The 64,307-nt window shown below is 40.0% G+C and overlaps 1 protein-coding gene and 1 long non-coding RNA gene across 3 annotated transcripts; both read right to left on the bottom strand.

The window, feature by feature from the left end:
• Window positions 1-5,081: 5,081 nt before the first annotated feature.
• On the bottom strand, window positions 5,082-9,283 carry LOC133825664 (uncharacterized). Of its 2 annotated transcripts, XR_009888622.1 has the most exons (4): window positions 8,639-9,283; window positions 8,478-8,556; window positions 6,866-6,931; window positions 5,082-5,874 (listed from the first exon to the last, which is right to left on the bottom strand). It is a non-coding gene; the product is annotated as an uncharacterized LOC133825664 (long non-coding RNA). The 2 variants fall into 2 exon arrangements; XR_009888623.1 differs by lacking the exon at window positions 6,866-6,931 and having other exon boundaries at window positions 5,083-5,874; window positions 8,639-9,183.
• Window positions 9,284-18,187: 8,904 nt separating this feature from the next.
• Window positions 18,188-19,318, bottom strand: LOC133828487 (uncharacterized). Its single transcript, XM_062258861.1, has one exon. The coding sequence runs from the start codon at window positions 19,316-19,318 to the stop codon at window positions 18,188-18,190; it is 1,131 nt and encodes a 376-aa protein (XP_062114845.1).
• Window positions 19,319-64,307: the final 44,989 nt, after the last annotated feature.

The raw sequence follows: 64,307 nt of genomic DNA, 5'->3' as shown, positions 1-64,307 counted from the left end.
TTTCCTTTCGGCTAGTATCATAACCGGTTTTTCCTCATAGACGAGCTGAGGATCCACGCTCAGCTGCTCATAGCTGATTACATGCGAGGGATCACGCATGTATTTTCTCAATAAGGATACATGAAACACGTCATGCACCTTAGACAGGGCGGGCGGAAGAGCTAAACGATAAGCTACTTCCCCGATCCTTTCTATGATTTCGAAAGGTCCAACGAACCTTGGGCTAAGCTTTCCTTTCTTCCCGAATCGCATAGCCCCTCGTAGCGGAGCTACCTTCAGCAGCACATTATTGCCAACCTCAAACACCAGGGGTCTCCTGCGTCTATCAGCATATTTGCGTTGTCGATCAACCGAAGTTTGCAAGCGTTGCCTTATCCGTCGGATGTCCTCTGTAATCTGATCAACCTCATCCGATCCGAGAAACTTTCTTTCACCGGTCTCGTGCCAATGAATCGGTGATCGAAATTTCCTTCCATACAACGCCTCATACGGAGCCATCTTGATGGAATCATGATAGCTATTATTGTAAGCAAACTCTATTAGTGGAAGCTTCTCATTCCATGACCCTTGAAATTCGAGCACGCAGGCTCTTAGCATATCTTCCAGGGTCTGAATTGTTCGTTCGCTTTGACCGTCTGTTTGCGGGTGGAAAGAAGTGGTAAACTTCAGTTTAGTACCCAACCTCGTTTGGATTCTATTCCAGAATGTCGAGGTAAAACGTTCGTCGCGATCTGAAACGATGGAGTTGGGTACACCATGCAGTCTCATTATTTCTGCAATGTAAATATCTGCTAACTTATGTGCGCCATAAGTTACCTTGATCGGCAAGAAATGAGCGGACTTAGTCAGCCTATCCACGATAACCCAAATGGCATCGTGCCCCTTGTGAGTGGTTGGTAGACCTGTGACAAAGTCCATAGTGACCATCTCCCACTTCCATTCCGGAATTTCTAAGGGTTGTAACAATCCGGCTGGTTGTTGATGCTCGGCCTTTGTCTGCTGACAAGTCAAGCAGTGTGCCACATATACTGCCGTCTCCTTTTTCATTCCAGGCCACCAAAAGTACTTCTTCAAGTCCTGGTACATTTTTGTGGTACCCGGATGCATGGCATAAGGAGCATTATGTCCTTCGAAAAAGATTTGCTTCTTGATCTCGTCATCATCAGGAACACATATTCTTCCCTTGAACCCCAATACTCCATCCTCGGAGATATGGAATCCTGGTCGCCCCTCGTTCCTCACTTCGTGCATCAATCCTTGAACCCAAGGATCGACTAACTGCCCGCCTCTTATAGCTTCCATAATGGTAAGCTCGATTGAAAGATTAGCCAGTTGACCAACTACTATCTCTAAATCCAAGGTAGCAAGGTCGGCTTGTAACTGCGGCGAAATTTTCTTCACTGTCATCACATAAGCACCTGGTTGTCGACTCAATGCATCTGCCACCTTGTTTGCTTTTCCCGGGTGGTACAGAATGTCGCAGTCATAGTCGTTAAATAGTTCCAACCATCGACGCTGTCTCATATTCAATTCCTTCTGAGTGAAGAAATACTTCAGGCTTTTGTGATCAGTGTAGATGTCGCAGTGTATCCCGTATAGGTAGTGCCTCCATATTTTTAGAGCAAAAACCACTGCTGCAAGCTCCAGGTCATGAGTGGGATAGTTCTTCTCGTAATTCTTTAGCTGTCGAGAAGCATAAGAAATTACTTTTCCGTGCTGCATCAGCACTGCTCCCAACCCTCGGCCTGAGGCGTCGCTATAAATAGTATATCCCTCTGTGCCATTGGGGATTGTCAGCACTGGGGCAGTCGTCAATCTTGTTTTCAGCTCCTAAAAACTCTCCTCACACTTGTCAGTCCATTCGTATTTGATGTTTTTGCGGGTAAGGGCAGTCATTGGTGCGGCTATTTTGGAAAATCCTTCCACAAATCGCCGGTAGTATCCCGCTAACCCAAGAAAACTTCTAACCTCATGCGCATTTTTCGGAGGTTTCCATTGCTTAACAGCTTCTATCTTGGTGGGATTTACTGAAATTCCATTTCCCGACACTATGTGCCCCAGAAAACTTACTTTCTCTAGCCAGAATTCGCACTTCGAAAACTTAGCATAAAGCTTTTCGTCTCGCAGACACTGGAGGACCAGTTCCAGATGTGTTGCATGCTCTTCCTGGCTTTTCGAGTATATCAGAATATCGTCAATGAACACGACGACAAACTTATCCAAATACTCGCGAAATACTCGGTTCATGAGATCCATGAATGCAGCAGGCGCATTGGTTAGTCCAAAGGACATCACTAAGAACTCATAGTGACCGTAGCGCGTTCTGAAGGCCGTCTTTGGTATATCCGTCTCCTTAACCTTGAGCTGATGATAGCCTGATCGCAGGTCTATTTTGGAAAATACTGACGCTCCTTGTAGTTGATCGAAAAGATCGTCGATCCTCGGTAATTGATATCGGTTCTTGATCGTCACTTTGTTCAACTCCCGATAGTCAATGCACATTCTTATCGTACCATCTTTCTTCTTAACGAATAAGATCGGGGCTCCCCATGGAGAATGGCTTGGCCTTATGAACTTCTTGTCCAGTAACTCTTGCAATTGTGACTGCAACTCCTTGAGTTCAGCTGGTGCCATTCTGTAAGGAGCCTTTGAGATCGGCGCAGTTCCCGGAATCAAATCTATCTCAAACACAATCTCTCGGTCTGGTGGAATCCCTGGGAGATCTTCAGGAAATACATCAGAAAACTTGCACACAACCGGTACATCCGATGGTTGTTGACTCGTTTCTTTATCCTTATCCACTATGTTTGCCAGAAAACCGATGCACCCGTCACTCAACATTTTTCTCGCCTTTATCGCAGAAATCATGGGACACTTCTTTTCTCTTGACGTACCCTTGAACTCGAATGGTTCTTCTCCTGCTGGGGTGAAGACCACTTTTCTACGCTTGCAATTGATAACTGCTCCATATTTGGTTAACCAATCCATCCCAAATATGACATCATATTCATGTAGGTCCAAGACTAATAGATCCACCATTAGCTCACGATTTTCAACCCAAACTGGTACGACTCTAACCCATGTCCGCACCAGCATATCCTCCCCCGAAGGCAAGGATACCCCACAAATAACAGGCATAGGCTCAGGGCTTCTATTTAATTTTTCCACAAAGGATGCAGATACAAAAGAATGTGATGCACCAGTATCCATTAATGCATATACTGAGGTTTGGGCGATAGAAATCTGACCTGACACCATATCAGATGGGCCAGCTCCTTTGTCGCTTTGTGTAAGCGCATAAACTCGAGGCGGAGCTCCAATTTGTTTATGTTGGTCATTTCCATTGCCCTTGGCTGACATTCGACAATCCTTAGCAAAGTGCCCTGGCTTTCCACAGTTAAAACAGACCCCGCACTCACCCCGATGGCGGCGGTTACACTTGTTACACAGTGGCCATTGTTCAAACTCACGTCTCGGCTGTTTGTTGTGACTAGCCATTGCCTGATTGGGAGGTCCCCTAAAAATTGGTCTTATGCCTCTTGGATTGTTTGTTCGCCCCGAGTTCTGGCTGAACCTCAGGTTGAACCTTCCCCTTGGGCCATTCTGATTGGCCTGAAACTGTCCGGGGTTGTTGGGAGTGTACCTCCTGTCTTTGTTCTTCTGTGGATCTGGCTTGTCTGACACGGCCCAAGACTCTTGGCGAAGAGCCCGTTCCACAGCTTCAGCATACGTCTCTGGGCCAGTTCTACCAGTGTCTACACACCTAGCAATGTCTCTGCGTAGGCCCTTCATAAAACTCCAGGTCTTATTCTCTTCAGTGCTCACCTGGTTCTTCGCAAACCTAGACAGCTGGTCAAATTTTCGAACGTAGTCCTGCACGCTCGATGTTCCCTACTTCAGATTAGTGAACTCATTCACTTTGTGCTCAATCACTACATTACTAAAGTACTTGCCATTGAACAAGGTCAAGAACTCTAGCCATTCCATCTCGGCAACGTTATGCCCTTTCTTGGCTGCGTCCCACCAGATGCGGGCATCTTTTCTCAGCATATAGGTCGCGCAAACTACCTTCTCTCTCTCAGTAGTTCCAATGAAGTCGAAGATTCTTTCCAAGATACTAATCCATTCCTCTGCCATTGAAGGGTCACTGCTCCCCTCGAATATAGGTGGATTTTGGTTGCCGAACCTTTCTGATATAGGTTTTGCTCGGGCAGCTCTTGGCGCTTCTACTGGCTGTACAGGTTGCTCAATGATAACCTGCGGGCCAAGGTTTTGTTCTTCATTGGTTGCAGGTGGTACTTCATAGTTCTGAGAATTGTTGGGTGGTATAGGTAGTCGTCCCAAAAAGGGTGTTAAATCTTTCAGCTTGGAGGGCATCAGCGTCCTCCTGTCTCTTTTGCCCTCTTTCTATTTGAGCTCCCTGCGTCTCCACTAGCCTTTGCAGATTATTCATCTGCTCGGCTATCTCACGAACTCTATCAGCTTGGTTTGGAGCTCTAGCGGCAGGCGCGTTCTGAGCTCTATCAGCAGGTGCGGCCTGGACTCGGCCAGCAACACCCCTTCCTCTTTGAGCTCTTGTCCTTGCCAATTGTTTGATTTCAATCAAAAGCTCTTAAGCGCATAAGGACGAGAAGTTAATATTGACACAGATAGTTAATCAACCTAATTAAGCACACCAAACATATCAAGCACAACAAGCAATCAACACTTTTTAACGAAAGTTAGCAACTTCATTTCATAACCTATACCATATACAACAACGTTTCAAGTTTGGGTTGGCAAGTCTAAGGGACTTACAAAATTAGCCCTAAAAATGGAGTCATAACCCTGCTAACCAGTTACTAATTTCCTTAATCATATACAAGGTACGTACATATTCAAAAGTAGGTGGGTTTCTAACACCTATGCAGCTCCTAACACCTAGCCGGTGTCGCTTTCCGCTGCCATATTAGAACCATCCTCAGGATCCTCCTCGGGATCTTCCTCGGGATCTTCCTTAGAATCTTCTTCGCAATCTTCCTCATCTTGGTCCATCGGCTCCTCATAAGAAATTTACCCGTCGCCGAGTTCTTCATTAGCCACTTCCTCCATTGGCGGGTTCTCAGCTACAACTACACCAAAGTCCTACAACCTAGTAGGTTTGCAAGGTCTTTACAAAAAGTATCAACAAGACCCTCACAGCATAACCTAATCTAAGTTGTCCATCAACATATCCAGCTCTATGTCGGTATCCTCGTCAGACTGCTCGAGATCCTCCTCTGGCTCTACTGAAGACTTCTGTCATGTATTGCGTACATTGCCAAATGGCACGCCAATGTCGTCATTCGTACTCAAAGTGGCAAGGAATTCTCATCGTTAAAGAGTCTATAGAAAATCGATTCTAGGCGAAGGGATCATGGGTAGTTTTCCTATCACAGGGTCACCTATCTCAGGTATATCAACCATAACCTACAATTTATAGAATTGAGGTGAATAAAAAGAAAACAACACACTAAAGGAAGAAACAGTACTTACAGTGAGTGCCGGTCTATCTTTGCGAAATGTACATGTGGGTTGTCTACAGAACCGGCTCAACTCGAGCTCTGATACCAACTGTAACGACCCGGATTTTCAAGACTCAATAATGCGGAAATATAAATGTTTTCATTTAACAAAATGTCTCAAAAACCCAAAGAAAAAAAAACTTTTTAAAAAGTCGTATGGCCATACTTAACATTTAGTTACAAACATGTTTTATAAAGATTAGAGTGAGCCTAGTTTAGGAAAATTACACAACATTTCCAAAAATAAAAAGGCTTCCCAAAAGTTCGGTCCACATGTACATTTGCAAGGAAGACTCCAGCGCTCACTGCTCTGCCTTGCCCTTGTTCTTACCTACAACATGAAACAACTAGGTAAGCGAAAACGCTTAGTAAGATCAACTTCCAAACAAAGCAGATAGAGAAATAGGGATCCGGACCCATCCGGACCCTACACAATCAATTTCAAGAACGCTAAAGCGTCCTGGCAAACTTATGGTCATGCCTGATAACCAATGATAAATTAATTCGTAACTAGATAAAAATCCTGCACTCAGAAAAATCCCAGAACAAGCAGATATATTATATCACAACTATATCTTATCAACAATTATATCCCTGCACTCAGAAAATCCCAGAGCAAGCAGATATATTATATCACAACATAATTCGAGACCAACGCTCGACAATTTCTAACAATTCATGCGTAACGCGCCGTCCAACATAATTGCTAATCTGTAAAAGAGAACCGAGTCTCCACACTAAGATCTAGCCAATAAATATTCTCATCAAGGGTAATTATCGTGTTACCTAGGGAATCGCTACTTATTCAAGAGTGTAATCCAATTTACACGGTTTTACGGAGACTTCTATGTTAATCAGTGGTGCTGGTGAGCAGCTGCCCCTAGGGTGTTCAACCTCACTCAATCTTGGCAACCCCTAGTATCTCTAGGCACTCTCACGGAATGGCCAATATTCACGGCTGCTATCCGGGAATAACTTATCAGAGCACTTGCTCGGATTCTAACCGTCCAATGATTAAGTAAGCATGAGGGCCCCTAGGTCCCATTTATCTTGGCGCCCCTAGGTTTAACCAGCTTATCCTCATCTCATGGCCACTCGTCGCGGTAATGAACCGGACATAAATAAAATCAAGCAGTGTGACGGGGATCAACCGTCTAGGATATGACGGACTTCTACCGTTCATATTTTCTAAATCAGCACTCACTAGACTAACGTCTCTAAGCAACTTTCTATGACAGCCTACATATGTGCATGTATCCCTATACTAACATACAAGACAATAATCATTTCATGTTGCAGCCATACAATATAAGTTGACTTACTTGGAGTCCTTAGCGCTCAGCAGGTTTTCACCCTCCAACGTTCAGTCCAGTTACGCTTAGCCAATACTGTAGTTATCCATACAGTATACTCGGATTAATTATGGCACTAATAATTCATTATTATTATTTTGGGCAGTTTGGTCATTTTAATAAAAGTCATTTGTAAGGATTTATAATCCTTATTTGGTTTTAAACCTATTAAGGAAAGTTATACAAAATATTCGAGACTAAGCCCTAAGTCTCGGGGAGACCTATCCTAAGGTCTCGATACCTAGGCTCGGGTATCACAATGGTATTTCCCACAATCCGCTAAAAATCTTATTCTTTCAAGGTATCGCTATTAACCCGCACTTTCGACTAGTCGGTTAAAATATGTAAGATTTTAGCCGGTATTATATCCAGAAAATACAAATAAATTCCTTAATTATTTTTAAAGAAAATAAACTCTTTAAATTTTCCTTTTATTTTTCTTAAGGTTTTAATATCTAAAAACCGTTTTAAGAAAATTGCCTAATTTGTCTTAATTAGGAAAACCGTTATAAATTTCTCATCTTGACTAATTAATTTTCCAAAAGCAATAAATCAATTTTACTTACTAGGAAAATAATTTATTTAATTATTTTCTCAAAATATAGGGTTTTAAACCCTCTTTTAATTTATTAACTACTAATAAATTAAATCTCTTATTTTTAGAAAGAATAAAAACTCTTTAATAAAAATAATTCATTTAAACTCAAAGGGATAATTTTAGTGAAAATATGATTTCAAGACTTACCAATTTATATCTTGAAATAAGCAAAATTTTACTTTTTACCTTATGTTCCAAAATCTCATTTTTACACTAAGTGTGAAAAACCTAATTTTCACATTTTTAACTACATACTTCGTTAGTTCATAACTTGAAATTTACTTACCCAATTGTTTCCAAAATTTCCCAATTCCATTTTTGTTATGTCATTTAGGTCTTTGTAAAATATTAGGTCAAAATGAGCATTTTTTATTGGTGAAATCATTTTCCAACAATGAGGTAAAAATGACCTTATTTTCAAGTCCTTATTTTTTCCAAACTTTGACAGTTAATAACTTTCAAACCGTTTAATATTTTCTTACCAAATTTTACAGTGGACTAATAGGTTATGCCAGAAATATGTCCACAAAATTTTAGAAAAAACTGGGTTCATTTTTTCTATACAGTGGCTGTCCAAACTTGGTTCCGAAAATAAGAATACGAGAAAACAGTTTTTTACCTAATCTTTGAAATAGCATAACTTACTCATTTCTAAACATTTTTTAGTGTTTCAAAAGCTCAATTTTATGTACTCAATCTCAAAAACATCACAGTACAATTAAATTTTACAAAAACAATATACAGTGGCTGCTTGACCCCTTGGAAGTCACAGCTCAAAACATGTTTTGTTTTAGGGTATCCTACAAAACCCTTGGGGGTTTTGGTTCCCATTTTCAAAAATCAATACACATGCATCATAAAAATTATTAAACAACTACCATAACCTTATTACATCATCAACAAGAAACTCTAAGCATTAGATATACAAAATAATGCTTAAAACTAAAAACCCTACAACAAAATCATCAAAAGTAAACTTTTTACCTCTTTGGTGTTCTTGCTTAAGGTTTGGACCTTCCTATAAGCTTTGACTCCTTCAAAACCTTTCAAAAACCCTAACCAACTTCCTCCAACAACATAGGTAATTAGCTATTTGAAACTCTATGATTAAAACTTGACAAAAGTCTAGATTAATGAAACTTTACCTTAGGGAAAACCCTTCCTAGACCAAGACTTAGCTTCCAAGTTTCTTTGGTGTTCTTGGGGTTCAAAATGGAGAGAACACTTGAGAGAGTCTTCAAAAATCAGATGAGAGTGAATGAGGGAGGGAGAGTGGTCGGATTTGGGGGTTAGAATGGCTCACACAACTCTTCAAAATATCACAAAACACTTGAGTGCTTTTCTACCCACTTGCCCACTTGACTTCTTAATTAAATGGGATTTGAATTTTATAAAATTGGGTTCACACCACTCTAAAATAGCACATGGCCAGCCACCCTTTTCCATATATGTGACCATTAATTTTTTTTTATTTTTTTTTATTTTTTATAAAGGTTAATAAAGGTTTATAAGAAGAAAAGTCCAAATTGACTTTTGACACCTTTTTTCACTCTTATTAAGTTTTAATCACCAAACTTAACATTAATTAATTAAATTAAATGTCTCTCACATTTAATTTAATTAATCACATAATAAAATTTAACCTAAGGTCCATTCATGGAATAAAATTTCCCATTTCGGCAAAATTAGGCATTTAACACAAAATGCCCTAAAATTTCCATTTTCTTTTAGGTTTATTATTTTTGACCAAACCTTAACTTTTATGAATGTATTTTATGCCCAAAATATAATTGCCATGATTTTTCGTTTTATTTTCCGAGATTTTTACCCGATCAGGGTTTTTGTGTCGGTCCGGACCGAAAGTCTTATCTTGACTTTTAAAATCACAAAATTCATATTTTGGCTAGCAATAACTCATGGAATACTTACAAACAAAATATAATATTATTTAAAATAATATTCTTAACCCGGGGGAAAAATACCGACCCGAGTCGTTTAAAGGTACCCGAAAACGTAGGACGTTACATATAGTAGATAAAGCAATATGTTATATGTAACTGAAATCGTTATTAATGTAACATAATTTATAAATAACAACTTCTGATCAATTGCAATTTTTGATTATCTGTGGTCTTCTGATTGCATGAACTACAAATTTTACATCATTTTCGTGCGTTGATCATCAAAAGAGTCGAGTATATAGGTATGCCCGTGCTTAACATTTGTCGAACTGGATTGTAGCACTGAGAGTGTTGTACTTTATGAAGCCCACATTATTGTTTTGTGTTAAACTTTCTTACATTTAGAGAGTCGTGTTTGTGTCTCATTGGAACGGGATCGGCCCCTCGGGTGTATGAAAAAGCATGGCTGATGCTTTACCATTTGCCAGAGGGGGCGAGGCAATTTAGCCCGGACGCAGAAGACAACATGCGGGGTTGGGCATCGAGGTAGAGCCGAGGAAGGTAGAGCCATGAGGCGGACGTCTTTCCAGTGCACCCATACCAAGGAGTATGTGTGAAGGCTTGCTTGGGTAGGCTTGTACTCCGACAGAGGCACCCGTTGTACAAGATGTGGGTGCGACTGCGGGAAAAGTTCCTCCCAGCCTTGGATTGCCAAACCAGTTAGTGTGTACTAGATTCGAACCCGAAGTGTGGCAGTTGATGGTTCTGCTGCAGTAGTCAGGGCAGAGTAAACTACGGGGGGGAGCTCCTCTTACTCAGATAAGAGGACAGGGTAGGTGGTGATTTAGTGTACCCTAGGTGGATAGCCAAATCCGCATAGTCAGGCCAGATTAGACTGCGAAATGGTTGGCCTTAGCTCCCCGTAAGCTTAGTCAAGTCAGATTAGAATGCTTTTGGGCATAATATCAAGTGTAATGGCAAAGGCAACAGGACTGTGTATGCAGATTGCGTGTAATGGCCTTGCTGCCACGATCCATCGAGGTTGTGCCCTGTTCTGATCGGGTTTGTGTGTGAGGCGAGATGTTGCATCTTATCATGCATCATTTTTCATTTGCTGGTAAACGTTGTCTTAGGTGTAAAGAAATACTTAGGTGTGGAAAATGGCTGTATTGGGGCCAAAGGTTTATGTGGTATTGTGGTAGGGTGTTTAAAAGGATGGTAAAATGATAACCACAAGTGTTCAGATAGTCACTTATTTATAGCTAGAGTCGTAGGTGGTTTTAAGTGCACGTGAATAATGTTGCTTCTCATATGGGTAGGTAAGGATATATATTAAAATATATGTTTGATAGGATCTTTTCGAGTGAAGTGATAGTTGTCACACGATTGTCATCGTTATGTTATTGTAGTAAGGAATCCTTATGCAAAATCGTGTCAGCAAAAACTGAGCGTGTAAGAGATACCCAAAATAATGTGAAAAAGGAAAGTTGTTGCATTACTTTTGAATTATACAATATAACTATTAACAATAATATTGCTTCAAAGACATTGAATTCCAAGTACGAGGTACAATTTTCCCACTACGTACATTCTTAAGAGTATAAGACCCTCTGCCTAACACTTCTATGATTTCAAAAGGCCCTTTCTAGCTTCTTTCTATTGCTAGAGACCTTGCGCAGAACCCAATCGCCCTTCTGGAACGTACGTGAGTGAACTCTTTTGTTGTAGTAGCGTTCTGCAGCCTTTTGATAATTTTCTCGTCTTAATTGTGCTATTGTTCGTACCTCTTCCAGAAGGTCAAGGTTATGCATCAGTTGAATGTTGTTTGTGGTTTGATCAGAAGCGATTTCTGTTCGAAGTGTAGGTAGGCCCACCTCTGTCGGGATGATAACTTCTGTTCCATATACCATGGCGTAGGGAGATTCACCCGTAGAGGACCTTTTTGTTGTCCTATAGGCCCATAACACCTTTGGTAGTTCCTCTGCCCAGGCTCCTTTTTTATCTTCCAAGTTTTTCTTAATGTTGGCAACAATGACTTTGTTGGAAGCTTTTGCTTGGCCATTGCCTTGTGGGTAAGTGACAGAGGCAAAACTCAATTTGTTCTTGTATGTGTCACACAGCTCCTGCACTTTGGCATTTTGGAACGGGGTTCCGTTGTCAACGACTATCTCCCATGGTATCCCAAATTGATAGATGATGTGCTTCCATACAAAGGTTGTGGTGTCTGTTTTGCTAACCGTGACGTATGCTTCTACCACAACCCACTTATTGAAGTAATCGTTTGCTACCAGAGCATACTGTTTTCCTCCAGCAGCTTTAGGCAGCTCACCTACCACGTCCATACCCCACTTTGCAAAAGGCCAAGGTGCGATGATTGAGTGTAAAGTTTGAGCGGGTTGATGAATGGTGGGTGCAAATCGTTGGCATTTGTCGCATTTTTGGCATAGTCACGTCCATACCCCACTTTGCAAAAGACCCTGCTGTAAGTGCTTTGTGTGCCAGACTTCGACCCCCAGTGTGATTCCCACACGCTCCCTCGTGTATCTCTTCTAACAATTTTTTAGCTTCTGATGTGTAGTGCACCAAATTTTTTTTTTAGATTATTTAAATTTTTGTGATTTATTTTTTTATGTAAATGTTAAGTGTGATGAATTGTTTTATTTAAGTGTTGTTATTTTATTTAGTTGTTGTTTGTTTTATTTGATTGTTTATTATTTTATTTAATTGTTAGAATTGTTTGGTATAATCTTTTGAATTTAAATTTGTTAATTGTTTGTTTGGTTAATTAATTTAATAAGTGAATAATTGTGTAACATGTTTATTTTACTATTAGTGTTACATTTTAAATAAGTGTGACAATTGAGGTAATTATGTGAGTTATGGTTGAATGCACTAAGGTGCATGGTAGATAGTGATGCACTCTAGTGTTTTAGTGTGTGCTAGTATATGGTAATAAGGTGCACATGTGTGGATTTTCTACACATTTTATAATGGCCATTTATGATATTTTTGGGTAGTTTATTTTAATAAGTAGGAAATTAAATAAAAAAAAAAGGAAAATAAGGGAATGGGAAACCATGTGGTGGACGTGTATGTGTAGTGGGAAAATAATGGTTTATTCCATTTATTTTCTTGATTCAAATAAATTAAAAATTAGAAGACCATGGTTATTTTAAGTAAGGATGTGATCATCTTTTTATTCCATGCCATTTAAAGATAAAAACAATTATACAAAAATTAAGAGGAAATATGGAGAGAATAGGAAACTTACCTTTTCTTTTTATTAAGCCATTATGAGAGAATAAGGATAAAGGGGAAAGGAAAGAGGAGAAGAGCCATTTTCTCTTGTGGCTGCCGAAATTAGAGAGAGAGAGAGAGTGAGTGGCGTGTAGAGAGAGAGAGGGAGAAGAAGAAAGAAAGAAAGAAGAAGAAGGTGAAGAGGAACCCATCTTAGAGTATGTTTTCTTGTATTTTTGGTTTGTCAAATCTCTTTTCTTGATTATATGTTATTGACTTTGTTTATTTGTTGTGTGTGATTGGGTTCTTTCTCCTCCTCATGGTGGTTTTCAAATAAAAACTCTAGGCTTGAACAAGGGTGTAAAGTTTGGGTGTTGATCATATTGTGTTCTTGATTTTACAATCAAGAGAGGTAATGGTCTTTCTTAGCCTATATATTGGTTTTGATGGGTCTGTCTTTGAGGTTTTTGATGGTGATGCTAATGGTTGATTATTGTAGGATTGATGATTATGATTTGTATATTTTTGAGGATATGAATTGTTCAAAAGGGGTTCATGGGTATGATTGAGGGAATTGATTTGATAGGGTTTATAATGAGGATATATGTTATGTTTATATTGCTATGGTTATCTTTTTAATCCTTGATTTATGTAAAATGGTAAATGATGATTTTAGAAATATGATAAGAAATATGTTAGGATTGTTATAAGGCATGATCATGAGATATGGTGTTATGAATTTATGTATGTTATTGCCATGGTTATTGTTGTTGGATTTCATGTGTAGATTCAATAGAATAGAAAAATTGGTTTTATAAGATTTCATGTGAATATGTTAGTGATATTCTTAGAATCATGTATATAATAAGATATGATGAGATTTTGGACATGTATGATTTTATGTGAAATTTTTGGGATAAAAGATGAATCTCTTGAGGAATTAAGCTTGCTGATTTTTGTAAATAATTGGGTAAAAGTTTGATAAAAAAATGATTTGCATGCATAAGTAATGTCCTTGATGTTATGTTACTTTTATGAAATTAAAAGGAGTATTTTAAGTCCCATTAAAATGATATTTTACTCAAATAATTACCTACAGAATTTTTATTGAATTTTTGTGAAAATATGAGTTTTTAAATTGAATATGGTGATTTTTAAAGATAGAAATAGTTGCTGGAATTTTTGTAAGAAAATGTGAAGTGAGTTTCACTAAAATGAATTTGATGAGTTCCTGGAACAAATTATTTTCCTAAGTTATGGTAATATTGAAAAATGGTATTTTTAAATGGTATGAATGCATATTTTGATAAGTTATGATTTTCCTTTATTTTGATTGAGAAAAATATTTAGATTCTATTTGTTTGTGATTTTTGAAGAAAATAAATGGTGGCTGAAAGTTTGTGTTAAAAAGGTTAAAAATGGTTATTTAATTGTCACATATGGATTTATGTTATATAAAACTAAGTCTTAAATAATTTAAATAAAAATATATTTTTCACATTTAAAAATATATTTTCCCACATCATTTATGTAACACAATGATAAAATTTATTTTTCTAAAGAAACATATTAAAAATAGGTATTTTTAATTAATTCCAAGTTTTTGGTTAATTCTTTGTAATTTGAGATTAATTAATGAAATTGACACATATTTTATTTTTAAGCTAAATCAAATTATTTTATAAAATAAAATAATGTTTTGAGAAATTTAATCAACTTAAAAATTTTAAGAAAAATAAAGCATGTTATAAGTCTATTGATTTTAAAACAATAAAAGTAAGAAATATAGAATTATCGTTTTTGAAAACGTCACATTTACGTAATGTTCCCACGTATGCATGTTACATGAAACTCCACTTTTACGTCCAAAATTATGTTTATTATTCAACTATGTGGTTTTTATAAAAAGATCATGCATGTAAAATAAGTAAAACGAGCATTATTCTTTTATGGCTTTATGTGTAGTTAAGAATAATTGCATGTTATGTGTAACTGTTATTATGTGTGCATGGCCCATGCACACATGAGTTGTATGGAAGGGCAAAATAGTAATTTTATGAACCTAAGAAATGTTGTTTTTATTATGATATAGGCTCGTTGAAAGATTGTGAAATTTCTTAGCTTGGACCTGAGGTAAGGAAGTTAGATAGATTCTATGATTTTATGCTATGAATGGTAAGACTGTTGTATGAATGAATTGTTATGAATTATGAATGCCATAACGTGATGATATGTTGAATGTGATATGTGTATGGATGTTAGATACATCAAACCAGTTACGATGTTAGATACATCAAACAGAATACGATGTTAGATACATCAAACAGAATACGATGTTAGATACATCAAGCAGATTACGATGTTAGATACATCGAACGAGTTACTAAGGACATTGAGACGTAACTCCTAGGGCGGACGCGCCGAGGTTATTCAAGGACCAGAGATCTACTGTTTACCTCATAGGGTGACATGGACAACTAGCGATCCATGCTCATCATGTATGCTGTATGTTTGTGAAATGATGATATGTTACAATTATGTTATGATATGATGATATGTTACAATTGTGTTATGCAATGATGATATGTTACGATTATGTTTTGATATGCCATGATGTTGTAAATGAACGTTAGTGTTTGTATTTGTTGTATTCTTACTTGCTTATTTGTTTGTACTTCCTTACTGGGCTTTTAGCTCACCCCCTTACTTTCCTTCCAGGTAGCAAATAGGATTTCTTTATGGCACGCGTGGTGACGTGAGGAGTTCTTTCATCATGGGGTGTATGGCATGGGGTAATCCTATGGATGGAAAAACGATCATCGTAGAACGCCATTTAAATTATGTTTTGTTTAAGAGACTTTCCTAAATTATCAGTGGGACTCAGTTATTTTATTTTGTTTCTTTTAAACTTTGCATAAAAATTTATGTTTTCTTTTAAAACTAATGGCGCCAACTTGCATGGTTTTAAGCAAGTCCCCATTGAAACTTTGATAATGAGTGGTATTCTTTTACAAACTTTGATATGCGAATGTTTTATAAGTATTAGTTTAGGGCGTTCTTTACATGATGGATGCAAACATCGAAGATAGGGGCCATCGAAGGATTTACTGTATAACATTCCACAGATTAGGGAATAGCGTTGTGCTCGGAGGCTCAGAAGCTTTGCGTCTTTCGGATGAGTGGGCAGTTCAGATGTGGATAAGTATCGAACGGTTGGATCCATCCAACACTCAGGCTCTGATGAGGTTGAGAAAACTTCCAGAGCTTTGGGTGATTGGCTTATGGATATGGAGGATTGCCGCGTACATTCCCGTGCAGAGGCTAATTTAGTGAAGGCATCAGCCTTCTGATTTTGTTCCCTCGATACTTGTACGAGTTCAAACTAGTGGAAATGTGACAGTAAGTCAGTTACTTTTTGTAGCAGGCTAGCCAGATGGGGTGCCTTGGTATCGAAATTCCCGGCCACCTGTTTTATCATGAGCTGTGAATCTCCTTTGACGCTCAGACGTTTAATGCCTATATCTCGTGCTAGCTCTAAGCCATAGATTAGAGCCTCATACTCCGCTTCATTATTTGTTGCGAATTGTTCTAAACGAATGGCTTCCTCAATTTTGAGCCCTGAGGGAGCTTCTAATATGACGCCAATGTCGGCTCCTTGGGAATTGGACGCCCCGTTCGTATGCATGGTCCATACCCATTCATCTTCTAATTCCATCAATTCGGGCAAGGTGTCTGGGGTAAAGGATTGTATTTCGACCAGGAAGTCAGCAAGTACTTGTCCTTTTTTTGCTTTTCCTGGAAAGAATCGTATATCATACGTCCCAAACTCAATTGCCCATTTGGATAACCTACCTGAGAGGTCGGGTTTACTCAACACTTGCTTCAGTGGATAGTCCGTATATACAATGATGGCGTCGCTTTCAAAATATTGTCGTAGCTTCTTCTTCGCTGTGATGAGTGCGAGCGCCAATTTTTCCATCATGCTGTAGCGAGTTTCAGCGTCTAGTAGCATCTTGCTACAATAGAACACTGGCCTCTGTCGACTAGTGTCTTCTCAAAAGAGCACAGAACTCACGGCAAAGTGTGAGACAGATAGGTACAAGAACAGATCTTCGTTGGCGACGGGAGAGCTCAGTATAGGAGGAGAGCTCAGATAAGCTTTCAACTCTTCTAGCGCCTTGTTTTGTTCTGTTCCCCAAGTGGTGTTGGTGGATTTCTTTATGCATTGCAGGAAGGGCTGGCAACGATCGGACATGCGCGATATGAACCGGCTCAATGCTACAATTTTGCCTATCAGAGCCTGGATGTCCCGGATGGTTCTAGGTTCTTTGACCTCTGAGAGTGATGCAATCTGGGTTGGGTTGGCCTCGATGACTCTCTGACTAACCATATATCCTAAGAGCTGTCCAGAGGATACCCCAAAGGCACACTTAGAAGGGTTCAGTTTCATTTTGTAAGTGTCTAGGATGTCGAAGCATTCAATCAAATCATCCACGTATGAAGAACTTTGTTGAGATTTGATGACCATGTCATCAATATAGACCTCCATGTTTATCCCAAGCAATGAGGAAAACAGCTTGTGCATCAGCCTCTGATACGTTGCTCCTGCATTCTTTAGCCCGAAGGGCATAACTTTATAGCAATACAATCCACCTTCTGTTATGAAAGCTGTATGGATCCAATCTTCTGATTTCATTGGGATCTGATTGTATCCGGAGTAGGCATCGAGAAAGCTCATTCTTTCAAACCCTGCTGTGGCATCTATCATCTGATCAATCTTTGGTAGGGGGTAGCTATCCATAGGACATGCTTTATTTAGGTTGGTGTAGTCTATGCATACTCTCTTTTTCCCGTACTTCTTAGGGACCACCACAGGGTTGGCTAGCCAACTGGGATATAGGCATTCTTCGATTGCTCCTATGCTCAGAAGCCGTTGTACCTCTTCTTGGATGACCTGGTTGACTTCAGGAGAGAACCTCCTTTGCCTCTGCTTGATGGGTGGGAAGCTATTTGATATATTGGGGCTGTGACTCATGACGGAGGAGTCTATTCCGGGTATGTCGTGTGGTGACCAGGCGAAGGTTCCAACTCTAGTTTTGAGGAAGTGGACTAGGGTCTGTTTTTCTTTTTCAAAAAGTTTGGTATTTACCAGCACTATTTTAGATGGGTTAGCGTCATCTAGACATATTTTCTCTAGGTCATCGAGGGTGATCTGGGGTTTTTCTTGATCTTCCTCTAAATCGATGCCTTTGAGGCATGCTGGTAGGTCGTGCTGTGATTGCTATTTTTCAGGATTTCCATCAGGGGGGGGGGGGGGGGTGCCAGGATTGTTTATTTCTTTTAGGGTAAGGAAGCACTTCTTAGCCTGCTTCTGACATCCCTTTATGTTGATGGTGTATCGTCCGTTGGGTGAGTGGCACCGTATCACCTGATGTAAAGTTGAGACCACCCCCTGCATTCTGTGGATCCAATTTCTTCCCACGATGGCGTTGTAGCTTGTGATGGAGTCTATGATGAGGAAGTCTACAGGCAAGGTACGTTCTGCTGCTACCACGGTTAATCGTACAACGCCCTTTGGGTATACCCTCTGGCTGTTAAATCCCAAAATGGGTGTAGTGGAGGTCCGAATCTGATTTCCTCTGGTCCCATCTTCTGGAAGGCTTCCCATAAAAGAATGTCAACCCCACTGCCCTCATCGACTAAAACTCTACCCAGCTGGCAATGGTCGACCTGTAGCGAGATGACGAGAGGATCGTCATGGGGTAGGTGCACTCCCTGTAAGTCATCTTCAGTGAAGGTGATAGCAGAGGCTGGATAACATCTGTCATTCGAAGTGACAAGATTGACTGTGTGGCCTAATGATCTATATCGCTTCACCCGTTCCTCCATCCTCTTGTGAATTTTGGTTGCATGCTCTTGTTCCTCAGTGAGCTCCACTATCTCGTGTATCATGGGGACTTGCTTGAGAGGTTCTTGTGAGCTTGTAGAGGCCGTACGCACGGGGTCGGCTGCGTGAGGTGTTGGGGCAGAAGCGGGGTTAGGCTGTGAGGTGGCGGGTCTGCCTGCCTCTTTAATGTACTGGGTTAGCTGTCCACTTCTCATGAGGGCCTGGATCTGATTATGGAGGTTGTGGCATTCAGCAACTGTATGGCCGTGATCTTTGTGGAAGAGGCAGTATCTGTTTTTATCTCTTCTATCAGGAGGAGTGGTAATCTTGTACAACTCACGCCAGATGGGTCTGTCTTTATTCTCTTCATAGATGACTTCCTGTGGGACGGTGTATTCGAAGGAGGGGTATCGTGGTGACTCTCGATTTTGTCTTGGCCTCTTCCCTTCCTTTGCGTGGTTCGTTTGTTGCCTCTTCCGCTTGTCATCCCTCGCAGGCGGGGGAGGAGGATTATTCGCCGGTGGAGTGGAGATAAGTGCGAATTTCTTCTGTGCACGCTCTCGAAAATCTAGGACTCTGAAGACGTCCTCGGTGCGAATCTGGATCTCAGCCATGTCATAAGGCGGTGTCATGGTGAGATTTTCGTGCAAAAGAGATCCCACCTGCAAGCTTTTGACGAAGAGATTGGCTGCGGTAACTGGGTCGACATCGTGGATCTGATGCACTAGGTCAATGAAACGTTGTAGGTACGACTTTGGATGTTCATTTTCCCCTTGCTCGATCCGATAGAGGTCTGCCATTGTTCTTGGTGCCTCATGGTTTGCACTGTACTGTTGGAGAAAGGCTCGTCGGAGGTCTCTAAAACTGTTGACGGAACCAGGCTTCAATTACCTGAACCACAGCAGAGCCGGCCCAAAGAAAGTTGTGGAAAAGACCTTGCATTGTATGGCTTCGTTGTTGGCTTCTAAGGCCATCTTCTGCTGGAATTGAAACAGGTGGTTTAACGGGTCTCCCTTTCCATTAAACGCAGGTAGAGAAGGGATTACGAAGTCCCGCGGTTTGGGCTCGTTCTGAATCCACTCTGAGAATGGAGACTTCTCAGTGGTTCTTGATACCAGATCCATGTGCTCGGTTACGTGAACGGACCTCCCTTCTGAGAACTTCTGCATCATTTCCCACATCATCTCTTCTTTCCAATTGTCTAAGAACCGGATGGAGGGGGTACGGTCCTTAGCTGGTGAGTCATGCGCGGCCCGTTGTGTAGTTTGTTGGGGCCTGATTTCAATGGTTGGCTGAGTTGACTTGGTGGGCTCTGTTCCGGTTCGTACATGTGTGTCACAGTGTGTCGTTCGTCTTCCTTCGGCCCCTTGATGAAGATGGGTTGGGGAGGGCGGTGGGGGACCCTGGGATCCTTCTCTGCCGAGGCGTGTGGTTCTTTGAGGTCGACTGGAACTTCGGGTCTACCAAGGTCGAGATTGTCGTTGCCTTGGGTGTTGCTCGTAGCTTTGGCGGATTTGCGCAACTCAGCGATCTCAGCTTCGAGCCTAGCCTGAGCTTCGGTCAGTGTTTTAATGGCTTCGTCGGATCTCTGCTGGCTGGTCTCCAGTAGGCGACACATTCTGTCGATTTGGTCACTTATGTCCGCTGGTGGAACGACCTGGGTGACAGGACCCGACACTCCATTGCCCTTTGGTGGCATGGCTCCAAGGTTCGAGAGGGTCTTAGTTGCGAAGGAAAAGTTCTTTGATTTCTTGATTAGACGATGCGGCTAAGACAGAAACGTCGTTTCCCACAGATGACGCCAATTGTTGATGCAACAAATGTGCCTTTCTATAATTGGAGGTATGAGCCGACAATAGATGGTGCTCCTATCCTGCTCCGGTGATGAAGAACACCTTTGATCTGTCGGGAATACCTGCAAGAAAGACACTCCGATGCCTAAGTCAGAAATTTCTTCGATTCTCTTGTTTGAATAAGAATCTCATATTTATAGAACAAAAATATGAAGTGTTTAGTTAGTTCAACCGAACCCTTGAATGGCGGGGGAAACATAACTGAATTTCCCTCCAAAATGTGTTGATTTTAAATTACATACTCGGAAGTCGCCTCTGACCCGTAGCTTCTGCCTTCGGAGCTTCTGCAGATCAAAACGATTCGTTTTGAATATACGGCAAATGAGGAAAGAACTTTGGCCCGAATATGTTGGGCCCAACACTCCCTAAATTTATTTGCCCTAACTCTAGCTGCCTTTGTACCGGGTCGTTCTATTCAGGACAACAATGTGCTCATCCAAGAAATCATCCACTCTTTCAAGAAAAAGAAAGGAAAAGGTGGATTCTTTGCTCTGAAAGTTGACCTGGTTGAGACCTACGACAGACTAAATTGGGAATTCATTCTAAAATTTCTTGACAACTTGGGTTTCCCGCATAGATTCACTCTTTGGATTCAGCAATGTGTGGAGTCACTCTCTATGAACATATGCCTTAATGGAAGCCTTTGTGGAAGTTTTCAACCAACAAGAGGTCTACGATAGGGGGATCCTCTATCTCCTTACCTTTTCATCATTGCAACTGAGATTCTCTCTAGGCTCCTTCACAATGCCATTGAGGAAGATAAAATCAAAGGCATCTTCCTATCTCGTGGGGGCCCTAGATTGTCTCATCTTTTTTTCGCTGATGACTTGATAATGATTGGGCGGGAAATCTAACTGGTTTTTTTTAGTAAGAATGTCTCTGCCTTGGGCAGAAAAGAAGTTATAGAGGCCCTTGGAGTCTACGAAAGTGGAGAAATTAAAATACCTGGGGCTACCATTGTTTAGATCCAAGAATAAGGGAGAAGATTTCAAGTACATTATGGAGAAACTGGATGCAAAGCCAACAGGTTGGAAAGCCAAACTTCTATCCAAAGCTGGTCGTGCTACTCTTGTGAGATCAGTTGCCCTATCCCTGCCTATCTATACTATGAAAAGTGCGGCTCTCACTGAATCCCTTACTAAGAAGATCGATTCTAAGGTGAGTAATTTCTGGTGGGGTAATAGCAATGGAAAAAATAGATTGCATCTTATGGTTGGAACTCCCTTTGTCTTCCTAAATCCTTGGGTGGTCTTGGATTCAGAAGAACAAGTGATTTGAACAAGGCCTTTTTGGCTAAATGGGGTTGGAAGATGTTGATAAAAGATGATTCTCTATGCTGCCGGGTTCTTAGAGCAAAGTACTTGAAAAACAAGCCTTTCTTTGAAGCAATCTATAAGCCTTCGGATTCGGGATTTTGGAAAGCAATTGTAACATCCATCCTGCTGCTCAAAAAAGGTGCTGTCAAAAAGTTTGGTCGAGGGAATTCCATAAACGTTTGTGAGGATCCTTGGGTCCCTCTCCTCCCTAACTTCCGACCAACCCCAAAAGTTGCACCTACAGGAGGATTTTTCTATGCGTCTGACTATATAATGAGCTTGGGCAGGTGGAATTACGACAAGCGTATAGAAATTTTTGATGCTCATAATGTGGAAGAGATCATTAAGATTCCGCCGGGAAGGCCTGAAACTGAAGAAGTTTGGTGCTGGGTTCTAAACAACAATAGTCAATTCACAACAAAATCAGCCTATTTGGCTTAGATTCAGAATCTTGTTCAGGGAGGTAATCGTCATGATACTATGATCTGGAAACCTCTTTGGAAAGCATAATTCAGGAGAGGCATAAGATGACATGGTGGATTATCCTCACTGAGACCCTCCCCTCCAAAGAAAGATTAGCCCGTTTCATGACAATAGAAGATATGACTTGCCCGATGTGATGTAACGGTACTGAATCTCTTACCCATCTTTTCCTTTTCTGTGATTTTTCCCGTTGTTTGTAATTTGCCTCACCCTGGGGGATCATTCCTAATCGGAACTCCATATCAAACTGCAAAGATTGGTTCCAATTTATATGGAGTGGAAATAACTGGGTGTATAATTTAAATGAATTTTTCTTGTATGCTTCTATTACTATGGGCATGATATGGCAATGCAGGAACGATAAAATTCATAACAAAAGGAATCCAAATGCTGAGCATAGTACGAGAGATGTCTTTGTCATATTTAATGAGCCCAAACATGTTTTATTGCCCAAAGGGAGGACCTCAACAGAGGACCCGATCATGGATTGGGAACCTCCACCCCAGGGATGGGTGAAACTCAATGTAGCTACAGTATGCCGAGGTGGAAGGTCCACAACTACAAGTTTTGTTGTAGCGAAAGACAATGCTGGTAACATTCTCTGGGCAGCTTCGGAGCACTCCCCGCCTTGCCATCCTAAGAATGCTGTAGGGAAATCCATTATTCATGTTGTCCACCTAGGGAAGAAGAGAGGCCTCAATTACATCCAAGTAGAAAGTGATGAAAAAGGAGTTATCAACACTCTTAATGAGGTTGAATATGATGGCCTTATCAAGCCTCTGGTAGATAATATTAAGTTGGTTGGTTCTGATTTTACTTGTTTCTTTTCTTTTATTCCAAGGAGTAATCTACTTGCCCATAAACTTGTTGACTGGGCTCTAAACTCCAATGTATCTGGTGAACTCTTGGCAGGGCAGGTTCCATCTTCCATACCCGTAGACTTGATTTGTAATTGGCCTTGGCTGGTCTCCTTTTATCTTAATGATTAGTAGTAATCGTTTCAATCAATCAAAAAAGAAGAAGTGGAAATTAGGCTCCATACCCAATTCTAGAAAATCTCTTTAAATTTAACCTACATTTAAAAGTTTTATTTTTATACCCAATTTTTGTAATATAGTACCCATTACACCCTTGCTTTTTATTCGAATTCAAACATTAACACTAACCATTTCACTCTAGACACACAATCTCAAGACTCTACATTTTAATCAATATGAGGTTAAAGAAAATGCATTAAAAGTTGTATTGAAGTTAATAAAATGAGGTTAGTTTGGTCAATGTATACTTAAAATTGGGTAGAAATTCAATTAAATTACTTATGTGGCTATTTATGATTGACTTGATATTAAATTGAGTGGTTATCAACTTTACATAAAAGGATTAGGATAGGTTGATGGACAAACAAGCAAAACGACAAAAAGTGTATTCTATCGTATCCATTATTATATATATTACAGTAAATATAAGTTTATTATCTACTTTATCTTAAAAATATTAACAAATATGATTCAGTCAAATGTCAAAATATTATAGTTAAAAAATATTAACAAATATGATTCAGTCAAATGTCAAAATATTATAGTTCAAGATACATGATTCATCAACATAAGATTGTTTTATTACACAATATCTTACAAATATAATATATTTTTAATAAAAGAAAAAAAATATGTTAGGGCTAGTCAAATTAAAAATAAAACATTGTTTAATTTTTCATCTATCTGTTGGGAATTTATGACTTATATACTTTAAATCAACAATAATTAATGGTAATTATCTCATTAGTACAAATCCTAAAGACTAGTTAAGAATCATATGCATAGTAGGTAAATTTTGAAAATTAAAATATTAAATCATAATCTAGAAAATAACGTAAAATGGGCAATGAAATTACACTACCCGGATAAATGGAATTACTACTAAATATATCACAAGATAAATCACAAGAAATGATGGGAAACTCAAAAACGAAATCAAAATAGTCTATGCTAGAGGGGCCAATTTGAAGAACCCAAGGCTTACACACGAGGAGTATCGCTGTCCAAATTCTTTATTCCAAGTCTTCCCAAAGTTGCTTGAAGCCTAGACAAAGTGAAATGAAAATTGAGATTTAACAAGCTTTGAAACTCATTCAAGTCAAGCAATTCTTAAAGAATCAAAGCTTTTAATGGCTACAAGAAACATTTCGCCATATAAGTTTAATATATTTCCATCTCACTGCCTAAGGCGTCCAAAAATACCCTTAAACACGTCCAAATAACTCCAAACTTTTTAGGCATGCTTAAATATCTCATTGTACCACTTTCTACCCAAAAAGACAATTTTTAAATGCCTACAACAAAAAGTTAAATTTCACATCACCATTATGTGAAATAGTTAAGTGTTTTACACCTTAATGTATAAGACCACTTAGCCATCATATTCAAACAATCTCAACACTATCTAGGGTCAGCTTTGAAAAATTGGAGGCCAAAGTTTGTTGATTATGATTCAGCCACTTAAGAGAGCTGGCTTATGTGGCATCTTAGCTGTCATCTTTGGTTAAGTTAGTTGGAGTCTTATGCCTGTATATATTGGCTTTGTAAAGGGGCTCGGTGACTTAGAGAGTTTTAGACACTTAAACACTTCGAGAGAGAGTTTTGTAACAGAGAGAATGAGAAGAGTGATTCTGTGTAATCTACAGTGTATTGAGACTAGTCTCATTGGTGTAAAGATCTTTGTTTTGTAATACTTGATTGATCAATAAAGTAAGCCATCATTGTGGTTGTTCGGACCCTTGGAGTAGGCTCATCCATTGAGCTTAACCAAGTAAATTCGTGTGCACTTTATTTACTGTAATTTCTATCCAGTTCTATTGTTTGTTGTTTCACAACAAGTGGTACCAGAGACCAAGGTTCATCTGGAGGGATCAAGAACTAGTTTGGTGGTAATCTTGGGAATTCAAGAATCGATGCAAGAATGGGATTTGCAAAGTTTGAAGTAGAAAAGTTAACTGGAGAGAATGATTTTGGTCTTCGGAGGATCAAAATGAAAGCCTTGCTTGTTCATCAGGGTATCTTAGAAGCCATTGATGAAGTATTGTTGAATGCTCTAAAAGATGAGAAGGTAAAGAAGGAAACCGAGACAAAAGCACATAGTGCTATCCTGCTGAGTCTTGGTGATGAAGTACTGAGAGAAGTGTCAGATGAGGATACTGCCATTGGTTTGTGGAAGAAATTGGCAACAATTTATCTCAAGAAATTGTTGGCCAACAAACTGTACCTCAAGAAGAAATTATACACTCCGCGAATAGAAGATGCAAAAGAGCCAAGGAAGCATCTTCATGATTTTAATTGAATAATTATGGAACTAAACAACATTGGGGTGAAGGTAGATGAAGAAGATCAAAGTATCATTTTACTCAGTTCTTTGCCTAAATCCTATGAACATTTCATTGATACAATACTCTATGGAATATACATTTTAACTATGTTTGAGGTTAAGGTAGCTTTGAATTCCAAAGAGATTCAAAAGAAGAAAGAAGGCAAAGGATATTTCAGTGGAGAAGGTCTTGTAGTAAGAGGAAGCAATAAGAAGGGAAGCTCCAAGAATGACAGGAGTTCGAATGGTTATTGAAGCAGGAGTACTCATAGGTCAAAATCCAAGTTCAAACTAGGAAAGATTTGTAATTACTACAAGAACGAAGGACACTACAAGAATGATTGCTATTTTCTAAAGAACAAAAATAATCGAGATAAAAGAAGTGATAAAGGATAAGCCAGTCTTGTCTCAGATAATGAAAGTTTTGACAATGGAAACTCAAATCAGGTTTGTCTCCTTAAAAGATATCTCTAAGATTTAAAACAACCCCCTAGACAATGGAACATTAGATTTGATGAGTTTATCACTAGTATTAATTTTGTGAAAAGCTCTTATGATCCATGTGTTTATTATAATAATAAGCAACTATTTTTTCTACTCTATGTGGATCATATGCTAATTGTTGGCAAGAGTAGATCTGAAATAGATAAGCTTAAGGCTAAGTTGAATGGTGAGTTCGAAATGAAAGACTTAGGGCCAGCTAGTAAGATACTAGGCATTGAGATCATAAGGTAGAGACCAAAGGTGATAATGTTAACTCAGAGAGGGCACCTCAAAAAGGTGTTAGACAGATTTTCTTTGGACAAGTCTAAACTAGTAACTACACCTATTGCAAACCATTTAAAACTTTCTCAATCGAAAGCTCCAAAGACTGATGAAGAAAATAAGTATATGACCAAAGTACCTTACACTAATGTGGTTGGATGCATAATGTATGCAATGGTTTGCACACCACCAGATTTTGGTCATGCCATGTGCATTGTGAGCAGGTTTATGGCTAATCCCGGTAAAGATCACTGGATTGCTTTGAAATGGATTTTGAGGTATATAAAGGGCTATTTGAATCAGGGGCCAATGTATGGAAGTGATAGTGATGATCAAGAAACTGTAGTGGGCTTTGTTGACTCTGATTATGGTGCAAACATTGACACTAGACGGTCTTTGACAAGTTTTGTTTTCAATGTTCTTGGGGGCCATGTTAGTTGGAAGTCTAATCTTCAAAAAGTAGTAGCTCTGTCCACTACAGAGGCTGAATACATGGCAGCTATTGAAGCTTTTAAAGAAGCACTTTGGTTGAGGGGCCTAATTAAGAATTTGGTCTAGATTCAAACAAGAAAACAATCTACTATGACAATCGAAGTACTCTACACTTGTGTAATGACCCAACTACTCTAGATTTTTGGACCATTAACGAAAACTATACATAGACCCTAATCTTTAATAGAACTTACAAGTGAAAAAGATCATACTTTATTAAAAACTTGTAAAAACCAATGTTTAAACTTACATAAAATCAAAGCAGGATATGGGATCCCATTGTTTTAAAAAGAAAACATATCTTAATTGAAATGAAAAGAGATTACATAAATAGGTGCGGAAAATACACATAAACCATAAATAAAGACTACATCCTCGAAATCGAACTCTCGATTCCTTGAATCCATTCATCACCGATACACATTCCCCAAGCATCCACGAATCTTACCCACCACTATAGCTATTTCCCTACACATATAAACAAAAAGGAATGAGCCTAATGCCCAGCAAGGAAAATCTACCACATAGTTCATATACATAAATTTCATAAGAAACATAAAAACATAACATAACACTTATATCATACACATACTATAATGGCCATTATTACTTGGGGTCCCATAGACTAAACAAGTCATATGCCCATTAGATTAGTGGGGTCCTACTAGCTAAGCAGGTCATATGCCCATAATCTATATGGGGCTTGATAGTCATATGGGTCATATGCCCAAGCCTACATACATACATAACATAACACATTTCATAACATAAAAACATAAGATAACATATAACATAAGAGTTCTATCCTATTTTCCTTACCAAAAATACTGAGATATTAGGACAGAGTTGGGACTTTGGAACACTCCTAAAAACCATTTATGAAAGGGTGAGTATATTGAAGAAGAGAAATGAAAGAGAAATGGAAGGAATGGAAGGACTAAATCATTGAGAAAATACTTACCAAAAACTTATGTGTAAGTTCTTAGATTTCCTAACCAAAATAAAGATTAAGGTTAGAATAAGTAGAAGACTATGAGAACTTTTAAAGAAAAAGTACAGAAACGAACTGGAGTTTGGGTTACCTTGAAGACTTGTAAGACCAATCTAAACCTCGAACCGAAATACTATGAAACCTTACTTCCCCAAGTGTTTGATAAGCTTATGATGATCAAGCTTATGATTCCCAACCCAAGTGTTTACACTCTCACACTCACCTAGCAACTTGCAGCCTCTGAACTTAGAGCAAAAGATGAATAATGGCTGGGTACTAGGTCCTATTTATAGATTTTATGAATGAAAAGATCTCATTTAACTTGAATAAAAATAATGGCTTTTTAAGTGAAAATAATTTGAATTATCGTTCAGCAGAGGCTGAAGACTCGTTTAGAAAGGTGCTGGACTTATCAAGAGGTTGAAGGTTTGAATGGGAAACGATTTTGAAAACATTCAAAATATGCTGAAGGAGGCGATATATCGCCCCCTGTAGGCGATATATCGCCTGGACCATTATGCCCGAGGCAAATGTGCATCGTTTCGTGTTTTCCGTATCTACGTGCTGCGATATATCACCCCCTATAGCTGCGATATATCGGCATTCGTTGATTATTTAAACACGAAATTACACATTTTTAGCTTAATTTGAATTGAGTAAACAGCCTTGACTAAGCCCTTAAACGTTTTCAAAGCTGCTGACTGACCTTAGAGCATTCAAATTTTACCCTTATTAAATTAAATCCTCAAAATACTTAATCATTAATAACCCATACATAACATGTGCTAAAATCCCATTGGTTCTTATCTAAACCTTATAGTATAATAAATATTATCCTCAATATCAGTCATATTAATCAAACCTTAGGTTAAAATTAATATTCTTAAACTATAGGTTAAACTTAGAAAATCTACAAGTACTACTATGAGTGTCCAAATAAATCCCGGTCTGAACCAAAAATCTACAGTCATAAAGATAATACTATAATTACTATAATACTACTATCTAACTAGCTAAGTAAAGTTCATGGACTCTACAACTTGATCAAGAATCCCATGCTGCATGAAAGGTCAAAACATATTTACATAAAATTTCATTTTATTTGAGATATTGTTTCACATATACAAGTGCTAACAAAGAAGTTCAATACAAAACATAATGCAACAATTTTTTTTTTTACTTAGAGTGTAATAGTTAACAAGTTTAGGCATTGCCTAAGCTTGATTAACTTTGGTGATTGTTGTTAGATATTGTAGGCTCATGTTTGAACAACTAAACTTCTTATCTCTTTAGTGACTAAATCAAGGTACATTTCACAACAAAGTTAATGTAAAATATGAAGCCTCCAATGTAAATAATTTTTTTAGTTAAGTATATGAAATTGGTATTTTTCCAAAATTTATATAGATGGTACTATTTTTTTTTTTAAAAATTGATACCCCTTAATAGGCATTAGGCCTAGGCTTGCTCAGCCTGTAGCTAGGGTGCCTTTGGGCCTATGTAAAGGTCGAATACTTATTTTATAAATATAAATATACATATATATAGGGGAATTCTCCTGTAGGGGCTTCACTTTAAGCCCTACCAGTGGGGCTCTCAGTGTTCTCGACCCGTGAATAGTTTTCGGTGCAAATTTTTTTACGACCATGTATATTGTAGCTATTTAGAGCATCCTGCAAATTTTCAGAAAATTCTGAATAGTTTACAGTACCGAGAACTAAGTTCAAACATGTTGTTGCACGCGTGACTAATTTTTTTTATGCGCGTGGAAATCAATATGTTTGAACCTAGTTTTTGGTACTGTAAACTATTCAAAATTTTCTGAAAGTTTGCAAGATGCTCTAAATAGCTACAATATACACGGTCATTAAAAAAAATCGTACTGAAAACGGTTCACAGGTCGAGAAACACTGAGAGCCTCACCGGTAGGGCTTAAAGTGAAGCCCCTATAAAAGAATTGTCCTACATATATATATATATATATATATAAAATGAAAAGGAGAGGTAAGCATAGTCACATTCATATATAAAATAGTAGATATCTTAATTCTTTCTGAAATTGTTAGGAAAGTATGGGTTGAACATTCCCAACAGTGGTGAGATTTGGTTTTTGCATTTAAAAATTAAGTTGATTTGTACTAATTTGGTGGGTGGAACAGTTATTTTGTTCGCCGTACCATTTGAATTATAATCAAGAACTAAATTTATGTTAATATGATTTAGTGTACATTTGGAGCATTAGAAAATTAGTTAGCATCCTATTTAATTGCAAGAGGTATGTTGTATTAATTTTATTTTTAATAATAGAGAAATTTTAAAGGAGTTTGAATGTCTTAAATCTTCATGAAGTAGGTTTTAAAAATTTTGTGTGTTGCAGTGATAATGAAAGGATAAAAACTTGTGTGCCTTAGTGAATGTAGCACACCAATTTTTATTTTATTTTATTGTTTGAAAAAATATTGTATTTTATTTATTTAATTGTTAAGTTGAATAATTGTTTGTTTTAATTATTTTATTTTATTTATTTGTGCTTGAGTGCAAGTGTGTTTGATTATGTGTGTCTGGGTGCATGGCAAGTAAGTGAACATGCATAATTGAGTGTGTGCAAGTGCATGGCAAGTTATGATAAGCATGAAAATGGTTAGACATGATAAGCATGCAAGTTATGATAAGGGAATGTGAGTGTTTCCCTAATTATAGAAATTCTATCATAAGTGAGAATGTTCTAGAAAGATAGTGTTCACTTTGAGGAAAAAGGAAACAAGAAATAGAGATAGTGGGCGTGTGGGAAGAAGAAAAGAATACCAAAGGAAATTGTTTCCCTATTTGAATTGTTAACATATTTTTCTATATTCTTTTATTTTCTTTTAATTTAGAAACAAGAATAATGGGAATTAAATTGGAAAAGTTTTCCTTTTCCATTTGAGCATAGGGTTTCGGCAAACATAGACTTAAATGGGAAAATTTGAGCCTTGGAGGCTCATTTGTGTGGCTGTCGAAATACAGAGAGATAGAGAGAGAGAGAGAGAGAGAGAGAGAGAAGTGAAAAGGAAGAGAGAAAGGGAGAGATTTCGAAACCTAGGAGAAGAAAAGATAAAGTGATCTTGTGTTTTTGAATTCTCTAGCCTATTCTTCTCTTCTTGAATCGAAGATATAGTGTTTTTGGGTTTTGATTGAACCTAGGTTCTTGAGGTATCAAAGGCTTAACATATAGTTAAGTGTGGTTTAACACTATCAAGGAGGTAATGAAAATTCTAATGACCCATCTCTTTCCTTGATTTTGTGAATTTGAGGTTTCATGGAAAAGCATGTTAGATTTGTGGTAGAAATTTTTTCATAAAGGATATGTTTTGTTTTGATACACTTGTTTTTTGTAATTAAATCCATGGTTGTTTTGGAAAAAGAAGATGAAAGTTGATAAATATATGTTTTGGTATCATTGGATATTGCTGGTTATAGTGAGCATGAAATAGTTTTGTGTCAATCCATTTATTGCTCTTATGCCATGATTACATGTATGATTTGATGATCTTGAATAGAAAGCATGTTAGGAATCAATTCCTGTTAAAACGTTATGATTTGATGGTATATTAAAATTGTGTTGTTGATTATGTTAATCTTGATGCCTTGATTGTATGATGGATGATGGAAGTTTGGGAACTAGAAGCATGTTAGGTTTGAATCTTGAAATTTTAATGAAAATTGATGTGTTGCTATACTATAGGTTTCGACCAAGAAGGAAAAGAAATGTGTTCTAATTGTTGTTTTATTTATTTTTTATTCTTTTTTGATGCGTTGAATAAATGCATTTAATATGTTTACAATTCGGCCAAGGGAAATTAAAAAGACTTTTATTGATTGTTTTGTTTTATTAATTTTCTATTGATATTGGGTAAAAAGCATGTTGAGTTTGTGGTATATTTTTATTATTTCATTGTACATGTTTCGTCCTAGGCTATTACTTGTAGTGTCATGCTGTTGTAAATGTGTAAATATGATTTAAGAATATTAGGGTCTTCCATAATATGCTAGGAAGCATGTTAGACCTATTCTTGTATTATTGGAATTTTAATATGTATTGTTTGATATTTTTATTATTTTTTGTGCTTGCTGAATTTTATTGTTAGTATGTTTAACTAGCAAGCGTGAGTAAAAATATGAGTGAGTTTCATGCAATAAATTCATGATAGATGACAAAGATGAAAAAGACTAGTTTAATATATTTTATTCTCTCATTCCTTTATGAAAAATTTATTATATTATGTGAATTTGTATATAAAAGTAAACAAATGAGTTACATGCTGATTTTTGTTTTAAAATTTATGAGAATAGCAAGCATATGAATTTAAGAGTGATTTTGTGCCATGAAGATAGTATATGTATAACTATAAAATTTTTAACAAGTTTTGAATTATAGCGAATACCATGATTTGATGTGATTATGTGTTCTAGAAAGAGAATTAAAAATAATTTACATTTTATTTTTAATTTAGTAAAAAAAATGTTGTTTATTGTTTTATGGTTGAAATTGGAAGCATGATTAAAAAGTTGAGTAATTATTTTGAAATATGGTTCTAAAATTGAATTATGATTTTTACGAAAGTTTATGCCTATCGTTAATTTAGGCAATGACTAGCTTGTGAGTTTGAATTGGATTTTGGAATTAAGTCTTAATGCATGTTGTTGGGATGGTTTTAAGATGACAAAATAGTAGAAAGCATGCTAGAAAATTAATGGGTAAATAATTTAAAGTTTAATAAATCTTGCTTGTCAAGAAATAAAGTGTTGATGGACCCAAAACGGGTATGTTTTAAATATTTATACTCGCAAGCGCACGAATCGTATTTATAGAATAGTTTTCGTGTAAGCACGAGATCGAACCCAAAGGAGTTGTCTAAAATTGAAAAGAAAACTATTTTAAACCAAAATTAATAAATTATAACCTAGCTCAAAAGATTGATGGGATTTTTGTATAATAAAAATAAAATAAAAGACAATAGTATTGAAATTAAAGACAATATATATAAATAAATAAAAAACAATATATATAAATATAAATTAATAATAAAAATGAAAATGGTAAAATAAGATTATTAAGGATTAAAATCCACAAAATATAAGTTCAATAATATTTATAAGTACATTGATTCCCAAGTTTTAGTGGTAGTTAAAATAAATCAAACTATCATTTTCTAAATAGATTTATAATTTTAAGCACAAATTATTTCTAAAAATATAGGATTTTTCTTCACTTTTCAAAATTATAATTTCAAAGCATTTAGTGTAAATCAATCTAATGAAATAACAAATAAATCAATGAACATTATTTATAAGGCAAAACATAATATTTTTGTTCTAAGCATGGATGTGTACAATTTAATGACACATCTTACACAAAGAATATTATGATTTTGTACTAATGAAGAACAAAGTGTAAATATGTGCTAACAATCCAAAATACATGATATTTAAGATGAAAGAAGATATTTGAAGAAGAAAATTCCATAAACTTTGTTGCACAAAATGGGAAATCAACATACAAAATAAACACTATCTAGTTACAAAATGTTTCATCATCACCTTAATAATCTTAAAAAGATTAGAAACACATAACTAGAATAACAAATACACACTAAAAATTACAAACATAAATAGGAAAATTTGGAGGAGAAACCTCCAAAATTTCCTCTAAAAATACATAGAAAATAATAAAAAGAAGAAGAAGAAGAAGAAGAAGAAGAAGAAGAAGAAGAAAATTGAGAGGTTTTGAATGTGTAGAAATTATGGTATAGTAACCTCCCCTAAGAATGGACACCCTAAATGGTCTTCAAAACTCCATATTTATAGCCAAAATGAGGTATTAAAATAATCAATTTAAATTAATTAAATTGATTAAATTAATTTAATTAATTATAATATGGCAAATATGGATAAATTATAGGGTGTAATAATGATGTTTTGGAGTAAAATGTGTAGAAAGTAGAGTAAAAAATGGTATTTTGAGACAAAGGGACAATTTGGTTTGTTGGGCTCAAAAATGGAAAAAGGAGGCTGCTTTGTGCTGTTTTGGCAGGGAAGCAGGCTGGGCGTGTTTGGAGGTGCACGGCTTCAGGAGGGGCAGCTGCTTAGGTTGGTGGGCCGAAGATGCTGGCAGGCCCAAATGAATGTTGAGGCAGGGAGTGATGGAATTGGAAAGCTGAAGGAGACCTTGGTGTGCAGCTGAAGTAGCTGAAGGGAAACGTGTGGTGATTACAGCTGGCAGCTTTGTTGAAGGAGTTGAATGGAGGTAGCATTGATTGCTGAAGTGGGAGGTGTGTTGAACGTGAGGCACAACAAGGGAAAATTGGCTGAGTGTTGATGGAGTGGATTGGGCCTTGGGCCTTGCTGCTTTTGGTATTTCAAAAATACCAACTTTCTTTACTTTTAAAGCTTTATATCTTTTCCTTTCAAAGCCCAAAAATACAATAAATTTCCTACAAAATAAACATAAAATAAATTATAATAAAATATTTTCAACTATAAAATAAATCAAATTAATTCTTTGAAAATATTAATTATAACTTAATTTATATTAACATTTAGTTTCAATAAAACACACATTTTCTTACTTCTGCTAAACACAATAATTTAAATAATTAAACTACAACAAAATAACTATAAAAACACACAAAAATATATAAAATCAAAATAAGACTAAAGAATTCAAAATTACTTAAAAACTTAATAAATCAATTAAAAACTCAAGAATTAAGCAACAATTAGCACATAAAAAGTGGTAAAATAACTCTATTTTGTAGAATTATCAAGTGTATGATAATTTCAATTTTGACATAGTTTTCAAGAATGGTCTCACGTATGCATGTTACATACAAAGTCATTTTTACGCAAAATTATATGTTAATTGAGTAAGTCTAAGGTCCTTGTTTGAAGACCTTTAAAGATTATTATGTGAAATGCCATTATTTCCCATGATTCTATGTGAGACTTGCAAGCATGATTTTGAGAATGAATTATGCTAGAAATTAGAATGTCATGCAACTTGTTTTAAGAGGGGTGTCACGTGTGCATGGCCCATGCACACGTGGGATATGTTTGACGCGTTCATGTGTGTTTTACATGATATTAAGACAAGTGTTTGATTGTTATTCTAGGCTTGTTGTGAAGTTGTCCCACTCTTATTATTGCTTAGATTTGAGGTAAGGAAGTTAGCTAGATTTCTATGAGTAGTGTTTTGAATGCTTGAAAGTAAAATAGGTTCCTTTTGTGGTAAGATATTATGAGTATTATGTTGATTTGTTGTATGATTGCATCAAAGAGAAATAACATTGTTAGCATTATGTATGCGACACAACATAGAAATCAACATTGTTAGCGTTATGTACACGACACAACATAGAAACAACGTTGTTAGCATTATATACACGACATGACATAAGAGTTACTAAGATATGACATAACTCACTAGGAGGACACACCATAGGCCCTCCTAGAGGCAGTTGAGGCCCAATCTCGCCATGATCGGGAGAAGGTTGCAAATCTTGACTCCCGGATCCAAGCCCTGGACGACTTGCTTCAGCTGGAGGTGAAGCGAAATGAGGAGGTTTGCCAAGAAAAGGAGCAGGCAGACGCTTTGCTGGAGGCCACCTTTGATGAGGCCATCTACATGGCCTGGCTCCAGGACAAAAACAAGAACCTCCTTGTTTACCCTGATCCTTCCACGAAGAAAGCTGAATTCGAGGCCAAGGAGAAGGCTGATGCAGAGCTCATGGCCGGGGCTGAACAAGGTGAAGCCGTTCTGGAGGCCCCGGAGCAGGTTGAAGCCTAGGCCTGGGCCTTCAAACTGTAATCGTAGCTTTTTTTTTTGTGTTTATATTTGTATTATTTTTATGGACGCGGCTGCATCTGAGACAATTTTCCTTATTTGCTTTATTATATATTGAATTTATTTCTTGCACCTAGTTTTCCCTTTTTCATTCGTTTGTTTTTTCCTCCAAGATTAACTAAGTGTTTTACCATTTTGCATGAACATGAGTCGAATGTTTGGTCCTGGTTCCAACGGCCAGGACAACTAGAGAAAAGTTGAAGGCATTTAGCCCGTCCGGGGACCTATGTTCGAGTCTCAACGACCTGGACTGTTTTGGACTTGTCAATATAATTTAGCCTTTTTTACCCCAATTTTATAGTTCGGGCTCCAGCGGCTTGGACAGTTAGAGATTTATTTTAGGTGTGATTTAACTAATAAACTCGCTTTAATTCCAACGGCCTGGAGCGTTTGGGAGTTAATAATTATCATCACATTTATTTATCCTAATTCTGGTGTTTAGGTTCCAACGGCCTGGGCCATTAGAGATAAGTTGATTAGCTTATTTTGAACCTCTGGGTTAGGTTCCAACGACCTGAGCCTTTTATAAGACTAATTTTAAACAACTTAGACCTAAGACACACGTTCCAATGGTTCTAGGCCATTACAGAGGAAACATGGATATGTATTTGGTTATTTGAGACCACATTAGGTCAACCGATTTTTGGGTATTTCGTATTCCCGGACCATGTATGTCCTATTGGGTTTTTGTACCCCCTAGACCATGTACGTCCAAGTTAGGACTAGGCCTGAGCCTTGCGTCCTATTTGGTTGGGAGTTGGGTTTTGTACCCCCAGTCTATACGGTCCGGATTAGGGCTAAACTTTGTGTTTTTCATTATGTTTTTCTTTTATTTCTTAGACTTGTTCGTATAGATGGTCATACCCCCCCCCCCCCCCCCCCCAAGTGAGCGAAGACTATGTTCTTGGGTCACTTGTTCGTGAAAAAGGACGCGAACTTTATTTCTTTACAATATTTCTTTATGATGTTTTGTACACATCATTTTTATTAAGTAAGAAATCGCCCTGGGTCATACATTGTTTATAAGAAAAACTAAGAACAAAACCATGTCGTCCCGACTACTGATAGTACCGGCGGAGGTGTTCTGCGTTCCAGGCCCTTGGGACCTTTGTTTCGTCTAGTTGCCTTAAGCGATACATTCTCGGACATACTTCATTTTGGATTTCATAGGCTCCTTCCCAATTCAATCCTAGAACCCCCACTCCCGGATCTTGGGTTGCAGGGAAGACTCTTCTCGGGACTAGATCACTGGTTTCAAACTTTCGGCTTTTAACTTTTGAGTTAAAGTGCATGGCGATCTTTCCCTGGTACATCTTCAGCTGAACCTGGGATTCTTCCTAGATATCTTCAATGAGGTCCAAAGATTCTTGGAGTAAGGCGTAGTTCTGGACGGGATCATATTTTTCTCGTCTGTGAGACGGGACAACTGTTTCCACTGGGATGACCGCTTCACTTTCGTACACCATTGAGTAGGGAGTATGTCTGGTAGACGTTCTTTCTGTGGTCTGGTATGCCCATAAGACGCGGGGTAGTTCTTTCGACCACTTGCTCATGCAGGCTTGAAGCTTTTATTTAATGTCACCTTCAAAATCTTGTTCACGGCCTCTGTTTGCCAGTTTGCTTGAGGCCTGGTGACCGCGGAGAAGCTTTTAACGATGCCATGTCTTCCACAAAAGTCAGTGAAGATGACGCTGTCAAATTGCTTCCCGTTGTTGGACACTATTTTGTGAGGGAGGCCATATCGACACTGAATGTTGTTGATGACAAATTCTAGGGCCTTTTTGGAGGTGATGGTGCTCATTGGTTCCGCCTCGACCCACTTGGTGTAATAGTCGACGGCCACGATGGCGTACTTTACACCACCTTTCCTGGCCGGGAGCGATCCTACCAAGTCAATTCCCCACACTGCAAAAGGCCAGAGACTGATCATCAAGGTTTGAGGGGCTCGCGGGATCTTCACGTACATTTTGCACTATTTGCACTTGCGGACGTAATCAACACAGTCCTTCTTCATTGTTGGCCAGAAATATCCCTGCCTTAGGATTTTCTTGGACAGACTAAGTCCGGCTGTGCGATCTCCGCAGAAACCTTCGTGCACTTCGTGCTTAATTACACTCATTTCTATCCAGGACACAGATCAGAGATATGGCATGGACAACCCTTTGCGATAGAGTTTGCCATCCATCATGACATAATTGGGAGCCTGGTAGTGAAGCTTCCTAGCAGCTGCCCTATCTGCAGGTAACGCCCCTGTGGTTAGGTAGTGGACGAGAGAACCCATTCAGGACGTGGAGTAGTCTATGGCGTTGACTGCGGGGGCTGAATACTCTGTGCAGGAAGGTGGTTGATCGGGACAAGCCTAGAGAGCTCCGCTTCAACATCTGTGACCAACTTTGCCAATGTGTCTGCAAACACATTCCATTCCCTGGGGATTTGGTGGATGGAATATTTCTTGAAGGATTGGAGTAGCTCCCACGCTCGCGTCACATAAGTGACCATCCTTTCCCCCTTCATTTGGTATTCCCCTAAGATTTGTCTGACCACTAATTGGGAGTCGCTGCAGACTTCTAGACTTACTTCTCCTACCTCTAGGACCAGACATAATCCGACCAACATGGCCTCGTGCTCGTCCTTGTTATCCGATGCTTCGAACTTGAAGTGTAGGGCACTCTGCAACTAATGTCTTTGATGTGATATTAAGATGATCACGGCCCCGGCCCCGGCCCCATTTTCATTTGAGGCTCCATCCACAAAGACCTTCCATAGAGGCTCGACGGGGTCGACGAGATCTTCATCTTTAGTGATACCGGTACACTCCACGATGAAGTCGGCCAGGGCCTACCCCTTGATTGAAATCCTGGGGATGTATGCAATGTCAAATTGAATAAGTTCCATGGCCCACTTCAGGAGTCTTCCCGATGACTTGAGTTTCTGTAACACTTGCCGTAGGAGATGGTTCGTCAGTACCTTTATGGCGTGGGCTTGAAAGTAAGCCCTCATCTTCCAAGACGCAATCAGTAAGAAAAATGTTAGTTTCTCAATTAGCGGGTATCTAGACTCCATGCCTAATAACCTTTTTCTCACGTAATAAACCGGGAGCTGGACTTTTCCCTCTTCCCGCACCATTGCGGCGCTGATGGCATGTTCGGACACGGCCAAGTAAATGTATAACGACTCCCCAACTATTGGTTTTGCCGAAATTGGTGCTTGAGCCAAATGTTTCTTCAGCTTCTAGAAGGCCTCTTCACATTTGACCGACCATTCGAACCTTTGGCTTCTACGAAGGATGTTGAAGAATGGGATGCACTTGTCCATGGACTTTGAGAGAAAGCGGGGCAAGGCCGCTATTCTTCCTGTTAGGCTCTACACGTCTTTGTGCTTCCGTGGCAAGGGCATTTTGATCAGCTCTCTGATCTTGTCTGGGTTGGCTTCTATCCCTCGTGAGCTTACTATGAAGCCCATGAACTTCTCGGATGCCATGCCAAAGGTGCACTTCTTGGGGTTCAGCTTCATCTCATAATTCTGAATGATGGCAAACGCCTCTGCCAGATCATCAGCATGTCCCTCGGAGGTCTTAGACTTGACCAGCATGTTGTCTATGTAGACCTCCATGCTCTTTCCCAGTTGGGCTTGGAACATTCTGTTGACTAGCCTCTGATAAGTGGCTTCGGCGTTCTTGAGCCCGAAAGGCATGACAATGTAGCAGTACACACCCTTTTCTGTTTGGAAGCTGGTGTGTTCCTGGTCTGCTATGTGCATTGAGATTTGGTTATAGCCAGAGTAGGAGTCCATGAAACTCAGCATCTCATACTCGGACGTTACATCTACCATCTGATCGATCCGGGGTAGAGGGAAACAATCTGTAATGACCCAAATTTCATAATAAGGTGTAAGACCTTGATTAGGAGGCCGGGAGGGCCATAATTGATTTATTATGTTATTAAAGGATTATATGCTTGATTATGTGGATTATATTATTATATGATGAAAAATGCATGCATGTGGGTCAATTTTTCGTTATAAGGGCATTTTGGAAATTTGGCCCGCTGAGGACATACTTGTATATTTTCATGCATGTTGGTGAATTATGAATAAGATCACATTATATGTGGATTTTTTTGAGCTTTTCGGCATGAGACGATCTCATAATGCAAGTTATCGGGTTGGTCATAACGGGGTTGATTTTGGGGCTCGGGGTGAGTCTCGGGGTAATTTGAGGATTTGTTCATTACCGAGAATAAGAGGGTAATGGGGTATGATTTATTACCATTTGAGAATATTGGGAATAATGAGAATTGGATGGTGTTAATTATGATTAGCAGGATTAGATGGGAAATGTCTAGTTTGCCCTTGGAGGCTGTTAAGGAAAGAAGATAAGCCTAGGGGCATTTTGGTCATTTGACCTTGGGAATATATGCTGAGTTAGAAGGCTGTAAAAACTTAAGAAAACAGAGTGTTTCCTTCCTCTCCCTCCCCGATCATCTCCTTCTCCTTCCATTTGAATTTTGAAGCAAGTTTGAGGATTCAAACTTAAAGATTTAAGTTTGAGGTCTTAGGCTAGTGTTCAGTCATTGAAGAGGATTCGATTCTGAGTTGAAGGTAAAAATATTAGCCATATTTTCTCTAGTTTTGCTCTGTTTTGGCTGGATTTTAATTGATATTTTGGGATTGAATTTGATGAGGTTTTGAGTGGTTTAAAGCTTAGGTTTTGTTGGGTATATGATTGATAAGTTGTGGTAATAATTGAGTACTTTTCTTTGTGGAATTGGAAGTGTTTTAGTAGGATTTTGAAATGATTTCGAAGAGGAAAAACATGGGTTTTTGGTTGGGTATCAGGTGGGGCCGCGGCTCTATTCTAGAGCGTCGCAGCCCAAGCTTGATGAAGATGAAGGGTGGTGTTGAAGGGCCATAGGGCCGCGGCATGGGGGAAGGCTGGCCACGACGCGTACTGATGGCAGGGAGGTAGGCGCCTCTATTTGGGAGGTGGGCCGTGGCATGGTGGAATAGGGTCACGGACCTTAGCGGCATTTTTGGCCAGAAATGTGTTTTTGTCGTGGGAATCCAAACCTTAGGCCTCGGGATCGTTCCTACTACCCGGTTTAGTAGGATTCAACGTCCCGAAGGCTAGATCTTGGTCCGGGAACCTTTTATTGATTGATTTTATTGATGGAATCCCATATTTGGTTATGACTAGGTGACTGCTAAGGGATCAAAGGATTGATCGTTCTCAAGGGTCGTTCATTTGTTATTCCACGCTTGAACCAGAGGTAAGAAAACTGCACCTATGTGATACATGTGATAAATGAGAAACATGAGATTAGGGGATGGCATGAATATTGAATATGAGATTGATCAGAGCTTGAGTCTCTGTGTTTGTTCATGATCATAATTATGCTAGTGATTGTTAAGTAAGCATGCTGAATGCCTTACATTTGGATATTTGACATATGATATATGCCTGGTTGCATTGCTTACTTGTGTATGGAACTGGCCCATGAGCCAGAAATCGGCAATTGTGTCAGTATTAAATGTGAAGCTGTGACTCATTAGTCAAGTTTCGCAGTAGTACCGAGCGCTGGTCGTATGATATTGACTTAAGAGTCAAGAACGGTTTTAGCGTGTTTAACGCAAGCCGAAAAGATTAGATCTAATCGACATAAGCATTGGATGATTCATCATGAACATTAATGCTTGACCGACCTCAAGTTCGATGAAAACAAAAAGCGCTTGTCTAGTCTAATGGATAGTCACTTAGACCCAAGGCCAGAAGGCCCAGGTGACTGCATCGTCACATGGATAATAGTGCGGAACCCACATTAGTGGCTCCATGGTCACTCATTTGGTTTATATTAGTGACTCACTCATTAGTCACTCATCTGAGCCAGGGTTAGAAGGCCCAAGTGACTGCATCGTCACATGGGTAAGGGTGCGGAACCCATATTAGTGACTTACTCTTTAGTCACTCATTTGATTAAGGCTACACACCCCAGCGTGGTTATCGAAACCTCAAGTGTTAATCATTCATCTATTTAGGATTGACTTGATAGTCATCCATACAGGAGGGCACGGCACACAACCATCATTATTTGGACTTATTTGCATGCATGAATAGGGTTACTATTGCTAGACATGTCTGTTATGATTTGGTAACATGTTACTACGTGTTCATGAGCATATTGAGTTTTCTTGCTGAGCTTCGGCTCATGACTGCTGTGTGGTGTAGGTAAAGGCAAAAGAAAACTGGACCATCCTTGAGTTGGAGAGCTCAGGTGACAATGTGTACATATGCGGCTGCTCGACCGCCACGACCGAGGGTTGAAAGAAGAGTTAGGGTTAAACCCTATTTTGCTGCTTAGGTCGGCTGGTTGTAAATATTTTCTTGTAATTAACCTTTAAATTATATTTTTGGGATCCCATTGTATACAGTAAACGTTCTAGTGAAACGTTGTATCCTTAACTAATTTTTTTAATCCTAAACCGTTAATCATACTTAGTTACACGATTATGGCCAAATAACTCCATTATCGAGTTTAACACTGTTTAAAATGCTCACCGTAACAGTCCTTGGTTAGTAGGGCATTAAAACTTGGTATCAGAGTGAGCCAAGGTTAAGGGTTCCTGAAGACAAGCTGGGCATGTACACTCGTCACTAAAGATAGCTTCACTCAGGGAATGGTAATTATTTCTGTAGTTATGTGCTTAACTGCTTAAATAGAATGTAAATGTTTTACCTACACATTGTATTAGGGAGCATGAGATTCTGATAGAGCCTGGCACTTGACTATTTGATTACCTTCTCTGTGAATATATATATATATGAATGTGATATTCTCATGCTGGAGTAGGAGGCATGCTGTGAATGTTGGAAGAGCATGGATTATGATTGATGTGTCAATGTTATGGGCATGTTTGTAGCACTGCAGTGGGCTGTGATTGTAGTGTGGTAAGATTATTCCCATGGGGAAAGCTCTTTATATGCTTATCATGTTTAATGGGTCAAGTTATTGACTGCAGATTCAATCAGCAGTATGTACCCAAGGCAGATAATGAGACCTGGTGGTGGTTATACCGGGGCTGGGGATTACAACCAGGGTTTGAATTCTTCATCTGCCCCTCAAAATTTCCAGCAAATGTTTACAGATGTGCAATTAAGATTGCAAAGGCAAGAGGAAAATATTAGGTGTTTGAAGCAACAATGGAACCTATCGGGGAACACCTATTCCATTGCTATGCCAGGAGTGGCATCAGATTTGGCTCAACCTAGAGTTGAGAACATATGGGAATTTCTTTGTGGAAGATTCCAGGGGTATTACCGTCCAGTATTTGAGGGAGGTCTAGATCCACTCAGAGCTGAGCAATGGATGGGCATGATCAGTTCCATTCTCAACAGTATGGGGCTGGTAGGTCACGATAAGGTGATTTGTGCTACATTTGTATTGCGGGATGATGCCCGGACATGGTGGGAAGTAGTATCCTAGACTCGAGACACAACTATGATGGACTGGAAAGAATTTAGACAGTTGTTTAATGAAAGGTATTACTGTGATGCAGCCAAGACTGCTAAGATGAATGAGTTTCTGAACCTGGTTCAGGAAAATGCAACAGTAACCGAGTATATTAATAGATTTGATGGGTTTTCCAAGTTTGCTTTTGACATAGCACCCACGGATGTAGCTAGGAAGGAAAAGTTTATCCAAGGATTGAATCCCAGAATAGCTCAAGGCATTAGAGTCGCCCCAGTGCATGATATCTCTACCTACGCTCAATTGGTAGGAAAGGCTCTTGCTATTGAGAGCACAGGAAATCAGATTGAGAAGGAAAGTGCTGGAGAGCATGGAGCTCAGAAAGTGGTGCCTTCATTTATTGGAACGAGTAAGAAAAAGAACTGGAGGACTTACCCAGAATGTGCTTGGTGTAAGAGGCGTCATCTGGGAGAATGTCGAGCAAAGACATGTTTCTTATGTGAAATGGTTCGGCACTTTAAGAAGGATTGTCCAAGGAGAACGAAGGATAAGCAAAAGGGGGTGTACAGCTCGACTCCAGCTTGGGTGTTCATTCTGAGACAGTCAGAGTCGGAGACTGAGACTGAGACTAGTTCCTCAGGGGTGGCAGGTCAGCTTTCTAGTTTTGATTTTTGTATTGTGCTGACTAGTTTTGGTGCCATGTTGTTTCTTTGCTTGTTGCATATATAGAAGCATAGAGTTGTTATGAAGATTTTATGGTTATTTTATGATGGGAATGTGATAATTTATTTGTGATTTTAAGAGATGAGGTAGATTATGGTGGAAATGACTCATCAGTGGTTTTGATAAAGTGGGTTATGACTGACTTCAGTATGATCTTGGATATGGATTGGTTAACCAAGTGTGGGGCAATGCTAGATTACAAGGAAAGGATAGTAACTCTTGGTTTTGATAGTGGGACACCCTTGTGGTAGTTGGCACTGTGCATGGATTTTGTATGCCGAAGATATCTGTATTCAGAGCTAGAGATCTATTGCAGGAGGATGCATAGAACTCTTAGCTAGTGTGGTGGATACCACTTAGGTTGTGCTAGTGGGATCAGGACAGATTGGATTAGTCTATGAGTTCTGGATGTATTTCCAAGGGAATTGTTAGGATTACATTTACATAAAGAGATAGAATGGTGATTAGATTGGTGCCAAGGAATGGAATCAGGTCTAGGGCACTATTTTGAACGGCTTCACCAGAGCTGTAAGAATTAAGGGACTCAGTTATTGGATAAGGTGGTATTCTCCAAGGTGGATCTTTGATCTGGTTAGTACCAGCTAGACATCAGGGGGAAGAATATGCAGAAGTCTGTTGTTATATTAGATAAGAGCACTGGGAGTGCTGAGTATATTTTGAGGATTTGGTTAATGCCAAGTTGTTTTTCTGAATTAGATGAATAGAGTATTCAAGGATTATCTGAATTGGATTTGTGATAGTCTTGATCAATGGTATTATGGTATACTCTAAGTTGGAAATTTACCAAGGTCAAGCAACGCCTTATGGGCAGGAGTTTCCTTGGACGGGCATGATATAACATGTGTTTTGGGAAAGAATTCTGAGTCTTCTTACAGATCAAAATAAGTTAGTAGGTTGTTATGACACCTCAGTGACAGGGAAAAGGAATTGCTTATGCATCATGTTGGTCAAAGGATCTGACCAGAACTAGAGTAGAGTTTCTGGTGGGCTTGGTGGCCAGTGGTACACTTGAGTTTACTTTTTATTTAGAAAGAATAAAAAAGAAAGAAATTAAGTGAATCATAGATGGGGAATTGAGAGGAATGTCTTAGCTGGATTAGCTAAGGATTATGCAATGACAGGTGTGAATTTATTGAGGTATAGAGATTAGATTTGGAATCCGATGGACACTGAGATTAAATGGAAGATTCTAGATGAATTTCGTATTACTCTCTTTTTCTCTTCATCCAGACATCATGAAGATGTAACAAAGTTTGAAAGCTTTATATTGGTGGCCTGGGATGGAGAGGGACAAGACTGAATATGTGGTAAAGTTTTCAACCTGTTGGCAGGTCAAGACAAAGTATCAGAAATCAGTAAGGCTATTGCAGCCTTTAAGTATTCCATAGTGGAAATAAGAAAACATCGCGATGGGTTTCGCGGTGGGGCTGCCTAAGATAGTGGGTCAGCGTGATTTGGATTGGGTCATTATGGACCAAAATCTAAAGTGAGTTCATTTTTATCAGTAAGGACAAGTAACACAGCTAATCAGTATACAGATCTCTATGTGAGATAGGTAGTACGCCTTCATGGAATTCAAGGTCTATCTTATCAGATGAAGACTCTATTATTACTTCCAGGTCTTGGAAGGTTGCAGAAGGCGATGGTTATACAATTGGAGTTTAGTACAGGTTATTATCCTCAGACTGATGGTAAATCAGAGAGAGTTAACTAGTTATTGGAGAGGCACCTTATGAAACATTGTATATAAAGGAATGTTTATCACCCATTCATTGGAATGAGATGGGTGAGATATTGATTTTAAATCTTGAGGTAGCTAAGGGGATCATTGAGATTATTAAAAGGTTATAGCTTGGATGCTCACTTCTCAGAATAAATGGAAAGGTTTTATTGAATTGAAAAGCAAGAACATGGAGTTCCAAGTAGAATATTGTATCTTTCTTAAAGTATCACCATTGTGACAATCAGAATCCCGTGATCCGTAAGGGGAAAGACCGGGTAAGCTGTGCAATCCCACACCGCCTGGGGAAGGTCAAGTGTGATGATTCTAAGACTGTGTAGGTATGGGACTACACAGTTGAAGATGGCTTAAATGGATTGATGGGTACTACCTATATCAACAAGATGCATCTTCTTTTCGGTAGCCCATCACTTGAGAACTCCAAAGTTAAGCGTGCTTGGCCTGGAGTAATCTAGGGATGGGTGACCTCCTGGGAAGTTTTCCCAGGAAGTGTGCGAGTGAGGACAAAGCACGCTGGAAAGACTTGTGTTGGTTTGTAGGGCCAGTCGTCATTCCAGAAAACAGCCATAGTGATGTGGGGCGTCACAACCATGGAATGGGGTGAGAAATTAAGAGCAAGTTGAGCCCTACATTAATATGACCGTTTGAATCCTGGATAGGATCAGTCAGGTTGCCTATGGATTAGCCTTATCTTTATCACTATCAGTTGTACACAATGTATTTTATATTCCATGTTGAGGACATGGGTTAGAAGAAACTCATGTGTTGAGTTACGAAAATGTGGAGATTGATGCTAAGTTGTCCTTTGAGGAGTAGCCAGATCATATTTTTAACAGAAAGAATAAGGTTTTGGGAAAACAAAGTTATACCTTGGGTTAAGGTATGTTATAGAAACAGTGAGGTCTAGGGAACGACCTGGGAAACTGGAATCTGTTGTGCGGAATTTATATTTCGGGTTGTGCAGATAAATTTCGAGGACGAAATTTCTGTAAGGAGGGGATACTTGTAATGACCCAAATTTCCTAATAAGGTTTAGGACCTTGATTAGGAGGCCGGGAGGGCCATAATTGATTTATTACGCTATTAAATGATTATATGCATGATTATGTGGATTATATTATTATATGATAAAAAATGCATGCATGTGGGTCCATTTTTCATTATAAGGGCATTTTGGTAATTTGGCCCGCTGAGGGCATACTTGTATATTTTCATGCATGTTGGTGAATTATGAATAATACCACATTATATGTGGATTTTTCGAGCTTTTCGGCATGAAACGATCTCATAATGCAAGTTATCAGGTTGGTCATAATGGGGTTGATTTCGGGTCTCGGGGAGAGTCTCGGGGTAATTTGAGGATTTGTTCATTACCAGGAATAAAAGTGTAATGGGTTATGATTTATTAGCATTTGAGAATATTGTGAATAGAAGAAATTGGATGGCGTTAATTATGATTAGCGGGATTAGATGGGAAAGGACTAGTTTGCCCTTGAGGGCTGTTAAGGAAAGAAGATAAGCCTAGGGGCATTTTAGTCATTTGACCTTTGGGATATATGCTGAGTTAGAAGGCTGTAGAAGCTTAAGAAAATAGAGTGTTTCCTTCCTCTCCCTCCCCGATCATCTCCTTCTCCTTCCTTTTGAACTTTAAAGTAAGTTTGAGGATTTAAACTTGGAGATTGAAGTTTGAGGTCTTAGGGTAGTGTTTAGCCATTGAAGAGGATTCAATTATGAGTTGAAGGTAAGAATCTTAGCCATATTTTCTCTAGTTTTGTTCTGTTTTAGCTGAGTTTCAATTGATATTTTGGGATTGAATTTGATGAGGTTTTGAGTGGTTTAAAGCTTAGGTTTTGTTGGGTATATGATGGATAAGTTTTGGTAATAATTGGGAACTTCGCTTTGTGGAATTGGAAGTGTTTTAGTAGGATTTTGAAATGAGTTCGAAGAGGAAAAACAGGGGTTTTTGGCTAGGTTTCATGTGGGGCCGCGACTCTGTTCTAGAGCGCTGCGACCCAAGCTTGATGAAGATGAAAGGTGGTGTTGAAGGGCCGTAGGGTCGCAGCATGGGGGAAGGCTGGCCGCGGCGCGTGCTGATGGCAGGGAGGCAGGCGCCTATGTTTGGGAGGCGGGCTGTGGCATGGTGGAATAGGGCCACGGCTCTTAGTGGCATTTTTGGCCAGAAATGTGTTTTCATCGTTGGAATCCAAACCTTAAGCCTCGGGATCGTTCCTACTACCCGGTTTAGTAGGATTCGACGTCCCGGAGGCTAGATCTTGGTCCGGGAACCTTTTATTGATTGATTTTATTAATGGAATCCGATATTTGGTTATGAGTAGGTGACCGCTAAGGGAACAAAGGATTGATTGTTCTCAAGGGTCATTCATTTGTTATTCCACGCTCGAACCAGAGGTAAGAAAACTGCACCTAGTATGTGATACATGTGATAAATGAGAAACATGAGATTAGGGCAGGACATGAATATTGAATATGAGATTGATCAGAGCTTAAGTCTCTGTGTTTGTGCGTGATCATAATTATGCTAGTGATTGTTAAGTAAGCATGCTGAATGCCCTACATTTGGATATTTGACATATGATATATGCATGGTTGCATTGCTTACTTGTGTATGGAACTGACCCATGGGCCAGAAATCGGCAATGGTGTCAGTATTAACTATGAAGCTGTGACTCATTTGTCAAGTTCGGCAGTAGTACTGAGCACTGGTCGTATGATATTGGCTTAAGAGTGAAGAACAATTTTAACATGTTTAACGCAAGTTGAAAAGATTAGATCTAATTGACATAAGCATTGGATGATTCATCATGAACATTAATGCTTGATCGACCTCAAGTTCGATGAAAACTAAAAGCGCTTGTCTAGTCTAATTGCTAGTCACTTAGAGCCAGGGCCAGAAGGCCCAAGTGAATGCATCGTCACACGCCTAAGGGTGCAGAACCAACATTAGTGGCTCCATGGTCACTCATTTGGTTTATATTACTGACTCACTCATTAGTCACTCATCTGAGCTAGGTCAGAAGGCCCAAGTGACTACATCTTCACATGGCTAAGGGTACGAAACCCATATTAGTGACCTACTCCTCAGTCACTCTTTTGATTAGGGCTACACGCCCCATCATGGTTATCGGAACCTCAAGTGTTAATCACTCATCTGTTTAGGATTGACTTGATGGTCATCCATACAGGAGGGCAAGGCCCACAACCATCATTATTTGGACTTATTTGCATGCATGAATAGGGTTACTATTGCTAGGCATGCCTGTTTTGATTTGGTAACATATTACTACGCGTTCATGAGCATATTGAGTTTTCTTCCTGAGCTTTGGCTCACGGGTGCTGTGTGGTGCAGATTAAGGCAAAAGAAAATTGGACCATCCTTGAGTTGGAGAGCTTAGGTGATGATGTGTACATATGCGGCTGCTCAACCGCCACGACCGAGGATTGAAAGAGGAACTAGGGTTAAAACCTATTTTGCTGCTTAGGTCGGCTGGTTGTAAATATTTTCTTGTAATTAACCTTTAAATTATATTTTTGGGATCCCAATGTATACAGTAAACGTTCTAGTGAAACGTTGTATCCTTAACTAATTTTTTTAATCCTAAACTATTAATCATACTTAGTTACACAATTATGGCCAAATGATTGGATTATCGAGTTTAGCACTGTTTAAAATGCTCACCGTAACGGTCCTTGGGGTAGTAGGGCGTTACATAATCTTTGGGGCAGGCCTTGTTAAGGTCAGTGAAGTCGATGCAAGTTCTCCACGTCCCATTTGGCTTTGGCACCAACATCAGATTGGCCAGCCAAACGGGATACAAGGCCTCCCGGATGAAGTTAATCGAAGATAACTTTTCAACTTCTAATTTGAGGGCCTCGGCCCTCTTCGCCCCTGTAGGTCTCTGCTTCTGCCGAACTGGAGTTGCACTCTCATCAATGTTCAGGGCGTGACATATGACGTTACAGTCAATCCTGGTCATGTCTGAATGAGACTAGGCCTGGACGTCCTTGCTTTCTTTCACTCGGGCGATAATGGCAGCCTTGATCTCTGGGTTCAGGTTCTTCCTGACCTGGATCACTTTGGTCGGGTCGCTGTCACTGGTGCACACCTCCTCAATCTCCCCCTGGGGTCTAGTGCCCGATTCGCTCCTATTCGCGGATCCAATTAATCGTCTTCCTGGACCATTCTCTGCATCGGGGGAGCGGGTGGGATTAGATCAGCATTCTCCTCCTCGAGAGGCTCTTCGCGGACCATGTAAATTTGTCGGGCAAAGATGTGATAACACTTCAGGGTGCTCTTCTAGTCTCCCTAATCAGTTCCTACCCCTCCATTGTCATAAGGGAGTTTCATGCAGAGGTGGCGGATGGAGGTGATGGCACCGAAATCGACCAGTGCGAGCCGACTGAAAATAACGTTGTAAGAAATGGGACAGTCCACCACTACGAACGTACAGAACTTGAAAGAGCCTTGAATCTCATTCCCCAATGTTACGGGCAACTGGATTTTCCCCATTGGGAGTATTGAATCGCCATTGAAGCCATAGATCTGCATTGGGCATGAGGCCAGATCTGCCTTAGTCAAGCCAATTGCAATGAAGTCCAGCTTGAACAACACAATGACGGAACTTCCATCATCCACCAACACTCTGGACACCATTTTGTTGGCGATTTGGGCATCGATGACTAGAGGATCATGATGCAGGAGGTGGATGTTCCGGGCATCTTCTTCTGTGAAAGTGATGGGTAAATTCATCAACTTTGGGCATTGAGTCAGAGTTTGGACCGAAGTGCATACCTCATGGTCGTGGTTGAGTTTACTGAGGCACCGTTTCTAATCATTTTGGGATGGTCCCCCCAGATGTGGCCCTCCTGATATGGTGGCCACGTGACCATCTATCCGTGGGGGCGCAGTTTGAGAGGGAAATGGCATTATGGGTCCGAGTGCTTGCATAATTTGAGCCCCCTAAGGAGCTTGTGCTCTCGGGCTTGCAGCATACCCTCCATGGGGAGGTCGGTACGATCCAGGAGGACCCAGGACCGCGGGTTGTCCAGGAGCTACTAGCAGTCCCGGAACTCCCACCGGCATCCTGACCCATTAGTGGAGATGCCCAACTTGATTAGATTTTCGATTTCGTCCTTCAGCTGACGACACTCCTCGGTCATATGACCCACATCTTTGTGGTAGGCACACCTTTTTCTGGTGTCCCTAGAGTTTTATCCCCTTTTGAACATGGGGGTGGGTTTCCGGTAATGGACCGTACTTCCCATGGCCAGGTATATGATCTCCCTGGTGTCCACTAGGTTGGTGTATTCCGTGTATTGGGAATCATAGCCCTTCTTGCCCTTTTTGGAGGGCTTCGATCGGTTTCGTCCTTTCCATGATCTCTTCCCCCGGGAGGGGTTCACGGTTGCCTCTGTTTCCCCCATTAGAGACGGCTTGGCTCCACTGGCAGCGACACTGTATCTGACTGGCGCCATATGATATCTAGAGAATGGGGCAGATTATGTTGGCACATATCTCGAGGAAGTGGGACGTAGACCGTCGGGGTTGCGAAGGTCAACCCGTGAGTGCTAGTTGACCCTGGCGCCACCAGGGGTGTCAGATAATGGTTTATAGAATATTGCATCCCATATTCGGGAAAGGTCTGGGCACTTGGTTGGGGGTCAGCTTCCATTTGACTGCTTGGATCTGGGCCTCCTCCCAGATGATAAAGCCTTGTGCCCTCCTTATGAATTCTTCAAGGGTGGCTGCCTTGCTACACTTTATGTCATCCCAGAGAGTGATGCGGCTCGGATCCCGGACTGGAGAGCCACCAGGCGCTGTCCATCGTCCACCTTGGTTTTTGAGGCTTTCTCCATGAAGTGTTGAATGTAGGCCCTTAGGGTCTCCGTGGGGAGCTGCTTGATGTTGGCGATGGCACTAATTTGCATATCCATCCTCATGGCGGCCATGAACTGTTTGCAGAACACCGATTGTAATCTGGACCAGGATTGGATTGATCCTGGCTTGAGTCACTTCCACCACTCCTTCGCGGGTCCGTCTAGAGTGATTGAGAAGCACAGGCATTTGTTGTTGTCATGGATGTGGGCCACGGTCATCAGCCCATTGTAGCAGGACAAGTGGTCCCTAGGGTCTGTGTTCCTGGTGTAGGCAGGTAGGTTAGGCATTTTGAACCCCTTTGGTAGCACCACATCCAAGATGTGTGTTTGGCGCATGGTTCTTTTTTCTTCTCCCCGGAGTCAGAACCTCCTGCCTATTGCTTCCGGACCAGACGATCTGTGACCTTCTTTAACGCGGCCAACTGTTCCATGAACTGTCTAGCCATTCTGTCGTTCAGGGGGACCCTTTCGTTATTCTTGTCGTTGAGGTTATTCCTCATATCCCCCCTTCGAGGGCAGATCTTTTCCTTGATGGCCCATCTTTTCGGACGTTTAGGCCATCGCGCAAGTCTATCCGGGAAGTATCATCTCCTGAACTGATGGCCTCCGAATCTTCCGCGCGGTGGTGCCCTCTGTGATCCTTGTTCATAGAGGCACTGGGCTAGAAACATTGTTCCCGTACAGTCTGTCTAGGGACAGTCCGGGGCTTGGCACCCTACGGGTGCTTCCCTTGTGGATCGATTGGATGATCTCATCCTGGGATGGGATGCATCCGCTCTTTCCTAGGGAGCTACCCTGGGTTGGCCCCAATTTTTGGGATGGGATGAGTTTTCCTCTGGGGATTCACTTTTCCCACACGGTCAGCCACCTTGGCTTTCCCTTTCTCTTGAGCCGGGTTTGATGGGCCATTTTCGGGATGTGGTCCCAGAGGAGGAATCAGACTTGTGTTTTCAGGCGCACTGGTCCTAACTGGTGGGGTCGTCGGTCATGTTCCTGGAGGTGGAACGGTTGGAGGATTGTCTGCCAATCCTTGGGCAGCAATGAAGGCCTGAAGGGCCAATAGGGATTCTTGCATCTGGTGGGTGGCCTCCTTCTGTTCAACTATCCTGACTTCTTGATCCAGCACTTGTTGTTTCAGTCTGACCATCTCTGGGTCCTCTTGTTCGGGATTCATCTCTTCTTCGGGGATTGTAGGATCCTCAGCCTCATGATCTTGTTACCTCCCTTCATTTTCTTCATCTTCCTCATAGTAACCCTCTTCATAGTCTGCCCCGTTCTAAAAATTCTTGGAATCTCCAGGCTGAGGCATTTGATAGGGTGTATCCTCGGATTGGTCCAAAGGGAATGGTTGATTGGGCAATGGCTCCCCGTTGCCTTTCTGTTGTTGGTGAGCAAGATCGAGCACAATGTGCCCGGTGTTCACCATTGTTGCATATATTCAAGATTTCTTTCAAACTTTCTTCGGCTCTCAATGAAAGCACCAAAATGTTTACCGAGTTTTTCAGAAACTAGAATTATGAAAGATAAGAGAGCTAAAAGAAAGGATTTAAAGATAATCACGCAAGGGATTTTACGTGGTTGGGGTGTTAAAGAGCCTTAGTCCACGAGTCTATTGTATTAGAGTTTAGAGAGCTTTAGCAATGGAGTTTTCTGCAAGTTTGAGCAGAGTATGTGCTTACAAGAGAAAATTCCCATTTATAGGTGTTGACTGCGTTTTTAGCCAATGACATGAGAACGTCAAATACGACAAGCCTTCAAGAGAATTTAAACGACACAGACGGTTTAATAAAGAAAATAAAGAACACACAAGATTTTTATAGTGGTTCAGCCCCGATTGTCGGTAATAGCCTAATCCACTTAGAGTTGTGATTTATAGATCCGTACTCAAGATCAGATGGACTGAGCCAACTGAGTTTCTTCAGTACAGATTGCAAAAATACAAGAATTCTCTCAAATGCCAGCACTTTCTCTCTCTAGAATACTCAGACCCAAATTTCTCTTTCTAGAAAGAAGAAGCAGAAGAAACCCCTCTCTCATCCCATAAGCCCTCTATTTATAGGCTTAGGGTCATACATACGGTATCCCCTAGAACCGGGATATTTTATTATATTTATTACATTTAAATTACAAAGAAACATTCAAAATTCAGAATGTAACAAACCCCCCCCCCCCCCCCCCCCCCATTTGTGGGAAGAATGAGAGATTCCCGCATATCTTGCTGAAGTTGTTTCTGGGAATCTTGACTTAGTCCTCCTCTAGCTAGTTGATCCACCTCTCCTACTGACCACTCATGCAAGTGCTAGTCGGACATGTGCATGGTGGTAGGACATACACTTGTTGGTCAGACGTGCATGGTGGTAGGACATGCACTTCTCTCCTCATCCTTGGGGTCTCCTAGGTCCACTCTCTTGAGTTCTCCTCGGACCAAGGTCTCTTGGGCTCTCCTCCTCGGACCTCATCCTTGGGGTCTCCTAGGACCACATCCTTGGGGTCTCCTAGGACCACATCCTTGGGGTCTCCTAGGACCACTCTCTTGAGTTCTCCTAGGATGCACTCTCCTTAGCTCTCCTAGAATGCATTCTCCTTAGCCTCCTAAGATGCACTCTCCTTAGCTCTCCTAGGATGGATTCTCCTTAGCCTCCTAGGATGCACTCTCCTTAGCTCTCCTAGGATGCATTCTCCTTAGCCTCGTAGGATGCACTCTCCTTAGCTCTCCTAGGATGCATTCTCCTTAGCCTCCTATGATGCACTCTCCTTAGTTTTCCTCGGACCAAGGTTCACTTGGCTTGGTTATGACATCTTTCAAGCAGTCCAAATTCTTTGTCAGTCTACCGGGTCACCTTATCACAACTCTGAGGAGTCAATGTATTTATTGACTATTTAATGTGTCTTTTACGGACCATATACTGCCATTTGTCACCTCTATTGCCACGTCATCAATCTCCATTTTTGGGGATAACAATAGGTAAAGTATGTGCAGAGTATGTGCTTACAAGAGAAAATTCCCATCCTCTCCATAGGGCACAACTAGTCCTATTTATAGGCAGTTGGGTGCACTGGGCTTGGGTCAGACTAATCCAGGCTCAATATGGATATAATCATGATTTTCTCACTAACTGAGGCTTAATACAAAGGATTCTATCAAATAAAATACACTAATCAGGGCCCATTGGGCCGGCTTGAGCCTATCCCAGCTTTTCGGCTGACAACAGTACGTTGCTTCAGACTGGTCTGCATGGGCTGCCAAGGGAATCTTGGGGACATGATCTGTTAGAGTAGTGGTGCTACTGTTCTGAATGATGACGCACATTCCGTATGTAACCTCTTCTGCAGGTTATTTGAGGAGACAAAACTCTATGTTTCTCGGGGTGATGTCAGTGTCGGGGACAGTCTATCCTGCCCAACACGGATGCCTGGTCTAGGTTCATTTACCAACATCCTGGTCCATTTACCAGGACCCTGACTCATTTACCAGTGCTCGAGTTCATCCGCTATCATCCCGACCCATTCTTAGACTTGAGTCCATCACCCTTAATTGCATCCTAGATGATGCATTAGGGTTGGGTCCGGGAAGGCAAATCGAGCCCACATCATGGTCCTGGTTCCCTCGTGTGGGGGCGCCCAGTGGACAATGCTGGGCTTGCTGGTAATTGGGCCACCATTACGTATTCCTTCCTCGTCCATTGGGCACATTCTGGGCCTTGGATCTCTTTAAAATAGCCCATGGACCCAGTGTGACGTCCCACTTGTCCGGGGGAGAATAGGGATGACAATATTATTATCACCTTAATAATCTTATTATATGGCACACCATAATAATCATGATAATTCACATGTATATATTAATTTACTTTTATATATGAACATATTTATGTCTCAATGTAATATCACATAATTTGTCAACATATATCTATCACATTAACATGCCTTTTGAATAACATAATCAATAGTAAGTATATATCACATATATCATACTATAATTCCCATATTCACATATTGATATATTCTATTGATTCACAAAATCAATATATAGGCATGTCACTTTTAAACTACCAGTCTATCATGCGTATAAATTCTCAAAACATAATTTTCATGTCAATATATGTTTTTAACCTAAAAAAACACTTACTTGCTGACGTGGAAAAATTAGTACGCATGTGGGTTGCACGTGACTACTTAGTGATTACATCCACACTGACCAGCGACCAGAAGAGAAGTTGCTCGATGGATTTAAGAAAGATGTTGAACAATATGGCAGAAAATGTGCTGACATATGCGACCAGGACTGGTCGTGGTAACGAAACCAGAGTTCAAATACAGTTATAAGATAGATATTTCTAGGATATTTGTCCCTATTTTTTTTATGATTTTTGTTATTATTGAAACAAAATGTAGGCATGGCCCATTGGCCCATATGTATGTCCTTGAGTCTATAAATAGGACTAAAGGGACTCATCGAAAAGGGGGGCAATAATTGGTATTCTGAGAGAATCAGTATTTTCTATACACAAACTTTTGTATCCTTTTTTGGAGCTTGTGAAACTCAGCGGAGGATGAGCCACAGGTAGAACTGGAAGAGGAGGAGATGGATGTTGAAACCTTGCAAACAACTTTGATTGTATTGCAAGAGGAAGTAGCTAATCAAGAGAATGTGGCTGAGACAATGGTGCTGCAACAAAGTTAGATTGTCCGGCAGCACCAGGAACTGAATGAGCGACAAGCTGACATGGACCGCCGACAGAGAGATGCCACTGCTGCTTTAGAAGTGGCCATTCAATTGGCACAAGGACAACCAGCACCTGCTTCCAACTGGATCAGCCACCCAGCACTCACCCTCAACATAATCCACATTCACAGCATCCCCACAATCCACCACAACCAAGGAATCCTTGGGGACCAGAGCAATATCTCGCTGCTCAACAGGAAGGACCAGTCCAAAATCCTAAGCAGCAACCACCCTCTCGAGCTGGTGGAGATAACGCTTAGCAGCAAAGGCAGAATAGGGACAGGCAGCATCCCAGAAGCCCTAGACGCCAGACGGGCAGCATCAATAACTTTCTTCGAGATAAACGCTCAACATGCTTGATGTCCCCACTCACATCCTCAAGTCGTGGATGTTCAGATCGCCAACATGATGGTAAAATGAGTGTTGGTAGATATAGGATGCTCAGTCAATATTTTGTATAAATCTTCACTGGAGAGAATGAAATTATCAGTGCAAAAATTAGAGCCATGCAACCACCATCTACGATTTTTCTGGCGAAGGACTCGCACCAATAGGGTCGATCAGACTCCCAGTCACAGCAGGAGCTGCACCTGCGAACAAGACATTACTCGCTACTTTCATAGTAGTTGATTGTTCATCTGCATACAATATTGTGATTGGAAGACTGTAGAGGCGGATCAGGAGAAAGAGCTAAAAAAAGGTTTCTGGTGGTAAATGAAACACAAGCCCAATCAGCTGAACAGGTCACCAAATAGGGCGTTGCCCAAAGTGAGGATATGGACTTAGATCCTCACTTTGGGGATTTTGAAGAAAAAATAGGACCCATGGAGGACCTCGAGGAGGTTCAGTTAGAAGAAAAAGATTCGACTAGGGTTATGAAAGTCGGTAAAAACTTAGAGACAACAACGAAAAATGAATTGGTGGAGTTTTTTAAGAAACACCAGGAGGTCTTTGCCTGGTCGCATAAAGATATGATTGGGATAGACGCAGCGGTGATCAACCATGTTTTGAATGAAGACAAAAATTATCCACCTATACAACAAAAAGAAGGCTGCTCAACAAAGATAAATCAAAAGCTCTAAAAGAAAAGGTCAAGAGACTAAAGGAAAATGGATTCATCAGAATAACATTTTATCCATCTTGGGTCTCTAATTCCATACTAGTTCCCAAGTCAAATAGTAAGTGGAGGACATGCGTGGATTTCACAGACCTTAATAAAGCCTGCCCGAAGGATTGTTTCCCACTTCCAAGAATCGACCAGCTGGTCGATGCTACATTAGGACATGAAGTTTTATCATTCATGGATGCATACTCCGGTTATAATGAAATTAGTATGCATCAACCTGATGAAGATCACACTAGTTTCAGACATATATGGGACTTTACTGCTATAAAGTAATGCCTTTCGGTTTAATAAACGCTGGTGCGACTTACTAGCGACTAGTCAACCATATGTTCAAAGAACTGATCGACAATAACATGGAAGTCTACGTCGACGATAAGCTGGTCAAGTTAAGAAATGCTAAAGAACACATCAAGGACCTACAAGAATGCTTCAACATCTTGAACAAATATCATATGAAGCTAAATCCTTTAAAGTGTTCCTTTGGTGTTGGATCAGGGAAATTTTTGGGATTCATAGTAAACTCACGAGGAATTGAAGCTAATCCCAAAAAAATTTAAGCACTGATCGAGATGTAGTTTCCTACCAAAGTTAAAGATGTTCAAAGCCTAACCGGAAGAATTACGGCCCTAAGTAGATTCATAGCTAATTCAACGAACAAGTGTATCCCATTTTTTAATCTACTCAGAGGCAACAAAAAATTCGAATGGACAGAGGAATGCGAGCAGGCTTTTCAGGAGTTAAAAGCCCACATGTCGCAACCACCAATTTTGTCCAAGTCGGTCGAAGGAGAAACTTTGTACATCTACTTATCAATAACATAGTATGCTGCTAGTGTTGTTTTAATCAGAGAGGAAGAAGACATTCAAAAAGCAGTGTACTACGTACGCAAAAGGCTAGGGGGAGTAGAACTACGATATCCACCCATAGAGAAATTGGCTTATTGCTTGATACTGGCGTCTAGAAAGTTGCGACCCTATTTTCAGGCTCACCCCATCATAGTTCTTACCGACCAGCCACTACGGCAAGTCTTACAAAAACCTGAAGCCGCTGGTTGGCTACTAAAATGGGCAGTTGAGTTAGGGCAGTTTGAAATTTCCTATGCACCACGAGCAGCTATAAAGGGACAAGCCTTAGCGGATTTCGTTGCAAAATTCACCGGGCTCCCTGCCAACAAACCAATAATAGAAACCAATGATCAAAATAAATCCCCTACTTGGAACCTGTTCGTAGATGGATCTTCCAACGAGCACAATGCGGGGGCAGGGCTAATTTTAATCACATCCAAGGGACATTAGTTTCACTGTGCAATTAGATCCAACTTTACGGCTTCGAATAATGAAGTTGAGTACGAGGCGCTGCTCGCAGGATTAAGACAAGCCAAAGATATGGATATAAAGTTAATAGAAATGTATAGTGACTCCCAACTAGTAGTTAATCAGATTATGGGAGAATATCAAGCTAGGGATTTCAAGATAGTTGCTTATTTGAACAAGGCAAAGGATTTATTTGCATAGTTTGAGAAGTATACTCTCCAGCAAGTACCTCGCGATCAGAATGCAAATGCCGATGCCTTAGCCAAATTGGCAAGCGCTAAAGATGTTGACGCTTTAAGCATAGTATTGATCCAATGTTTGTTGACACCAAGCATTCAAGTGAAAGAATCCTCGCTAATGGTACAAGTGGAAGACACATGGATGACTCCTATCATTAAATATCTCGAACAAGGAATATTACCAACAGATAAGAATAAGGCGAGGACACTTGTAAGACAATCGACTCGGTTTATTTTGGTCGATGGAGTCTTATATAGACGAGGATACTCAATGCCTTTACTACGATGTGTCTCCAAGGACAAAGCTAAGAACTTGATGCAAGAAGTACATGAAGGTTTCTATGGAGATCACGTTGGGGGGCAAAGTTTGTCAAAGAAGATTCTACGACAAAGATATTTCTGTCCTACCATGATCGAAGACTCTATGGAATTTGTTAAAAAGTGTGATAAGAGCCAAAGATTTTCCAAGATACCACGAGTAGCCCCAAATGACTTAAACAGATGCAAAGCCAATGGTCGTTCGCGGTTTAGGGGATTAATCTGATCAAATCTTTGCCTACAAGAAAAGGGAATGTCAAGTATGCAGTGGTTGCTGTTGACTAATTTACTAAGTGGGCTGAAGCTGAGCCACTCGCAACAATCATGACCAAGAAAGTATTGGATTTCGTCGTAAAAAACATTATATATCGATATGGGTTGCCAAGAAATTTTTTCTCAGATAGTGGCACACAATTTTTCAGCGACCTTTTCACTGATTTCTACGAATGACACTATATTACAAAGAGTTTTTCATCAGTCGCCCATCCACAAGCCAAAGGACAGGTTGAAGTTGTTAACAAAACTCTAAAGGACACACTGAAGAAAAGGCTCGAAGAAGCAAAGGGGGCATGGCCAGAAATATTGCCAAAAGTACTCTAATCGTATAGAACATCTCACCAAACAACAACATGACATACGCCATTTTCCTTGGCCTATGGATATGAAGCCATGTTACCTGTTGAGTTAGATCCACCATCGCATAGAAGGCTAACTTACGATAAGAGCACATATAACCAATTATTATTGGAATCTTTGGACTTGGTCAACGAAAGGCGCGAGCAGGCTCAACTTCGAGTTGTAGCTTACCAACAAAAGGTCGCTCAATATTTTAACTCTAAAGTACGCGAAAGAAAGTTTGACGTGGGAGATTTGGTACTTAAAAGAGTTATTCTCAACACTTGCGACCATAATGCTGGAGTACTCGACCTGAATTGGGAAGGTCCATATCAAATTGAAGAAATCCTTCAACCATGCACATATAAACTTGCTCGCTTAAATGGAGATCTCATTCCTTGCTATTGGAATGGAGAATACCTGCGCAAGTATTATCAATGAAAAATTCTTTTTAAAGAGTTGGCTTGTATTAATTTTACTTTTTAGAAGTTTGTGAACAAGGGTTGGTTAGATAATGACTGGTCACTTATAAGTGCAAGATCAATTTTGATCAATCGTACAAACACGATTTTTTCCATTTACTACGAGAAATAAAAGGAATTGTGCGCAGCCAGTTATTCTTGCCAATTATTGTATTTATTACAAGTACTTGCTCATTACATCTGTTGTTTTGCTATATTATCATTAATTGATTATAAAGTACGCGAGCCGTAATGTTCAAATAGGACTTGGTCATGGAAAGTGACTAAGAACCTTAAGCACCTTGATCACTTGGGGGGGCATATAAGATACTAAGTGAGAAAAAGCATATCAATAGACATATGTCAACACACGAGCAAAATAAGGGAAAGCATACTACGACACATAGAGTATTTTAAAAAAAATTTAGTTAATTTTGTGAAATCTTAACAAAGTGTTATGCTAAGTTCGGTCATACGAGCAGATGTTGTAATAGCAATGAGTATATTATAATATCACAACAAAATGTCTTTACACCGCGAGCAATTGCTGGTCGGATGTAATTAAAATATTAAAAGGAAGAAGCTGCCTTAGGCAGAAAAATTGTCTTAACATTACTAACTGTTGTTCGTATGTTATAATTACATGAAAAAAAATGTTATTGTGCAGCTAGAGGAGGGTCTTGCTAGGACTACTGGTCGACTGATGTTCCAGCGTCTTCTTCAACACCATCAATGCCTGTCGCCAGAGAGATTTCAGGAGAATCTGAGGAGTCCTGGGCATTCCTTTCCTCCTCTTGGCGAGCAGTGCACTTCGTGAGTTCAGCTTGTCTCATATGCTTGGGAAGGTAGTCAAAATTTGCCTCTGGATTGTTCTTCCAAAACAAGTAGAAGCAGTTAAAGGTAGCTCCTTAAAACCTCTCTAGGTTTTGGGAATTTGTCTCCTCGAGCAGCTTAACTTGTTCCTCCAGACCAGTAGCCTCCTTCATGCTGGCCTCCAGATCTTCTTGAAGCTTGGCTGCTTCCTTATAGTTAGTCTCCAAAGCTTCTTTAAACTTCTCCTTGGTAGTAATGGATTTGGCCAGCTCTTCTTGGCTCCTTTTCAGCTCCTCAATTAAACTGGTGACTTTGTCTTCAGCCGCCTTAACCTTTTCCTCGCAGGCTTTGATCTCCTCGGCATGTTTTGCATCGACCTCCTCGGTGCAACGCCAACCATTTTTCATGGTTACAATACCCTGCGAACAATAGAAGAATGAGTTTTTTTAGAACTAATCAAAGGAAATGTTGTTTGACTAAATCAAAATACAGAAGAAACTTACATTGAGCAATTCGTTGAACCCAAGAGCAAGGACCTGGCTGGGTTTCAACACAGGAAGACAGGCAGGCCTCCTGGCTGTGATGGTGCTTTGACAATCTCTACAGCTTTTCGTTTGTAGAGCTATAAGCATTGCTCAATAAATCTGCAGCCAAAGATCCTTCTGCCTGGTTGGTGGAAGGAGTCGTGCGAGGAGGAAGAGGAGGAGGCGTAGTTGATTTAGATGGAGCAGGAGCTGAAGGGTCCATTGGTCGAGCTCTTTTTCTGGAGGGCTCTCCACTACCTTCTCCAGGGTGTTTTCTGCTCGACTTCTTCCTGCTCGGAGGTGCGTCTGCGGAGGCGTACATGACGAAAGCATCATCAGATGGCATGACTGCAAAACAAAAACAAACGAGCAGATGTGTTAAGAAATAGTTTGGCGCAATAAAGGAATAACATAAAGAGAAAATCTAAGTAGTATACCCGAACTATTATTACTGGTCGTTACATTATCTAAATAACTACTGCCACACTCACTATCTGCCTTGAAGAAGTCCAAGCTAAAACTACTGGTCATAAATTTAAAGTTGCCATCCCTATCGAATAAATGACAAGGGATGGGCAGATTATCTAGGAGTGAGAAATCTATACTATTCTCATCTGAAGATTCGAGTATAGAGTTGGTGTATTCAGGTAGTTTTTGTTTTCCCCTCCCATGGTTGGTAGGGGTATTAACAGCTCGAGTGCTAGGGGTTGGTTCTCGGATGGTCACTCCTGTTGGTAGCCGCCTCTGGGGTTGTTCACACATCTTGCTGCTGCTCGGGGATATCTTGTTCGTCAGTGACCTCTCCAGTGGCACTCCCCGTGGTGGATTCCCTCACATCCCGGTGATGTGCTAAAAGGCCGACCAGCCTTAAATTGCTCTCCATGACCTGCTCCTTGATGCTTTTTTCTATATTGGTCATGCTGGCCAAGGTTGCGGCTCTTATCTCCATCTCTGGACCGGGGTCTGGTCGGTACCATGGATCTACATGCAGCACAAGACAACTAAGGACAATTAAAAATGAAAAAAAATGACTAGTTAAAGGTCGATCAGATATTAAAAGTTAACTTCCTCGTGTGAAGGCCAGGTTGTTAGCAACCAAGTCGGTTGTAAGGAAGTACTCTTAGAAGTACCTTCCTACATTGGACTTATAGGTAATATCACTCAAGAATGTGCGAGCAGATTCCTAGTGGAAAAAGTGGAAGAACCCCGTGTTGTTCTGGTTGGGGCTGAATTTGAGATCGAACAGATAGTTGATGTCATGTGGAGAAGGCACATGCCATTTTTTTGTGGTTGTATAAGATATAGAGTGTTGAAAGTACTCTATATCTGTTGGGTGTTATTTGGAAAGGGGCGACCACGAAATAATTGCCCACCCCTCGAAAAAAATCATGTAAGGGTAAAATTTCCCCTGCTTCAATGTGATACCTCGACCAGGCGCTGTAGGCACCTCCGGGTACATTTTCCCTTCGGTCGGGTGTTGGTTTGTACAGGGTAAGCCCAAAATTCCCATACTTCTTGGGGTATTTGGCCACCATCCTGGTCGATATGACACTAGGAGGGGCAATGTACCAGTCTACCTCTGCTCGAGGGCCACTGCGAGGACAAGCTTTGGGCTGAATGTCTGGTGGTGAAAAGTATAAAGGTAGAGGGTTGTTTGAAGGACCTTTAGCGTTGGTTAGAAGGTGAATCTGTTGTTTTCTTTTTCCTACTAGCAGTGTATTTGAGACGACCCATGTTCGATTGGTTGTTTGGAGGACTGGTCGTAGGGTTTTTGATTGTGAAGCCAATGGCTCAGGAAAAGGCAAAGAAGGTTGTTCTTGATCCTTGAACAGCAAAGCAAGAAGATCGTCGTCTATTGGTCTCTCACCTCCCTAGGGATCATGCATGAATATCTGAGAAGAGCAAGGGGAAGTGAGAATCTACGACCAATAGATAGAAGAAAGAGAACAACAAGGATAACGTTGCTCGTGTATAAAAGTTAAGCTTTTATACGACCAGCAGCATCATGATAAAAACTCAATAAACATGCGAATAGTTTGAAAAAATATATCAAAAAGTGAATGTGAAAATATTTTTCGGAAAAACTTTTCAACTCCAAAAACAGGCGGGAAAAACCCAATTTTTCCGAAATACTAAAAATCGAATTTTCACTTCGATTTTGGATTCGAAATAAATATTCCTATACCCCACATTACTTTTTAAACATTGTCTAGTATTTTATACTGCCTAAACTCCTTATTCTAGCACACTTATTCTATGTATGTTTGCTTAAACCCGGTTACCTAAAAATTTATCAGGAACAGCAGAAACTTAGTTATCGAAATTCATGAATCAAGACCAGAATACATAAAAGTTTCTACAAAAATGAGAGGGTGGATTAAAAAACTTACTTCTAGTACAAATTGTAGGAGAAATCACGAAGGTTTTGCTCGGAGTTGCTCGAAGATGTCTCGAATCAAACTAGAATCTCTTGGTTTTCTTGAAGGTTTTTCTGAGTTCTTGAAGAGAGAGAAGGTTGGGGTAAAAAATGAAAAAGATGAATAGGCTTATATTTATACTACTCGGGGCGTATTTATAGAATTTTGAGACACCCTTTGAATTTTAAATTCCACCAACCCCCATGGTTGTTACCAATGTTTAATTGGATGATTACGTAATTAAAATGAAGA

This window comes from Humulus lupulus, chromosome 1 (assembly GCF_963169125.1).
Source record: "Humulus lupulus chromosome 1, drHumLupu1.1, whole genome shotgun sequence".
Taxonomy (NCBI): Eukaryota; Viridiplantae; Streptophyta; class Magnoliopsida; order Rosales; family Cannabaceae; genus Humulus; species Humulus lupulus.
Note: the sequence above shows the minus strand (reverse complement) of the source record. Positions and strands in the feature narration are given on the sequence as shown.

Coding starts and splice junctions, on each gene's coding strand:
- LOC133828487 (XM_062258861.1), bottom strand. CDS start 19,318: ATGGCAGACCTCTATCGGATCGAGCAAGGGGAAAATGAACATCCAAAG.